The sequence below is a fragment of the Meriones unguiculatus genome, chromosome 7 (genome assembly GCF_030254825.1).
Source record: "Meriones unguiculatus strain TT.TT164.6M chromosome 7, Bangor_MerUng_6.1, whole genome shotgun sequence".
In the NCBI taxonomy this organism is placed as follows: domain Eukaryota; kingdom Metazoa; phylum Chordata; class Mammalia; order Rodentia; family Muridae; genus Meriones; species Meriones unguiculatus.
In genome coordinates, this window is record NC_083355.1 from 94,262,687 (window position 1) to 94,321,846 (window position 59,160).

At 41.4% G+C, this 59,160-nt stretch overlaps 3 protein-coding genes and 1 non-coding gene across 5 annotated transcripts; 1 reads left to right on the forward strand and 3 right to left on the reverse strand.

Annotated features, from left to right (window-relative positions):
- Window positions 1-212: 212 nt before the first annotated feature.
- Alkbh1 (alkB homolog 1, histone H2A dioxygenase) lies at window positions 213-19,238 on the reverse strand. The gene is made up of 6 exons (XM_021653289.2): window positions 19,043-19,238; window positions 15,715-15,823; window positions 12,994-13,156; window positions 7,527-7,617; window positions 4,338-4,531; window positions 213-2,907 (listed from the first exon to the last, which is right to left on the reverse strand). Exons 1-6 carry the CDS (start codon window positions 19,223-19,225, stop codon window positions 2,478-2,480), a joined length of 1,170 nt encoding a protein of 389 aa, XP_021508964.1. The 5' UTR covers window positions 19,226-19,238; the 3' UTR covers window positions 213-2,477.
- Window positions 11,526-11,660, reverse strand: LOC132655644 (small nucleolar RNA SNORA58). The gene has a single exon (XR_009593433.1). It is a non-coding gene; the product is annotated as a small nucleolar RNA SNORA58 (small nucleolar RNA).
- A 35-nt stretch (window positions 19,239-19,273) lies between the features above and the next one.
- Window positions 19,274-26,238, forward strand: Slirp (SRA stem-loop interacting RNA binding protein). The gene is made up of 4 exons (XM_021653301.2): window positions 19,274-19,425; window positions 23,650-23,708; window positions 25,530-25,637; window positions 26,144-26,238. Exons 1-4 carry the CDS (start codon window positions 19,329-19,331, stop codon window positions 26,195-26,197), a joined length of 318 nt encoding a protein of 105 aa, XP_021508976.1. The 5' UTR covers window positions 19,274-19,328; the 3' UTR covers window positions 26,198-26,238.
- On the reverse strand, window positions 26,235-52,569 carry Snw1 (SNW domain containing 1). Of its 2 annotated transcripts, XM_021653277.2 has the most exons (14): window positions 52,480-52,569; window positions 50,180-50,333; window positions 44,946-45,107; window positions 40,763-40,858; window positions 40,564-40,670; window positions 39,196-39,300; window positions 37,806-37,875; window positions 37,223-37,288; window positions 35,434-35,550; window positions 33,736-33,877; window positions 31,070-31,166; window positions 29,608-29,725; window positions 26,976-27,139; window positions 26,235-26,895 (listed from the first exon to the last, which is right to left on the reverse strand). In XM_021653277.2, the coding sequence occupies exons 1-14, from the start codon at window positions 52,491-52,493 to the stop codon at window positions 26,697-26,699; spliced, it is 1,611 nt and encodes a 536-aa protein (XP_021508952.1). In that variant the 5' UTR covers window positions 52,494-52,569; the 3' UTR covers window positions 26,235-26,696. The 2 variants fall into 2 exon arrangements, with proteins under 2 accessions (XP_021508952.1, XP_021508942.1); XM_021653267.2 differs by having other exon boundaries at window positions 26,235-27,139.
- Between the last annotated feature and the right edge of the window lie 6,591 nt (window positions 52,570-59,160).

Sequence of the window (59,160 nt, forward strand, 5' to 3'; positions counted from 1 at the left end):
TTAAGAGCTATGCTTTTTGGGTTGGAGTGATGGCTCACTAGTTAAGAGCACTTTAGTCCTTTTCTGGAGGGTCTGAGTTTGATATTAGCACCTACACGGTGACATCTCTAACTCCAATTTCTGGGAACCCAACACCTTCTGGCTCCACACGCACCAGACAAACACATGCAGGCAAAACACCCACACACATAAAATATGATTAAATTACTACCTTTTAAAAGAATAAAATTTTTATTTTTTAAAAAATAAGTATGGATTTTTAATATTTTTATTGTAAATTTTAGTACAAGGGAGCACAAAAGCATTCACATTCACTGAAGCTTCTTTTTTAGAAATATGTAAATAGAAACATTAGAGAAGAAATACATACAGGCAAGACATAAACTTTAAATAATTCAGGAATATGTAACATTCTTACAAAACTTTACTCTGCATAGTTAATGATCAGGCTTTCTCTTCATTATGATAAATATTTATTTTTCAACAAAAAAACTTCCCAAATGTTTTCTCATGACTTTTGAAGACTCAATTCTCAGAAGTGAAATTTACTGGGCCCAAGAACACACATCTGAAAACATTTAGCAAGTGCCCATTCTAAATGGTATCAGAAGAAAAAAGGACACAACCTGGGACCCGCAATGCAAACAGCCAAGGCCAGTACTTTCCCTCCTTCACAGGACAGGTGAGTATTACAGTGACACTGCCCACACTTACTGTCTGTGCACTGACACCATACCAATTACACTACGCTGCATTTCAATTCTATCCACTGGTAACTGACAAGTTTAAAAACACTACTTCCCATTGTTCTCTCCTCGGTGTCAGGCTTGTTGCTGGCGCCCTTTCTTCAGAGGTTTCTTAGGTTAGACTTGCTGTCAAGGTGCAGATCATATCTTCCAGGCTCTGTGGCAACTTTCTAACCGTACGTTCACTTATTTTTTAACTCAAGCAAAGAGACTTGTTCCCAAAGTCTTTCAAACACACACACAAATAGATTTTTATTTTGTATTTGACTGTTTGCCTCAGGTATGTGTCACATGTGTGCCTGGGGACGGGAGGCCAGAATACCCTGTTGGCATCCCTGGAGTTACAGATGGTTATGAGATGCCATATGGGGACTGGGAACTGAACCCAGGTTCTCCTGCATGAGCAATACATGCTCTTAACTTCTGGGTCATCTCTCCAGCTGCCCCCTCAAGAAGTACATTCTGGATGTTGGAACTTCATACAATTTTTATGTCTTATAACCCCTCCCCCACAACCCACAGCCTCTTAGAAACAGCAAACAACAAAGAAACTGAAGCTGGGCTGCCATTTGCTGACCTGTAACTTACTTGAGCATGCTCCGTCAGGAGCTTGGGATGGAGACATGTTCCTGCTCTTGGCTAGCCTCTTTCCATTTGCTCCTAAACTCAGGCCAATGCTAGTACCTAAAGAGTTTGTTTTAATGATACTGATAATCTTTGCTGGCTTTACCAAATGACAGCTTCCTGGTTTCAGGTGGGTCACATTTAATGAACAACAATGAAAACTTACTGCAGAGTGGCTTCCACCAAGTCTCAGCCTCCCAAACTAACAGACACACCCATTTTCTAGAAAGAAGTACCAAACTCCCCTTTAATACCAAAATTTCCCCATGGAGATGACATATTTTTGACATCAGAAAAACAGCAGCAACTGGACTGATTGTCAAGGTACATTCTTCCCGTGACAGGCATAAAACTTGGGGAGAAACAGCCAGAGGCTTCAATACCATGAGGAAAAAGCGCATCTCTGATACCCTCACCCTCAAAGGCAGATACAGATCTTTAATTTACAGTCAAGTAAGTTTATTCATGGAGAAAACAGTTAACACTTTAGCCCATTGAACTAAAAAGCCACCAGAGTCTGGAAACCTAGGATGGCCTTGAACTTCTGGTTCTCCCCCTGGGGTGCTGGGCAAAAGGTGCGCACCACGCCTGACGTATGTGGCACTGGAGCCAGATTGGTGCACCGCAGGCCTGTGCTCCACCAACCAAGTGACAATTCCTGCTCCCGGCGGACACTTTAATTCCACTGTTTAAGAGTCCTCTGTGAGAGAAGAGGAGCTCAAAGAGTTTGGTGAGTAGGAGTTAGGAACTCTGGTGGCTGGCTCACAGATCATATATTGCTTAGAGGAAGACACCTGATTTCCTAACAAACTCTGAGGTACTGACTCACCACAGACATATGAACTCACTTCTTCCCCCTCAGAGACAACAGCAGAGGCCAAGAAGTTTGTGTGTATCATTATGCCAACGTGGTCTGACCAAACAAGTTCCTTCTCCTTACGAGAAAACACTTCTCTGAGCAAACTATAATCAGTTTACTCTCCATGACGTGCCGAAGTCAGCAGCGTGATGGATGACTTCTTTCCTGGCTCTTTGTGTGGCTTGTCTCAGGGCTAGAATGCATGGCAACAGAAGCCTGTCTGAGTAAGAGAACCCAGCCCCTAAGTCTTAGCTGTCAGGACTTAACCGCACCCGTTTTACTGGGCTACTCTGGTCATCCAGATGACACAAACCATCTGCACTAGTGTCTCTTTTTGTCTCCTCCATGGGTTCTACAGGAAAGTCCTGGCCTGTGGCCAGAACCTGTCGAACAGTCATATTAACTCGAGCAGTTTTCAAGTAGGTAGCACACACCTGCCAGTCCTCCACAGAACAGGGCTCAAGCAGTGAACCACTAGGTAGGAGAGCTGGAAGAGGAGTCTCCAGGCAGTGAGGCAGGCATTCCCCATCAGGATGTGGAAGGACTCGAGGGACTGCATGATTTAACAGGCGGCTGAACCCCGACATCACCATGATGTCACCACTGTGCATAAACATGGCTGTTGGGGCCTCATCTCTCTTGAGGCCACCCAGGAGAAAGATGGCAGACTGTCCAAAGCTACAAAACAGAAAAGTAAAAAAAAATTGAAGTTTCTGTTAATGGTTATACTTGTGAAAGTCACTGGCTACCACATTCTTTTGTCATTCCAGACTGACTGTTTCCAGGTCCTCACATATGTGGAGATCACAGGAGTCAGTTATTTCTTTCTGCTCCATGGCCCTCAATGGTTAACTCAGGTTGTGAGGAGCCTGAGCCACCTCGTGATTCTTACTTCCTTCTGATCTCTGTACACCTCTGTGAAGACCAGAAGTTAATGCTGATGCCTTCCACATATTTTTTTAAAAATGTGTGTGGGTGTTTTGCTTACGTTTGTCTGTACATGTGTGTCTTAGTGTCCTCAGAAACAGACAGGGAACTGGACTGCCTAGGGCTGGAGTTACAGGTGGCTGTGAGCTACCACATGGGTGCTGAGCATTAAACTTCAGGGATCTAGAAGAGCAGCAAGTGCTTTGACCACTATACCATCCCTCTAGCTCTGCATCCTTTAATTTTATACTTGATCAATTCTGCATGTGCATCTAATAGGTATGTGCATGTGCTATGGAGCACACACGGTCGCCAGAGGACATTTAGGAGTTCTCTCCTCCTACTGTGGGATCTGGGCAACAAATTCAGGCCATCAGGCTTGTTGGGGAAAGTGCTTCTGTCCACTGAGCCATCTTGTTGACCCCATCTTATTTATTTCCTTTTAAAAATTAGATTCATTCATTCATTTTCTCTGTGGCTATGTTCGCGCCACAGTGCATGTGTGAACAGTTGGGATAACTGCTAACGGAATTGATTCTCTCATCTTGTGGGTCCCGAGACTGAATTTAGGTCAAGCTTGCAGCAAATGCTTTTATCTGATAAGCCATCACACAGGCCTCACCTTACTGTTTGTCCGTTTTTTGAGATAGGACATCACACTGACTCTGGAACCCTGGGAACCACTGTCTTGTCATCCCCCCGCCCCTAGCACTGGATTACAGGCATGTGCTGCTTACATATGCCTAGCTCTTTACATGGATCTGGGGGCCTGAACACAGGTCGGTCCGCATGCTTGTGCAGCAAGTGACTTTACAAACAGAGCCATCTCCTCAGCCCAAGTCATCCCTTAAAAACTATTCTGGCTTGTGTTTCCAAGTGACCAACCTATGATCTACTCGCCGCCATACATTACTACGACAGCCCACAGACCTCCTGCAAAATAAAATGTGATGCAGCAGATATGCAAAGCAAAACTGAACATCAACATTATTTGTTTTATAGATATTTCGTGTTTCCAAAACAGCTCATTCATCTGCTTTATACCTTCTAACTTGTTTACTACACACGGCAGTGACAATAACTCTTAGTATAAAACACAAATCTTCTAATTTTAGCTTTAAAATGCCTTAGGAAAAAAAAATTAAACAATGAACAATCTGAAACTCCTGAAATTAAGTTACCTGAAGGACAGCAGGGGTTTGGAGTGATCTAGTTCAGATCGGTCCACATGGATCCCCAGTGTGGAGTCTAGGCGGTAGTAATTCAGGATACCTGCTTCTGCTTGGAAACCCTGAAATCCACAGGCAGCGGCGACTTGCTCTGAGAGGAAAGCCAGGTCAGAAGGGAAAGGTGTATAATGATCTGCTGAGTATTTCTTTGGTAAAAGTAGAGAAAATAGGAGAAATAAACAATGATCTCAGAACACAGGAAATCGTGGTGTATAATCCTTTAACTTACACTACTATTAGCACAGGTGCCTATTAAGCTCCCTACCCCATTTCTTGCAATGTAGCCCTGGATGGCCTGGAACCTGCTAATATACACTAGGCCAGTCTTCAACTTGCAGTGATTCTTCTGCCTTTGCCTCCTAAGTGCCAGGCAAATAAGGATGTGCACAATGCCTAGCTGGGTATCTACCCACTCTTGAGGCATACAGAGATCTAATAATAAACCATTCGAGCTACTGAGCACTCACTCACTGCATGACAGGTATCGTGCAGTGCTAAGTCACAAAAAGTCACAATTATGTTATATACATAGAAGCAACTTTTCTTAGGATTCTAGTATACTTGAATCCTAAGCACGATAGCACTCTTAAGTTAAAGGCACCTCAGGACTGTCATGATCAAGAGAGCCTAAAAAACAAGACGATCAATATAAAATAGCACCATAAATGAAAGGTGTTAGTTAAAACTAAGGAGATCTGGGCCAGACATAGTGGTGCAACCCTGTAATTCCAGCACTCAGGGAGGTGAACCAGGCAGACTGCTATGAGTTCAAGGCCAGCCTGGTCTACAAATTGAGCCCAGGACAGCCAAGGCTACACAGAGAAACCATATCAACAACAACAAAGACCTCTAAAAAAAAAAAAAAACCAAAACCAAAACCAAACAAAACAAAAAACACACAAAAAAACAAATCCCCAAGGAAATCTAGAAGAATCTTCCCTCTTTGGTGGAAGATGCTTGAAACAATTGGGCTCAGCATCTCAAATTTTTGTAGAGGCCAAAGTTTTATATATTAATTAAACGCAACAATGTGTTTCCTTGTGACATTTCCTGAAATATTTATCATGTATTTTTGACCATATTCACACCTTAAAACCCTCTTGTCTGACCTCCTATCCCCTCTCTCTTCTACTTTCATGGCTTAAAAAAATTTTATTTTTGTGACACAGTTTTCCAGCAGGGTCACCTGTAGGCACACTGGTACCTTGCCAGTGGTTACTACTTAAGGTCATGTCTCTTCCCTTCCCTGCAACCACACAGCTCCACAGAGATGGGGTTCTGTGAGGTCTTCCTCCAAAAGGCTATTTTTTACTAAAAGAAAACCCAAAACTATAGCAAGCTTGTAACCTGGGTGGTTGCCACCTGTCTGGTCAATCTGATGAAATTATATGCTCAAAACATCTAGATTAAGTCTGACTTAAATCATGGTCAAGGTACAATCTTAAATTGGAAGTCTTTTTTTCAGCCATTAATCTATCTCCTTAACTTGCTTCTGTTTTCTCTCTCTCGCCAGGGTTTCTATGTATAGCCTTCCTGTGCTGGACTCCCTTTGTAGACCAGGCTGGCCTTGAACTCAAGAGATCCACCTGCGTCTGCCTCCCTGAGTGCGGGAGCTTCTGTTTTCAACTTACTTTCAGTAAGCGAATGTTTCATAAGAACAAGTTGGCCAATAGGAATTGTGCTTTCTGGACTGAGCACTTCTGCAGAGGACCGATGCTCCTTTGCCCTTACTTCTTCCTGTGCTAAGTTAGACTAAATCTATCAGAGAACATTTTTTTGGTCTTACAAGTTTCATCTGGTGCAGTCTAGTTGGTGCAAACCACAAAAGTACCGAGTGGGACAAATTGTTGGGTAAAAGAAAAACCTATCGATGTGGATGGCCTTTCCTGTTTGGTTGGAACTTGTTTTCAATTTTTATTTTCTTGGTTTGAAAAAATTCAACAGCAAATAAAGAAAGCTCCTACTTAATTCCTTTTGGTTTGAGATAGGGTCTCTCTCTATATCCTTGGTTTCCTATTTAATAATTATTACTTTGTATTTTTCTTGTTTTATGAGATAATTTCTCTGTTCAGTCCTTGTTGTCCTCTATATGGGATGCAGTGTATATGCTGTGTATAGTGATCTACCATCCCCCACCTGCGCAGAATTCAGAGATCTGTCTGCTTCTGTCTCCTGAGTGTCAGGTAATTAAAGGAGCGCACTATCACTGCCCCACCCCACCCTATTTAATTCTTAAGATGGAAGGTGATGTCCCATAGTAAGGTGTCCCATACTAAGCTTCTGTCCTAGAGTCTTTACTGTCTTACTATCTTGATAAACTTTCCTCCCCATGTTCATTTTGTCTTTTTCTTTAAATATTCATGTAGTTATTGATAATTTTCGCTAAGGAAAAAAAGGATAAGTTTGAGGTATATAGAAAAAAAATACATGTATTTTTTGGTTTTTGGAGACAGGGTTTCTCTGTGAAGCCCGGCTGTCCTGGAACTCACTGAGATCTACCTGCCTTTGCTTTCCAAGTGCTTGGATTAAAGGCATGTGCCACCCCACAGCCTGGCCATAAAAATATTAAGAACAAATGAAAACAGAGTAAGCACTGACTGCCCTTTTGGTGTCCTGATAGCTAACTGTTCAGAACAGTGAGGTACTGCTAGACAGACTTTACAGGCATTAGTCAATCAACTAATAAAATGAGTGTTTTGCCTGCACCTATGTCTGCCCACAGAGGCCAGAGGAGAGCATTAGAAACCTTGGAACTCAGGCTGGTCACACCATATGGGTGCTGGAAATTGAAGCCGGCTCCTCTGTAAAAGCCACAGACATTCTTAACCACTGAGCTATCGCTCTAGTTCCCAATTTAACTTTCTGAGACAGGGTCTTGTTACATAGCCCATACTGGCCTTGAAAATAGTACACCTCCTGTCTCAGCCTCCTGAGACTAGAGGTAGTGTGCTACCACTGCCAGCTCTCCAAGGGAGATGTAAAAAAGGCAATAAATCATAGCCCCTCCTCTAAATGGTTCACTCATGCTTCTGACAGCCTTTATTCTGGCAGTGGTATTTCAAGTTTGTGCAGGAACAAATCCAACTTCAAGTGCTCAAGTACCTATAAATGTGTAACAAATGAATAAAGCTTAAGAAATACCTTACTGTCCCAGTTATAATGGTAGCCCAGAGTGACCCAACGAAGCCTCTCCAGCAAACTTCGGGGCCTTCGTTTATTCATTTCTTTAGACCTGCAAAGAGTGTAAACAAGAGAAATTTAGTCATCTTAAATGGCAGCAACAATCCTTTCTACGGGCCCTCGAGTCTATGCATCTAGTCTAAGCTATTAGCCAAAACTTGATTAAGGAGGCCAACATTAAGAGTACTAAGACCTGTATTGAGAATTTTTCTTTTTTAACTTTTTGAGTCAGTCTCATTATGTAGCCCTAGCTGGCCTAGAGCTTACTAAGTAGACTAGACTGGCTTCACACTCAAGCAATCTGCCTATCTCTGCTTCCTGAGTGCTGGCTTAAAGGTGTACAGCACCATTCCTAGCTTGGAACAGACGTTCTGGCATCTAAACAAACTTCAAATCTTTATCCAATTACCAAAATAATTTTCAATGTTTCAGGAATGCATAGCCCTAATTACTGGTTTTCATAGCAAACAAAAATATGGTATGCTCTCTGCCCATGATGCTTCTTCCAGGCATTAGCAAGAGGATGATGGATGGTGGGGCTGGCCACCCTCCCACCTGGTCAATGTGCTCACACAGCAGTTTGATGTTTTTGTCACGCTAAGAGCTTTATGTAAGTGTAGGCAGTTTTCTCAACAATCATGTTATAAAAAGATCGCCTTCAAGAGAACCCTATATAGAAATGAACTGGCCAGTTGTCCACTCTACAGTGGTACTCTGGATCCCATAAGTAAGCATTGCATTTTCTTTTTTGCCTATACAAAACAGTGTTGTAGGTTTTTTTTTTTAAGGATTTATTTATTTGTTATGTATACAATGTTCTGTCTGCTTGTATACCTGCATGCCAGCAGAGGGCACCACATCTCATTACAGATGGTTGTGAGCCACCATGTGGGTGCTGAGAATTGAACTCAGGTCCTCTGGAAGAGCAGCCAGTGCTCTTAACCTCTGAGCCATCTCTCCAGCCCAGCATATTGCCTTTAATCCCAGCACTCAGGAGGCAGAGGCAGGCAGAACTCTGAGTTCAAGACCAGATCTGAGGTCTACAAAGCAAATTCCTGGACAGCCAGGGCTATACAGAGAAACAGCTCGAAAAGCCTTAGCATCCAGCTGCTAAGCTTTATTTATTTATTCATTCATTCATTCATTTAATTTTAAGGCATGGCAATTTTTTTTATAACTATTTTCTCAGAGACCACAGCTTTCTTTCTCTTTCCTTTCCATGCTCTTTGCACTAAACCTGACGTTTAAAATAAGTATTTTTTAGATTTATTAATTTTATGTGCATGCATGTTTTGTCTGCATGTGTGCACCTGGAGCCCAGGTTGTTTGGAGAGGGTGTCAAATACCCTGGAACTAGATTTATGGATGGCCATTAATCACCATGTAGGTTTTGCAAATTAAGCCTGGGTCCTTTGGAAGAATAGCAAGTGAGCTACCACTTCAGCCCAGTTCTGAACCTGATCTTTAATTCCTATTTCAAGAGCCATGTTCTTTCAGTATGAAGTTTTCTAGCTTTCTCAACCCGAATCTCTTATCACAAGTGAACACTTGAGTGTTATCTTATTTAACACCCTTTTGCCTCACTTAATCTTCCAGCTCTACACCTTTGTGTACGTCATGTTCTCTGTTTTGCCCTTGTCTTTTAAGGTAATGAGAAACATAGGCACAATCAAACAATGCAGGAAAATGTCATCTTTCCCTGTTCAAAACCTCTACAGGCCTCACAATACAACCTCCTTCCTGGTTCCTAGACTCATACTATACCCCATTACTCTTATAAACTTTTAAGGCTTTCTCTACTGAAGAACTTTCTTATATATTCAAACCACCCCTCTGCCTTGTTTTCTCCTGTTTTGTTTTCAATTATGTGCATGGGTATGTACACACAAGCATAAGTACCTTTGGAGGTTAGGTGTTAATCCTCCCTGGATCTTAGCTCTTATAGGCACACAATTTCAGATTTCTATGAAGGTACTGGGCATGGTGGCATACACCTTTAATCTTAGCACTCAGATGGCAGATGCAGGAGGATCTCTGTGAGCTCCAGGCCATCCTGGTTTACACAGCAAACTAGAGGACTATATGGAAGGACACAGTATTAAAACAAAACACAAATAAAAAACCATGATGGCTGGGCAGTGATGGTGAATGCCTTTAGGGCAGAGGCAAGCAGATCTCTTAGCTCCAGGTCAGTCTGGTCTACAATAGTAAGTTCCAATACAGTCAAGGCTACACAAAGAAACTGTCTCGAAAGACTGAAAGACCAACCGACCAACCAACCAACCAAAAACCCATGATGGTGTTATGCAGGAAAGGATTTGACTAGTCCTTTGCTCTGGTTCTAGGAAGGAAATTCTTCTTCTTGTTCTTGGTCCTGAGGCTAAACCTTAAAAGCCCCATGCATGTTAGATGCTGTCACCGAGCTACATGTACTCCAAGCCCTCAGAATTTCCTGATAGCAGTTCCACTGTTAATCATGGTAAGCCCCTGAATCACACCTGGGTTTATGCTAAGGATGCTGGCTGGTAATCCCATAAAATTCAACCATGTGATTAGAGGGGTGAAGTTTTGAGCTAAGTGGTATTATTTTACCTCCAGAATGGGTCTGACCTTAAGATTGAATTCAATTACATGGCTAATGCCTTGTGTCATTTCCAAGTTGTCCACTTTGCTTTTATCTGAGAGTGTTTTTCAGTGAAACACTGGGCTTCCCGATTAGACCAGCAAATGAGTCCCAGGAATCTGTCTGTCTCTACTTTTCTAGCCCTTGGGATTGCAAGTGAGTACTACCACGCCTTTTTTAGAAAATGTGGGTACAGGGGTTTGAATTTTGATCCTCAAGCTTGTGTGGCAAACACTTTACCAACTAAGTTCTCTCACCAGTTCCTAACTTCCTTTATTGTGTCAGGGTTTCTCTCTGTTCTGGAACTCATCAAGCATGTTGGCTAAGCAGTACACTCCAGAAACTTACTCATCTCTAAGAATTTGCTCACCAGTGCTGAGACTACAAGTAGGCAAGGCTATGTCTGGCCCTTTGAAAAAAAAGAGTAAAACAAATCACATGGGTTCTGGGGAACTGAACCTAGGTCCCTGTTCTTATAAGTAAAATACTTTCTCCATGGAGTCACCTCTCCAGCATATACAGTTATTGTTTAATCAGTGGTTATTATACAACAAAATGCACAAAAAATTCTGGACACTAAAATCTGGAGCTCCCTAGCCACTAAAGGGCAGTATGGTCTGTTTTGATAGCAAAGAGCACCCATAGGCTACTTACTATACCTGTCTTAATGTGTCTGGAGTTAGTGAAACTGGAAGCATAATGTTTTCCTGAGTTCCAGGGCTGTTCTAGTGGATTACTGATCATGAAGAGGTCATGAAATATCCCTGAATCTATAATCAGTGGTCATTAAGAATGAGCAGTCTAGAAAGTCCTCTAACCTGGTATCTTAAGAGATTGTATTAACTCTGTGTAGCTTCATCAGAACTGAGCTATAGCTGAAAGCTGTGAGAAGAACGATACAGCTTCTACATTCTATGTCAAAAGCATTTGGAAGTGGGCAGAAAGCAGATACTTGGGAGGCTCCTTTAGCATTCTATAAAAAAACATATGAATTGAGTGGCTTGGACTAATGTAGTCTCCCAAGCTCTAGATGGCTAAACACTGTACAGTTAGGTCCTACTCCACTCACCACACCCCTTTCCTGTTTTACCTAACTTACCCGAAAGCCTTTATTATAAATTATTCCAACCTTGCCATGTAAGCAAGCATACTCATGAAAATCTATAAACTCTAAACTAGTATTTGCCACTAAATCTTTTAAAATGTTTTTATTCTTCACTTTTACAAAATAATAGAAGACAGGAACTGTTTTTTGTTTTCTTTTTTAGAACTGAAAAAAAGAATCAGGTTAAATTACCATCACTTTCCAGCATGAGAACAGGAGGAAGTTGGAAACAGAATGTTGGAGTACTGCAATTCACCCAGCTACTGATTAAGCTGGTTAGAACTTGCATGAACTCCAATTACTCTTGCATACGCTGTCCCCCTTGCCTGGTCACAGGCAGAGTCAAGCAAGGTCTACGGATATGCCTAGGAAATGTTTCCTATCTTCCTTTGAATCTCCAACATTCATACATACATTGTGCTCCTATCTCACAGAATATACTGTTTTAAATACCACATCTCTGCTGATTAACTGATTAACACTTCTAGCAAGACTTTTTCTTTAACTTTATTTATTGCAATCTATTCACTTTGTAGACCTCTCCCTCATCTCCAATGCCCCTCCCCCAGTCCACTGATAGGGGAAGAAGTCCTCCTCCCCTTCCACCTGACTCTAGACTATCAGGTCTCATCAGCACTGGCTGCACTGTCTCCCCCTTAACGGTTGGTGATCAAAGAGCCAGACACTGAGTTTATGTCAGAGACAGCCCCTGTTCCTCTTACTAGGGAACCCACTTGGAGACTGAGCTGCTATGGGCTACATCTGTACAGGGGTTCTAGGTTATCTCCATGAATGGTCCTTGGTTGGAGTATCAGTCTCAGAAATGACCCCTGTGCCCAGAGTTTTTATGATTCTGTTGCTCTCCTTGTGGAGCTCTTGTCCCCTCCAGGTCTTTCATCTCCCCCTTTCATAAGATTCCCTGCCTAGCCAGACCTTTTACTATTCTGAACGGCAAATCCCTAACCATATCGAAGATAGTTGAAATGGTCAGAAAGAAGGAAAAAAAAAATTGATATATTTAAAAAAAAAAAAAATATATATATATATATATCACTTTTCTTTTCTTGGATACTTTCATCCTGACTGTAAGAATTTTTTTCCTAGCGTTTTCCTAACCATCATTATAACATTTTCTCAGCATTGTAATTACTCCTATAGATAATTGTTTTGACGGACCACTCAGTTTTAAGTATGAAAAGAGTGTCCTATCAATTAAGTGCTGTGTCTCTATACCTAGCACCATGTCTGATATCCAACTCATTTCTCCAAGGAGCATTCATGGAATGAATGCTGAAACATTTGAGATCTAAACACTAGTTCTTTCATGAGCAAAAACTGACCCATCACAAAAGAGCCAGCACTAGCAACTCCATGTAAAACAAGAAAAGTGCTACCAGTGATAATTTTTCCTACAGGTCTTTAAAGGAACACACTACAAAAAAATGTTGGAAGCAGAATAAAAAGAATCATGTGATAAAGAATGTGGATGAACTCAGTTTCTAAGCTATGGTAAGAATCTTTAATATAATGTCAGAGTATCTGTGCAAATGTTCTCGGGGAAAGAACAGTGCAATAAAAAAAAAAAAAAAAACTAGGAGGAAAAACCTAACTCAACCCCCAACATAGCCACTTTCACAGTACTTGTCTGAAATAGTTTCGTCTAGGATCTATGAGAACCTTCCTCTGGCTGTAGAACTTACCTTAGGAACTCTTTACTCTGTTCCCACAGACCTTGGGTCTCTTCTTTAGTCATGTGCTTGTCCAGGTTACACACATTAGGTTTCTGAGAGTACAATTTAAGGCACTGTTTTACCCAGTGCCGCTGGCATCCCGGGAGGAATGGGTTTGTGATAAAAATAAATCCTATTTAAAAAAGAAAGGGGTGGAAGAGAATAAATTTGAAATTGTTTCACATTTTTTTTTTCCAACAGTAAGACAGTGATATACCACCAGACTTGGCTTTTAAATTGTTTTTTATATTTATTTAATTTTATTTTATGTGCATTAGTATGAAAGTGTCAGATCCCTTAGAATTAGGGTTAGAGACAGTTGTGAGCTGCCATGTGGGTGCTGGGAATCGAACCCGGGTCCTTTGGAAGAGCAGACAGTGCTCTTAATCACTGAGCCATCTCTCCAGCCCCCACATTCTTTTTCTTAAAGATTTATTTATTTATTTAGTGTTTATGGCACGCCAAAGAGGGCACCAGAGCTCATTATGGATGGTTATGAGCCATCATGTGGTTCCTGGGAATTGAACTCAGGACCTCTGGAAGAACAGACAGTGTGCTCTTAACCACTAAGCCATCTCTCTAGCCCCCTTTCTTCATATTCTTATACCCACGATTCTACCTGGCTTTTCTTTTGTGTGTGTGTTCTGTAATGGTGACTGAAGTAAGACCTTGTACGTGATCAGCAAACACCGTACCACTGAGTGGTATATCTAACAATGGTATATCTTCTATGCATCAAAATTCTGCTCATCTAAACTTGCATTGTTTTGGGGTTCTGGCACCCACAACTTCCAAATCAGTTATTTTTGTTGCTGTTTTTTGGTTTTAGAGACAAGAAGTTGTTATTGTAGTTGAACTGATTTGTCCCATTTCTTACTGTGCTTGCTCTGAGGCAGGGTCTTGCTATATGGCCTGGGCTGACCTTGTACTGTGTCAGGCACTAACTAGAGCACTTTACATATATATTCAAACTAAACCATTGTAACATTTTAAAATATTTATTTTTAGTAAGATGCGTTATGTATCTATCAGTGGTGTCACATCTAGTTCTGAGCCGAGGTAGGTTCTGAACGTAGGTTCTCTGAAGGGTAATATGCACTCTTAACCACTGAGTTATTTCTCGAGCCAACTTCATCCTAATCTTATGGTGGGCCCTATTTTTATACACATTTTATGCCTGAAGAAACTGAGGACAAGGGAAATAAAGAGAAGTGTCCTAGGTCAGCTAGTACACAGAAGACCCAGGTATGAGTCCAGACAAATGGGAACCAGAACCATGTCTTAACCACCACTCCATTGCCTCTCATCCTTTGTGCATAACCTTTTTTAAAATGTCTGATGACTGCTGTCACATTTGCCATCAGTCTTTTCTTCCCCAGACCCAGTTTCCTCCTACTTACTCCAGGAAAAACAGGTTTCAGTACACCCAAGTTCCTTCAGAATAAGTAGGATGCAGAAGTAAACATAATCTTCTGATCACCCTAAAAGTAGTTTTCAACACTATATATTATACTTTTATTCAATGCAGCTTACAATGGCTGTGAAAGCCAAAGAAATTCTCCAAGGACACAATGAAGTAACAACCCAAGTGATATGGCTTAAATTGTATTACAAAGCCTGAAAAATCAGATACACCACTCTGACAAGACAAAACCAAAGGGGACCTGATAACCTTGTACTCTGTATAATCTATATAGCATGAAGAAGGCCCAGACCAAAAGACAATCATAAACTTGAAAATAGGAGCTAAGAGTTAGAAGTTTAAGAGCAGTTTCCAGGAACTGGAGACCTAGGCCTCAATTCAGTGTACATACACACATGTAGGCAAAACAGTCATATGCATAGACATTGATGGGCTCGAGACAAGGCTTAGCAGTTATGAGTATATACTGTTCTTGCAGAAAGCTGGGGTTTGGTTCCCAGGATCCATGTCAGGTGGCTCTTTTGTCTGTAACTCCAGCTCCAGTGATCTGACATCCTCTTCTGCCCTCTAAGGGCAACTGCACTCATGTCCATGTAACCCTTCTCCCCATACATAATAAACAAATCTTGGGCCTGAGAGATAGATGGCCCAACAGTTAAGAGCACTTGCTGCCCTTCTAGAAGACCCAGTTTTTGTTCCAAATACCCACAAGGCAGCTCATCACCATCTAACTCCTGTGCCAGGGGACCCGACACCTTCTTCTGACTTCTGACATACACATGGTATACAGACATATATGCAGGAAAAACACTATACAAAAAATTAGACAAATGCACCTTTAAGAAAATCAACAAAATATTCTAAATTATTGAGTCTATTAAAGCCTTTGAACTTTATTTATATATATATATATATATACACACACACACAGACATATTTATTTATTTATTTTTAGTGTTCAGACGTGGCAGTCACAACTTGTAAGTTGGTACGCTACTTGCAAATGTGATTGGAATAACAATTATCAGTTAATTATTCTATTACTTAAAACTCTGGCAGAGTTGAGATTCAGATTTTCGGCAGAGTTTAAAGTCTGTCTTTAATTTTTTTCATTTAATTTGTTATGACACTTCTGAGTTACTCCAGTCTTTGGTAGCATTAAACAGACACCTCAGAAGGCACAAACAGGAGATGCTCCAGGGTATTCATATTCTTCCTATGGAATCACAAATGGCTGAGTAATTTCACTTTCCCTGAGGTGCACGTACCTGGATAGCCTTCAAGTCCATAGGCCTGCCACTTGCTCACAGGCTGAAGCCCTGCCCTACAGGCATCATGCTCGCTCACTGAGGACACATTCAGATGAAATCTGACTACCTGGAAAGAGAGACTTAAGTTAGGGGCAAGCTACCTTAAGGGTCAATCCTGGGAAGCCGAGACATCCAAAGACATTTCTGCTATGGGCTCTTAATATTAGCCCCTTCCTACTTCACTTATGGCCACGGTTTCCTCATCTAACATATACTATTTTATAAAAGAAACTGAGCCAAGTAGTAGCAAGACAATTAAGCTAGACTGGTTTTGGCTTTCTACTTTGGGGGGTGTTTCAAGACAGGATTTGTCTGTGTAGCTCCAGCTGTCCAGGACTTGATTTGTAGACCAGGCTCACCTTGAATTCACAAAGATCTGCCTGTCTCTGCCTCCTGAGTGCTGGAATGTCAGGCATGTGCCACTGCACCTGGCTTGGCTTTTATTTTTAAGACTTTCTCATTTTATGAGTATGAATGTGCACCAGTTACATGCCTGGTGCCTGTGGAGGTCAGAAGAAAGTACAGGATTCCCTGGCACCGGAGTTACAGATGGTCACGAGCTGCCATGCAGGTGCCGGGAACTGAACCTAGGTCCTTTAGAAGAGTGTGAGTGCTCCTAATGCTGAGTCACCTTGCTAGTCCCTAATTTTGACTTTCAAGACAACCTTGTCCTATGAGAACACGCTTTACTAAATTTCTTGAGAAGATTCATGAAAAGTGTTTGCTATCTTGGGGTATCTTAGGACACAATGCTATTTTGTCTGGTTACTGTTAAAACACTGCTTCTAAAGCATTTTGTTATCATTAGCAATAGTAAAATATCAAGTAGGAGTAGGTTGAGAAAAATGGAGAGTTCTCTAGCCACAAAGAAAAATTATTTCCATGAAACAATAAGGGTCCCATTTGTTGAAAGTGTTACCCTTTGATGAGATACTAATGCTAGAACTTTGCTTTTCTTACTAAAAAAAGAAATAAGCATTAGGAGCTCACAGAGTTTTCTTTACACATAGGGAATTTTTTTAGATGAGTCATTACAATGGTTAAGAAACCCAATAGGTAGACAGGCTTGGTGGCACACACCTTCAATCTCTGAACCTGGGAGGCAGAGGCAGAGGCAGATACATGTCTGTGATTTTAAGGCCAGCCTGGTTTACAAAGTGAGTTCCAGGATAGCCAGGGATACAAAGAAAAGCCCTATCTTTAAAAAAAACTAAACTCAGTGTTGGCATATCAAGGGAACAAACAACAAAACCACTTCATTTTCCCATGAAAACAGAAGTAGCTTGCTTTAAAATACAGCGAATGCCTGTTTTTTGGTTTTTGTTTTGAGATAGGATTTCTCTGGCCTCAGAACTCACAGAGAGTGCTAGGATTAAAGGCGTGGGCCCCAGCAGCCTGGCTTCCAATGTTTTTTGTGGTTCCCCCCCCCCCCAAGGATTAATGACCTTTAAGAAAAACTGTTGTTGGTTTTTGGAGGTAGACCTCATTTCCTAGTCTTGGCTGTCCTGGAACTCAGAGATCTGTCTGCCTTTGTTTAAAAAGTTCTGGAATTAAAGGTGTGTGCCACATACCTGGCCTAAGAAATGAGCTTTTTGTTTTAATAACCTCTAAGTATGGAGATTTCCTGACAAAGCAACAACAAATGACTGGTGTATAAGCAGGCTTCAAACAGCAAAAACAAAATTCTCTTTGTTGCTGGGCAATCAAATCCAGTGCCTGGAATAGGCTAGGCAAGCTCTTGACTAGAGTTACATGCCAAGTCTACCAGTCTGTATAATAAAAGGGCTGTCTGAGACTTTGAGAGTCTTGATCACTTTAAGTTTTCCAGTTATTTAGCTAAGAAAATACTCCTTTTCCTTTCTGATTTCTCCCTCGCCAGACTGGCAGCCATCTTTTTCTCCACTGCTCTCATCTGATGTTTTGTGACAACAGCTTCTCTAAAATGCCACTTTTAATCTGCTCTGAGTTTGGAAAACTGAAAACCCAAGCTTTCATTTATGCAACATATACTTTATTTTTGAGCACTGTGCAACAAAACATACACTTTGAGGAGGCATTCACACATGCATCATGGCAAAACAGAGATACATGAAGAGTGTCCCAACCTCTCTTCGGAGTCAAATGTTAGTCTCCGGGCACACGTTTTCCACGTGTAATTCAGATGACTCTAAAACCATTTCTGCTAAAAGTTTCTAGACTCCAAATTTACTTTGTGCTTTTGAAGATTGATGTGAACATCCCTGCACTATACTAAGGTCAAATAAGGGTTTACATATTCTCCCCATTAAAATTTACTTCAAAGAAATCCTGGCATGGTAGTTCTGTTAGCTGCCAGCCTCAACTATAGAATGAGACTGTCTCAACAAGGCAAAGCTTTAAAACGTGTGACTGAGGCCAGGCAGCGATGGCAATCACTTTTATCCCAGCACTAGGGAGGCAGAGGCAAGGGGATCTGTGAGTTCGAGGTTAGCCCGGCCTCAGCGCGAGCTCCAGAACAGGCAGGCCTACTCAGAAACCCTGTCTTGAAAACCCACAAATATTTAAAAATGTGAGTAAGGATAGTATACATACACACCACAACAACCCCCCTCCCCCATTATGTTCTCTTTCTTCTTAAAGCAAAACTAGGGTTATGCACGTCTTTTAGATTTTCTTTTTATAAAAATTTATTTATTTAAAAACTTATTTTCTATGCATGAGTGTTTTGCCTATGGAGGTCAGGAGAGGGTGCCTGACCCTCTGGAACTGGAGTACAGACAGCTCTGAGCTGCCACGTGTAGACTGGAAACCAAACCCAGGTCTTCTGGAACACCAGTAAGTGCAGACCCATCTCTCCAGAGTCCTAGGTTCTTTTAGAGAAATGCAAATTTGACCTTTATTTTCACCTTGGGTAGAGTAGTTCAAAATTCTTCAAACACCTTTTTCCTACGTCTCAGCGGGCAGGGCCGAGCCTTATTCGATGCCTGGTTTTATTTGAAGCTGTGGCGTCACCCTAACGTCCACGAAAATGTTACACACAATAACGTATGGGACAATTAAAGACGTACGAGAAATTCCCAGGCTCTTTTAGCGGGTGGGGAGGGGGAGCCAGGGCGCGGGGCTCGGGGGGGGGGGGGATAATGGCGGCCGGAAGAAAGCTGCGGCCCAGCGCTCTGGGGGCAGCACAGCTCGTCGCACAGGCCCAGCCGGGGCTCCCTCCATAACCGGCCCGGAGGCAGCTAGGTCTCGAGAGACCTACGAGGACGGTAGGCGTGCGGAGCAGCACACACTCCTACTCCCTTCGTACCTTGGGCACGCCGGGCTTCGGGACTCGGGCCACGTGAGCCTCTGAGAAGTCGATGACGGCTCCCAGGTCCGCCGTCCCCCGCCGGCTCTGCCGGTAGAAGCGGAAAAGTCTCCGGAAGGCGTCCTCTCCGGGCTCTGCCGCCAGCGTGGCCAATGAAGCCACCGCCGCCGCCATCTTACCCATCTCGAAGCTGCGAGCAGTCTGACCCGGAAACAGAACTCCAAGGTCCGGATCCCGCAGGTTCTTCCGGGTCACGACCCCAGCTCTTGAGTCATTCACTTTCAACATGGCAGTTTCCAGCGTCCGGGCCATGATGGCCCTGCGTTCCAGTGCTGGTCGGCCTATTGCTTTTATCAGAAAAATTCCTTGGACTGCGGCGTCGAGTGAGTGATGGAGATGAGGAAGGGCCCAGTTTTTCTGTTCACGTAACGCGCAAAACAAAAGTTCTCTGTAGAGAACTTAAAGCAGCATGGTCGATGGGTTAGGTCAGGTGGTTTGCTTTTTTTTTTTTTTTTTTTTCTTTTAATGAAAGCGTTATGAATTTGCGCGTCATCCTTGCGCAGGGTCATGCTTCTCCTTTTGCACCGAGCACCGGTGGTTTGCTCTTGAGTAAGCCACCGCGCAGAAAATTTTGCTTCCCGTTAACTGTTTAGGTAGATGATTTCCACCCCACCATCCAAACCCCCGTCCCAGCCTTTAGGGTGCGACTCAACGGTACCCAGCGATTTGTAATTATTTGGTGGAAAGATTTATTATTTGCATTCTTGGACATTTACAACAGAAGGAGCTATTTTGACTTCTGGGGTGCTTGGCCTTAAAGTGGCAAGAATGTACGGGTGGAGAAGAGACAAAATATTTAATTTAGGTCAAAAATGAATACTTGGACAAGGGAACTGGTAAAGGGGAGGGGGTCAGAATCACGTCGGTTTTCAAGATAAAATCCACAGCATTCGTGATGGTTTGAGGAGAAAGGTGTATATTCCAGATTTCTAGCATAGATGACCTTCGCTTTTAGAATTTAGGAGGAGGAAATTGACAGAAGATGAAGAGTAAAAGTTTCAGTGTGTGAGTTTGAGCTGCCTGTGAGGTGTCTGGCCAGCATTTGTACAGAGGTTGTAGGTTTTGGTTGAGAAGTGGACTTTGAGGTCAGGCTGCGTGGGTTAGAATTCCAAACTTTTAATAATCGAATAATCCAAATAACTGAAGTTAATATGGGAAAGATTCTCATAAGAGAACCCGTTTAATTTTCTAAAAAGTAGAATCAGTAATACCTCCCTCTAGAAATGGGGAGAGGAATAAATGAGTTTACATGTAAACTTGGTAGATTTATGCTAGAGCGTTAAGTACTCAAAAAGTGATAGTTATTTGTATGGTTGTTAAAATTGACATACGGGGAAGAAGAATAGTCTGGTGATAAAGGGTTGGTTATTTCTAAAATCACTCGCCAACTTTGCTTCTTATTAGCTGCAATTTAGGCTTAAGATTTTTATTTCTATGTGTATGTCTGTGGATATGTGCAGGTGAATGAAGGTGCCCCAGGCAATACAGAAGAAGGTGTTGGATCCACAAGAACTGGAATTACAGGCAGTTGTGAGCCCTCCTGACATGGGGCTCTGTAGATCTGAACTTGGGTCCTCTGTAAGAGCAGTATGTACTGTTAAAGGCTGAACCATCGCTCCAGGCTTTACTTTTTATTTTGAGTCAGGATCTCATACTATAGCCCACTGAGTGCCTGGTTTGTAAGTGAGACACCAGCTAAGTTAAGCAAATTTTTAAAATTTGCTCACCTAAACTTAAAATCCAAGCTCATTTTTGGGGGTGAGAGGGGGGAGTTAGTTATTCATTTATGTATCAGTCCCCTTAAAACTCTTAGAATATAGTGATTTTGTAGTTTTTGTGGTTCAGATGTAGTAGTATGGGTGGAAATAGTGTCTGAGCCTCACCCTGGCAAATGTCAGCTCTCCCATAGTGCTCCCCCTTACATTCTGTTAAACTCTGTAGAGAGCTTGAGGATTTTCACCAGCAGCCAGTAGATTCAAATTTCCACACTACAACGGATGATGCGAACCCTTTAAAACTCTATGACATTGCAATAGTTTTTTTTTTCCTAGTTCATCTTTTTAACCTAGCAAATACTTAAATCGTGTCTATGCACTGCTTTTCGTGTGTACAGCACACTCTCCTGAAGTGATTTGATAAGAGGCTTTCCTTCTTGAAGTGGTTTCTGTTGCCGTGACAGAACATCTGTCACAAACAGTTTAAAAGAAGAAATATTTTTTGTATGTTTTCAAGTCCAGTTTTATCCAGCCTTGTTTGGGTTTGTCTTGGCATAGTGTATCATATTTGGGGCAGAAGGTGTAAGAAGGCTGTTTACTTCAAGAGAGAATGAGTAAGAGGGGCTCCAGTGTTCCTTCAGGTGCCCCTCCCATTGCTATAACATAGTTCCACTAGGTCCTATATCCTAAAAGGTTCCTACTTCTAACAAAGCCTTTAGCATAGGAGCCAGTGAGGGGTATTAAAGATCAAAATCATAACATTGGAAGTGTTTTATAGAACTTTTACTAATTTTAACATGTTTGGTGCTGTTTTGCCTAATCTCCAGTTATGTTCTATGAGTCTCTGACCTTGCCAATCATTAGGACCTTTCAGAAATGTAGCCTCTAGTTATTGAAGGATTATGTGATGTTGCCTCATTCTTCATTGAGCTGCGATTGATATGTTTATAGTGCAACACACTGTAAGCATGGTTTTCCTGGTTCAGCTTGTAGTGTAGTGGTAGGATGAAGACTTCTAAGCAAGAAGTACACAGTTGGGCCAGTGATGCTTAGATTATCTTGGAACTGTCATACTTTCTATTGCTGTGATTACATACCATGACTAAAGCATGGTAAAGGAGCAATTTATTGGGGGCTTACAGTTTTAGAAGGTGAGTCCATGACCATCATAGTGGGGAGCATGGATGCAGGCAGGTAGGCATGACCTTGGAATAGTATCTGAGTTCTCATATCTTGCGACAACAACCATGAGGCAGAGAGAACAATTGGGAATTGTGTGGACTTTTGAAACTTTGATGCAAACCCCCTATAGAAAAATTTAATTCAGAACATGGCTGCTCTGGTAAGAGATCATATCCAGAGACCTTCTAAGTTTGTGTGATCTGGCTGGAATATAGACACACCTTTAATCCCAGGAGATAGAAGTAAGCAGATTTCTGTGTTCAAGGCCAGCCCAGTATAGAGCAAGTTTCAGGTAAAGAAAAGCTTAGGTCCAGCACTCACGAGACAGCCATGCAGAGTTCTAGTCAGTACTGTCAGACAGTTCAGTTGAGGCAGTGCAATGGAGTTGAATTCATGGCAGTTCAGTTAGTGGAATTCAGAGTCAGTTTTCACCAGGAGTGTTTTACAGAGAGAGGTTGAGGAGAGAATAAGCCAAACATGGGTAAAGACAGAATGAACCAGAGAATGAGAAGGAGTCAGAAGATTAGAACAGATTGCTAGAGTTAGTTTGAGGCCAAGCAGAGCAATTCAGTGAGAAACTGAGAGGAGCCAGATTGAATCAGTCATCTTGGAGAGGAGTTTGATCCAGAACAACTGAGTTGAACTATCCATCCAGAGTTCAGAAAGAGCTAGAAAGGGTGAGCTTGTTCAGCAGTAGATCTCAGAGGCTGAAAACATTCTAGGCCTAGATTAGATTGTATGGAGGCTCACAGCTTCCAGGACTAGGCCTAAGTTTGTAGACAGAAGCAGTAAGCCTCTGAGACAACACGGAAGCAGGCAAATAAGTTTATAACCCCCCAGTGACATACCTTCTACAAGGCCAAACTTCCTAATCCATCCCAAACAGTTCTAGCCTCTGGGGACCAAGTATTCCAGTACATGAGCCCATAAGGCCATTATCATTCAAACCACTACAGGGACAATAGCAAGTAATATTAAAATGTAAACCTGCAAAATAGAACCACTGCAGAAGAGAAAGAAGCCATGTAGCTTTATCTTTAAGATCACACAGAAAGAGTATTATAATATGAATTCAATAAAATAATACTCAGCTTGGAAAAAAAACCCTCATAATTTAGGTCAGAGGATATGAGAATACTGGCATATGGAAGAGAACCCACATAGATGAAAATGGGAATCCATGGGATAGGACAGAGAATTGACTCTGCTGCACTTGACAGTATCTAGGCCTGCAATAGGAAATAAGGCAGGAAGCATAGGTAGGACTGATGGAAGACCACTACGCTGAGATTTTGTTTGGAAACCTCTTATATATCTGGCAGGACGCTGGGCTGTAAAGATTTATGCCTACTGCTTAGAGGGATTGTATTAACACACACAGTGGGCAGTTCCTGGTGTGGTGAAGTATCTCTTGAGGATGGCAGCTACAGCCAGTTCAGCAGTTTTTATGTCTGTTTCCTTCCCACCTCTACACTTGGTGCTTTACAACAGTCCTGTTGCTGCTTTTGGAATCTTCGGACTCAGGAAATTCAAAATAGTTCTTGTTTGTTAGAAGTTCAGGAACTCTGGAATCTTTCTGAATGTCATCTACAATCTAGAGAACGTAAGATACACGGACTTAATTTTAATATGCTTCCTCCCTTTTTACAGGTGAGCTGAGAGAACATTTTGCTCAGTTTGGCCATATAAAAAAGTGTACTGTACCTTTTGTGAGTATTAAAACAGTAACATAGAACTACTGGGCGGTGGGGTGGGAACATTATCTCTGTGGTACAGCATTTGCCTAGTATGTATGCGGCTTCGCTTTTAGCCTTAGTCAGACTGCCAGAAGGAAAAAAAATGTTATCTTTCATTCTTGGTTTCTTTTATCTTTTATTAATGGAGTGAAACACTCCCAAAATCTATTGATAAACTTGTGGGTGGTACTGTATCAAAGTACAATTTATCACAAGTATTTATTCATTTTAATTAAAAATTGTTTTAGGCAATGGTGGTGGTGGTGCATGCCTTTAATCCTATCACTTGGGAGGCAGAGACAGGTGGAGTTGAGTTTGAGGCCAATCTGGTTTACAGGATGAGTTCCAGAACAGCCTGGGCTACAACAGAGAAACCTTTTCTTGAAAGAAAGAAAAAAAAAAAAAAAAAACACCAAAAATACAAGCATAATTTCCCCCTTCCTGCTTCCAACTCCTTCCCTGTATCTATTGGTATTATAGTTCAGAGTTCATGTCTGGGTTAGACCATCAACGCCTTTATCCCATAGCAGCCTGCATAGTACCGCCTGGTATCATGAGATCCAGCTAGTAAAGAGCAATCTGCTAGTTCAGACAGGAAGTCATGTAGCCTGGGCTGCTTCCCACTTGTTTAGCAGGGGATGATCTTAATCAGTGCTAACCTTGCCTGCTTTCCCAAGTGCTGGAGTTACAGATGTGTGGTGCTATTATACCCAACTGTCATTTCCATTTTAACACACTTTTAATGCCTTGAATTTTGAGAATGGCCATGTGAGCATTGGACTGGATTATTGTTGGGGTCATTAGAAGCTTTTCCTGCATTCAACATTAATAAAGCTACCTTTGAAGTATTAGAGTAATATCCAACAATTTGTTTTTTGGAACAGTATATTTTGTAACTAATAGGGGCCAACTACACATCTTCATAGTGTCTTTTGTCAGAGGGTTGGAGGAGTGAGAGTCCCTCAAGGCACACTATGATTTTTTCTGTGCCAGATACTTAGGTCAAACAATAAGTGCTCTGCGTTTTCCACAAGTAGCAAAATGGTTTAACCCAAAGTTGTTAGTGAAGGCTTTACTTTTACTCTTGTTCTTCAGTGAAGGTGCTGGAGGGATGCATTTGCTGAAGAACACTTGTTGCTCTTCCAGAGGATCTGAGTTTGAGTCCTAGCACCCACGTGGGATGTCTCACAGCCACTCTAACTCCAGTTCCATGATACCTAATGGCCTCTTCTGGGCTCCACAATTACCCATATACATATGGCATTCAAATGCAACATAAAAACAAAGCATGTGATGACAGTGGTAGTGACGATGAAGTTCATTTGTTTAAGAAGTGACAAGATACACCTAGGTTTGGGAGCTTTTTTAGTAAGTAGTACATTAGAAACAATTAAAAAAAGGAGAATATTTCAGTTAGAGTATTTCCTTTGACTAACATCATTAGTGGTTTGCTTCTTGGACTTTTGACTATATCAAATGCACTTGCAGAAAGCTGTTGGTATTTCCTCTGTTGCCGGTAGAAAAGCAGAGTAACACTAGGATTTAGTTTTGGGTAACCAGGTTACTGATACATATTGTCTGTGATCTGATTTTGGCAAATGAAGCCAGGTAGTGCACGCCTGTAATCCCAGTACTTGGGGAGGCAGAGGCAGGCAATTCTCTGTGAGTTCGAGACCAGCCTGGTCTACAAAGTGAGTTCAGGACAGCCAAGACTACACAGAGAAACCCTGTCTCGCTTATGGATGAACCACTGAAGTTATGGTTAATCCTTTTCTATTGAATTTTCATTTTTAGGACAAAGAGACTGGCTTTCACAAAGGCTTCGGTTGGGTTCACTTTTCTTCACAGGAAGAACTTCAGAATGCACTACAACACGAAAATCATATTATTGATGGGGTAAAGGCAAGTATTTCTGTCTGTTGTATGTTACATGTTGCTTTCTAAACAGTAGATGGTAACCTATAAGACCCTTTAAATTAAATTAAAAAGAGAAGACCCTTTTTAATTTTTTGGTGCTACAATTGAATCTAGAATGCCACACATGACAAGCACATGTTCTGCTGAGCTGCATGTGAAAGACCCTTTGGTTTAGCAGGGTCTATGTAAAACAGAACAGCAGACACAGCAGTATAGGCGAACAGGCTGAAATCTTGGCTTTCTCACTAAGAAGTTTCAGTTGGTCAGGCTTGGTGCATATGCCTGTAAGCCCAGCATTTGGGGAAGCAGGGGCAGGTGGATTTCTGTGAGTTCAAGGCCAGTCTGGTCTACGAAGCAATTCTAAGACAGGCAAGGCTACAAAGTGTCTTGAAAAACACTAGTATGAGCCTCTAATCAAACAAGTAGATAAATTCTACTTTTAATATTTCTTCCAAAAAAACCTTTTCTTACAGTGTTTTTCCCCTCCACAGATCCATGTTCAAGCTCAGAAAACAAAGGTTTCTGATGAAGAGGAAGATTTATGATGATTCATGCACTTCCCATTAAATAAACATAACAGACTTTTTCTAAATGGTTTTATTTGAAACAAAAGCACTAAGCAAGACCTTAGTTTCCCCACTGCAAGGTAAGACAGTACAACAGGGCAGATGTATTTGGTAGCATAGTTTCAGTATGTGGACATTATCCTACTCACTGTTTGGGGTAATTTTATTCATAAAGTTCTTTCTTACACAAAATATTACCCCTGGATCAGTAAGTGTCACACACAAGGAAGTGGTCTTAATTCTGTGTGGGGCAGTATTTAAGTGCTGCAAGATGGGAGAAGCACAAACATAACCCATTCTTTAAAAAAACTAATCCAAAGTATAATATTCAACCCCCCCAGTCTCCCGGAATAAAAAGTAGTGCTGGGATCTATCACCCAGATTTGGTTTTTATCCTGATCATTTACAAAGGGTTTCCCAGTGACTTGCATCATTAGGGCTGTGAGTAAGAGTTCATTTGCTTTGAAGAGATGCCTATCTATTCCTTCCTCCGTTTCTTGCCTTCATGTTCATGTTCCTTGGGGCGACTGCTATCAGAAGGTCTTTTAGAACCACCATGCTGTTTTGCTTCTTCCAAAAACTTGTCCAAACCAAAAGGATCTTCCTCAAACTGAACTGGTCCTTCTCGGCCTCTCTGTCTACGGTCTGAACCAGAAAACTCCTTATCAGGAACAAACCTAGGGGAAAAAAAAGAGAAGAGGTCATGAACCACTTTTGTTGTGCTGGGTAAGGAGCACAGTCAAATGTGTTGTGGTACCTGTTGGTCTTTATCCTGGTTTCGAGGTCATCACCATACATATCCTTGTCTAGATTTTTACTGGGCCTGTAGATACTCTGAGCCATATCTTTACCACCTCTCCAGGCCTGATCATAGACATTGTAAATTTCATCTTCTCCACCTGCAAATCCACTGTCCATACCCTGTGGAGAAATGAATGACAACAAATAAAAATGAATACTTATCCAAAGCTGAATCTGAATACTTACAAGGAATTAACACTTCCATGTTTACAGCTAATTAAAAAAAAAAAAAACCTCAACTGCAACATTTAAAAGATATATAATTTATTCATATACATTTGGGTTCTTACCTAGACACTCGAGTTTGATTAAGCCAAATGTGGTGGTATATGCCTTTAATCCCAGAGCTAGTGAGGCAAGCAAGTGGATCTTTGTAAGTCTGAGGTCAGCCTGGCCTAAATATCACGTTCCAGGACAGCCAGAGCTAAATAATAGACCTTGTTTCAAACAACAACAAAACTTTTGATTAACCAAAAAAATAAAGGACACAGTGCCTGGTGTGGTGGCACACACCTTTAGTCCTAGCACTCAGGAGGCAGAGGCAAGTGGATCTTTGTAAGTACAAGACCAGTGTGGTTTACAAAGTGAATTGCAGGACAGCCAAGGGCTACACAGAGAAAAACAAAGAAAGCGAAACAATAGACAAAGTTGGGTATGTAGAGAATGTTGGATGTATGTGGAAGGAGGGCATGGATATGGTCAAAACTAATAAACTTCTCAAATTTTAAAAATTGACTACATGTCATCAAGACTAAAGGATTCTACTATAGATACTTGACAATGATGCCAAGAAATGTTACCTCAACTGCCTGAGAATGTCACTATTAATTACAGTACAAGAGAATAAGGGTATCAATAAAATCTTTTAAAAATTTCATTCACAAAGACCATACAGAGAAACCCTGTCTCAAAGAAAACAACAAAAAAAAAACTCATTCAACTTTTCAAATGTTTAAGCTTAAGGTTTTAAGGGATGATCATCTTGAAAATATTTACTTATGTGAACTTTCATCCTGCCTCTTGCTTAGGCTTAGTTGCCATTGCACAGCAGTTAAGGAAAAAGCTTTGGAACCAAAGCATTTAAGGCTGACTCTCAGTTCCATTTATTACCTAACCCTGTCTTCAATTATGTATGAAAAATAATGGGGGCCAGGGAGATGTGTTAAAGCACTTTCCATGTAAGCATGCGGACCATGTAAATGACAGGTGGGTGTGGAAGCTTGCCTGCAATTTCATCCTCTTGAAATGCAGACAGCAGATCTTAGAGCAAGCAGGCTAGCTATTATTGCTAGACTAGCTAGATATTATTGCTACTCAATAATATCAGTGAGTTCTGGGATCATCTGAGACCTGCCCAGTTAATAAGGTGGGTGGACAATTCCCAACATCAACCTCCAAACTTAACATAAGCATGTAGGCCCAAGTGCCTCTACATGCAAACATACAAATGAAAATGAAAAAATAGTGAAATATGACCCCCCCACCAATATGTTCATATGTTGTGCCCCCAAACTCCAATTAAGAATTGAGAGGAATAGACTTGGAACAATGCCTGGGATATAAAAAGTATCAAAAAAAATATTGTTTGAAAGAACGTAACTCATGCTATTTCCAAATCTTCTAAAACCATCAAGTCACAATTTTATCCCCAGGAGGAGCTAACACTCTACTGTCACCTCTTCTCTCTCTCCCTTAGCATGTGTGCATATTCAACAGAAGGATTCTTTCTTTAAGGGCAGAGGCACTGGTTATCTTTGATCTCACTGACTTTTGGGACGTTAGTAATCAACAATAGGTGATTAAATTGTTCTAGGCTAGTTAATTACAACCAATACTAAAATTGTTGTTTCCTCACAATCAATCTAGTACTTAATAATCCAGTCACATAGCTTCATTTATATTTAATACTTTTTATTTTTTGAGATAGGGTCCCATGCACCTCAGGCTAACTCCTGAATTTCCTGCCTCTAGCTTCCAAACACTAGCATTATAGATTTCCACCATCACATCTGATTTATGTCATACTGGGGATCAGGTCTAGTGTGTCAAGCACGCTAGGCAAGCACTCTACCAAATGAGCTATATTCCCAGTTCTAAAGTTCATTTTACAACAATTTCAAAGACAGAAAAGGAAAACTTAAAAGTTTAACAATAACAGCCCCTTTGGGGTTGCATACCAGATATTTTCATTATGATTCATAACAGTAGCAAAATTATAGCTACGAAGTAGCAATGAGATAAATTTATGGTTGGGGTCACCATAAAATAAGAGTTGCAGCATGGGAAGGTTGATAACCACTGTTTTAAGGAAACTGGCTGGCTATTTTAGAAACAAAAGGAAAAATAGTTTCATCACCTGATTTCTCTCACTGTCTACTAGTGCTTCAGAGCAGAGAATTTTAAGAAATCATAATCAGAAGTGTTCCAGGTCCAGGCTGGCCTTCCTGTCCAGCCTCTCAAATTTTGAATAAGTAAAAACATACAACTTCACATTTCTTCTGGCATATCTTTGGCTAATCCAAATTTACTCTGAGGAAAGATAGCCTTACCAACACACAGGATAAAGCTGTTTTCTAAGTTCCTCATACCTTGGATTGGTTGAAGAGCCTTTGGTCATACTGAACTTCATTGGAAGTTCGAGGATTGGGCACACCAAGAGCAATGACTTCACTGATATCTCGATTCTCATTTCTCTGTAGTTTTGACCTATTGGGAATACACAAACATTAACTGAACACATTTCACAGACAAGATGAATATATATATATACATTTCTGATAATGTACAATCATATCAGCAGCCTTAGAGTACTTCAGATGCATATTAGAGAAATTAAGCATATACAATTAGGGCCTGTTAGCTCGAAAGAACACACAAGAGACTAGTTCTTGGATGCAAATGGATGCTCCACACACCATCAATCTTTTTAAGCAGGCTACACTCAGCTCTGACCTAACTACATAGAGCAATTTTTTATCCTACCATGATTCTGAGGAAAACATGACAATAACCAGATAACTTTATGACTTCTGACATTACATTAATTCCTCTGCTGTTTTAGTATAAATGCAATCAACATCTCAATGAAACTATAGCAACTGTCACTACTTCACAAGATGCTTATGTCTTAAAATATTTCTGTAGACAATTTCATTTTCATCTAATTACAAGTTCACAGCTTTTCTGTCATTTCTCACAGTCACTTTACTGGTTTTAAGAGCCCAATTTCTGTACAGAGCCACTGTCACTTTATAACATAGCAAATCCCTAACTCACCGACCACAGTGATATTTCATTCATTCCTCTCTTCTCCATGGGTTGTTTCTGCTTCCCTAACTTATCCAGAGAGGAGAAATAAAGAACCGCCCGGCAGAGATAGTTTAAGATATGAGATGAAACTGTGGGTTGGATCAACTCCTAGGATGACCACAGCATGGAAAGTTGCTCATATGGGAAGAAAGTGTTTCACATTGCATTTAGCCTGAACCTTGAATTCCACCTTTGCAGCACAGCATTTTCTGAACTTTGAAGTAACTGCAGTCCTCAGCTACTGGTCAATCACAAACTTCTCTGATTCCTATTTTATGTCCCAAAACTTGTTAGTTTGTTTTACACCACTTCATTCCCATTATACACAGCTCTGTTCTGAATTTTAAATAAACTACTCATGGGCATCCAGAAACTTCCTTCAGAACGTACTCTCCTTCCCACTGCACTAGGCACAGTGCATGGCATAGAAAGGATGTCAGTAAGGCTATGGTGCTGGCTTTCATCTACACACAGGCATGCTACAAGTTTACCCACCACCTGCAGTAGTAAAAGCACACACCACAACAATTTTATTTTTTCCTTCTTTTGCACAGACATGATCTGGATTCCCTGCCATTCTCAAATAATTCTACAAGGTGAAGGACAAACAAATTACCTTCTAGGAAGAGTCAACTCTGTTAAGACAAAGTGGTTGAGCATGACAAAGTTAATTACTAATTCATGACCAAGCTAAAGAAATGCCCTTCTTCCTAACTCATATTTATGCAGGCATTGACCCACCTCTTATCAGGAGCTGCCCTGGAAAGGTTCCGGTCATGCTGTCTCTCTTTTCGCCTGTCATGACGGATTTCATCCCTTTCTCGTGCCTCTCCATCCTCTGTGTACACAGATGAAAATTACTTCGTCACTGCATTAGTTACTCATATTTTGTACAAAGAGGCTCTTTAACCTTAGAAAATGCCACACTTTTCTATTTTTTGGGACCACATACCACTACGGCCCAGGCTAGCCTCAAATTCTGGCTCTTTTGCCCCCACATCCCTGCTGCTGGGATTTCAGGTGTGCACCACCATTTCTTTGTCGTCACACTCAGCCCTTTAAGGTTACTTGTAGTCAGTTTAAATCCAAGTTTGTGGACTGTGGATGCCTACGTCAGCTTACTTGATTGCACTTTGGTAGAAAGTCAGACTGATGTGGAGCGGTGAGCGTACAGGTGGTGCAAGAAAATTCAGGGATGCAGGTTTTTTTTTTTTAATTAACCACAGCTGGGCACGGCAGAGCACACCTCTAATTCCAGCACTTGGGGAGACAGAGGTAGGTGGATCTCTGTGAGTTTGAGACTAGCCTGGTCTACAAAGTGATTCCAGGACAGCCAAGGCTACACACACAAACCCTGTCTCAAAAAACAGAAACAAACAAATATTAACTACAGGGGATGGAGAAATGGTTCAATGGTTAAGAGCACTGGTTGACCTTCCAGAGGACCCAGGTTCATTTCCCAGCATCCACATGGCAGCCCACAACTGTCTGGAACTTCAGCTCCAGGGGATCCAACAACCTCACACACAAATACAAGCAGGTAAAACAAACGTGTGCGTGTGTGTGCGCATGCACGCACACCACACCATGCCAAATCTAAAACAAAAAACAAAAACAAACAGAAGGAAAAAGAACCATGTACAGGTTCTTGTTCACTGGAGCCAGCCTTAGTCAGATTTGTGAGCTCTAAGCAAAGAGACTCTGTTTCAAAAAATAAGGTGACTGCTGGTCAGCTTTCACAGTGCTGCAAAAGCCACAAGGAGGGGGCAGGGAGATCAGTGATCTCATCCAACTGCTGGACCCCCGCATACACAATACCACTGCTGCAATAGTGGCAGCACTGTTATGGGACTGACCTACTTTTGGATCTGATCCCTAACTACTCTGACATATATCTCCTATGTATAGAATCAGCTACACTGGGTAAACTCAGGGTGTTTATAGTCATTTATCTGTCTGCCTAGAATGTTCTCTCAGATAGCCAAATGGTTTATTTCCAAGTTTTTTTTTTTTTTTTTTTTTTTTTACTAATGTTAGCATTTTAAGAGCAAGGCCTATATTCACAAGCTTTTCCTTCTGAAGGTAATTTTATATCCGTTATGTTTTATTTTTCTTCATCCATTGTATTATATTACTTCACTTGCTGGTTTTCTGTTTGTTTGTTTTGTTTTTTTTGAAACAGGGTTTCTCTGTGTAGCCCTGACTGTCCTGGAACTCCCTCTGGATGTGGTGGCGCACGCCTTTAATCCTAGCAGTCTGGAGGCAGAGGGAGAGGCAGGTCTCAGGATCTCTGAGTTGGAGGCCAGGCTGGTCTACAAAGCGTTCTAGGCCAGCCAGGGCTATACAGAAAAATCCTGTCCCCCCAAAAAAACCCAAAACAAAACAAACATGCCCCTCCCCACAAATTACAAATTCATCTCAATGGACTTGATAAACTAATGTCAATTACTAAATAAAGCCAGGCAGAAAAACACTGGCAATTTTAATTACTAAAAGATCCATTAGTCTCCAAACTAGCAAAACTCCAGATTAATATTTTACCATGTTGTCAAGTTGACTTAGTTGGGAATCAATTTTTTGTTTTTTCTAAATTTTAAGAAAACTACAATGGGATAAATATTGGCAGAGTATATCAATAGCATTAACATAAATTAAAAAGTGTAATTGTCAGGTTGGATGTGGTTGTGCATGCCTTTAATCCCAGCACTGTGGGCAGCGGTAGGAAGATCTCTTTCAGTGTGAGACCTCTATGTAGTTCTATGCAGATCCAGACAGCCAGGCTATGCTTTAAAAAGTACAATTGTTTCTCAACATCCTGTAGGGATTGGTTTCTGGACCTTTATACCTCATGGGTACTTTGATGGGTGAATGTTCCAATCTCTTATGTAAAATCAGGTAGTATTTGCATATAACCCATAATCCCTCCCACATACTTTCAATCTTACATCACTAAATACAACATAAATGCTACACAGACAGCTGACAGGCCAAATTTTTTAGGAAATAATGGCAGAAAAAAAGTGCACAATTTGGGTGCAGATGCTAACTCCCTAACCTAAATACTTTCAATCCATAACTGGTTCAGTCTGTGGATCCTAGGAATATAGAGAACCAACCATATATTTCTTAAAACTTTAAGAATTTCTAGTATACTCCCATATTAAAGATCCATTTAAAATATATGCTTCTTTTTTTTTCTAGTTAAGCTTAATAAGGAAGGTCACACCATACACATTTCTCAAATGTCTAAATTTTTCTTATGCATGCATATGTACATTTATAAATGCATACATACATACAATTTGTATGTTATAATCTCCCAACACAGACACATGCACACAGTAGTACATGGTAACTTTATAAAATAATACACATTGTTGACTAATTTCAGAATAAGAATGCCATACCTTTTTCCACGTGGGTTTTTATCCCAGCTCTCCTCTCTCTGGCTTTCTGGGCCATTTCTCTAAGTTTCTCTTCATGTTTCTCCTTTTCTTTTTGAGCCATCTTTCTCTCCACCTGGGCTCGCATTTCCACAGCTTCACGAGCCTGTTTAGTAGAGTGAGATGTTAAGTGGACCACGTTGGGGTTAAGTATTTACAGCTATCTTTGAACTCGTTGCTAAAGTCTGCCATGTGAAAGAATCACACATACTTCATGTTTGTTGCTACTGGATAGACTAGATGACTTTGGCAAGTTGGCCTTTTGTCTCTGGGAAATGCTTTAATGGCTGCAACCACAATGACTCCAGTTTATTCTTTTTCTTTTCTTTTTTAATATTAGTTACAGTTTGTTAACTTTGTATCCCTACTATATCCCACTCTCTCTTTCCCTCTGAATTCCATCCTCCCTCTCTCATCTCCTCCCTGCCCCTTTCTAATGATAGGGGAGGGCCTCTTCCCCTTTCATCTGATCCTGGTTTATCAGGTATATTCAGGACTGGCTGCAAAGTCCTCCTACGTGGCCTAGCAGGGCTGCTCCTCCCTGGGGTTTGTGTGTGTGTGTCAAAAAGCCTGCCATTGAGTTCATTTCATATCAGAAACAGTCCCTGTTCCCCTTATTAGGGTACCCACTTGGATACTGAGCTACCATGGGCTACATCCGAGCAGTTTTTTTTGAGACAGCATTTTTCTGTGTAGCCTTGGCTGTCCTGGACTTGCTTTGTAGACCAGGCTGGCTTCGAACTCACAGAGATCTATCTGCCTCTACCTCCTGGTGCTGGCATCAAAAGCCACGTGCCACCACTGCCCATTGTCCAGTTGGTTTTTTAAGTACGTTACTAATGCCTTCTCAGAAACAATGTAAAAATGAAATATTGGCTGAGCATAGCAGCAAGCACCCAGCACCTGAGTCCATGAGTTCAAAACCTGCTGGGAGTGGTGGGGCACACCATTAATCCTAGCACTCAGGAGGCAGAGGCAGGTGGATCTCTGAGTTTGAGGCCAGCCTGTTCTATATAGTGAATTTCAAGACAGCCAGGGCTATGTAGAGAGACCCTATGTCATAAAACAAAATGAAATGTGCCAGACTGAACCACAGTGAGATCCAGTCTCAAACTATATGAAAATAGGTAAATAAATGTAGCTGGACATGGTAGTACATACCTGCAATCTAGAACTCAGAAGGCTGAGGTAGGATTACAATGAGTTCCAGCACAGCCTGAGCTTGAAACTCAGATCCTGTTTCACAAAAACCAAAACTCACCAAAATTTAACTATGACAAACCCTTAACATAAAACCTTAGCCTACATCTGAAAGACTTTATTGAAGAAACAACAAAAAACCCACTTATTTGCATGTATATGCATATTAATACAGAACTTATCTGTAATGCTTACCTACGCTTCTCTACAAAAGGGATCATGTACATCTAAAATAGAGACCATGAGACGTACAGTAGTATCTAGTAATCTTCACAAAATGAGGTCAGCCTAGGAAACCAGTCCTCTGGCATGCAGAGAAGGTGGGCTCATAACCTGGGTGGGGCTCTGTACAGAGTTCCAGATAGCCCCTGTTGTCATCAGCAGACACACGAGTTAGTACCTGTGGTAAACAGGTATGGGCTCACAGACACAAGAACATTCGGCAAACCACAAAAGACCAACCTTCCGATCAGCAATGTACAGTGCTTCAGCCAGCTTGGCAAAATTTTCATTGATGTGGACGGTCTGAAGTCCTCTTCCATCAGCAGCCAGCCGTTTATCTAATGGAATTGTGTAACCCTGAGGTGAAAGCAGAAGGCAAGTTAGCACAGTAGGGCTACAGTCATCAGGTAACATTAAGTAGTGCATGCCCATTTTGAGAGCTCTGAAATTTCTCACATTCCTTTTTAGACAATGGAAAACAACAATAAATGCTTTGGATGGAGGACCCACAGTCCTGGTAGCTACATGGGGCTGCAAACACAATATTCTCCATTTAACAGGAAGATGGGGTAGAGTGCTGAGGGGATGGCGGCAAGTTCACAGTCAGTATGTGAATGAACCAAGACTGGAACACCAACAGTATAATGCAAGAGCCCAGACTTTGAATGTGTTGTGCTAATAACTGTAGGTCACAGTAAAAGGCAATCACTACCTAGTAGTCAGACTGGAGTAAAATCAAGTCGTAAGAATGCAGACAAACTGCTTTAACCCAGGGAATATGCTGCCTATCTATGAAACTTTTCCAGATTTCTACTTTGTCTGCCAAACACTACTCTCAAGGCTACTCCTAACATGAATCAGTGCTGGCCAGGTACTGTGCTACATGTGTGCAACCACACTTGAAGGAGATTACAAGTTCAGGACCTGCCTGGCACACATAGCAACTTCTGGGCAACAGAGTGAGACCTTGGCCCTCAAACAAAAAATATAAAGAACTTCCCATCTGAAAAAAATCTATAAGTAAACGAAGACCCACAATTTCAGAATCATCAACATGTCATGGGGTTACACAGATATGAATCAACCCACATAAGATGGTCCAACAGCCTTTCCAGTGGTGGATGAATCTGTGACTTTATATTTAAATCATGGCTTAAAGTTGCTGCCCATCAGCGTGACTCATGAACTAGGACTCCAAGCCTATAAGGTATAGGAATTAGGAAATGTATACCATATTTTACAGATTCTTACTACCTTTTGGAAGCTCTGGCAGTTTAGATACGTAGGATTTTAGTTTATTTTTTGAGATAGGGTCTATGTAGCCCTGGCTGTCCTGGAACTTGCTATTAGACCAGGCTGTCCTCAAACCTACAGAGATTTGCCTGCCTCTGCCTCAAGAGTGTCATCATGCCCTAGAATACAAAGAGCTTTTTTTTTTTTTTAAAGACAGGATCTTACTATGTAGCCCAGGGTAGTCTTCAACTTGTTATCCTCCTATTTCAGTTTCATGTGTGCAGGGATCACAAGAATGCAACACCACACCTCGCAACAAGTGAACAGCAATGCTACAAAGCAGGACAGCTAGAAATAAAGCAGTGATCTTCCCCCCCGCCCCCAAAACTCACTCCTTCTTCTCATGTGAACACTGAGATTGGTTAATTTTTTTTCTTGGGAAAATTTCTAACCTAGAAGTTTGACCTTTATGAAGAATCACATCTTCAATCAGTATGGTACTTTGCTTACTCTTGTCTAAGTGCTTCTGATAGCTATGATACGCCCGAGAGATTTACATGGTGTTCAAGTGCCTGGTACAGCAACATTTCCCGTGACGCTGTCTCTCTACTTTTTTGGTGGCACACCGGGTCTCAGATGCCAAATATGTGCTCTTCCACTGGGCTCTGCTCTCAGCAGCTGTAATTTCTTATTGTGAATGCTTAGCTAAGTGAGGAGCTAAGGCTTCAAGGAATGTCCCCAGGCTGCAGCTCCTTCCCAGGGACGGTACTAACAGAGTGTGTAACAACATAATCACCTTAGCGTTCTTCCAATTGGAAATACAAGGGGGGATCTTCCACTCTTGTTGTTCTTTTACAGTCATCTGAAAAACAGGTGAAGGAGAGATGTTTCCATTACAGTCTACCTAAAGAACCCAATACGGCCCTCCCTGATGACAACTGCAGGAAAATCTTTGCCAGCAGTGCACACTGATTTCCTGGCATGGACTCTAGCCACACAGATGCTAATGTGAAGGATTGAGATGGTATCAGATATTACAAATACTGGAGAGTACTCTTCCATACTTAAATGTGTCTTGCGTGGAGGAGTGGGGCAATGTGGCAGCTTTCATACGAAAACCCACATCTCCTCTGCAAATCAAACACATCCTGTCCTCTCCACTGAAAGCAGAGGTCACTTTTGGTAGATCAGCTACCACTTACATATATTCTCATAAACATACTCTACTTGTAGTCTTAACTGTGTCCATATTTGATCTTGTAGAAAACATTAAAAACCAAAGTTTAATCATCATGGTGACATGTACCTTTAGGCAGAGAGGCTGTTTATAAAACTAAAACTCATAAGTGAAAAAAGTTTTGACTATAGCTAAGGATTACCTTCCGACTAGGAGAATGCATTACAGGTGCAGGAGGAGATGGTGGGCCCCGGGGAATTTTCTTATTAATCCTGAAGAAGAAATCAAAGTAAAATAAGTAATCAGCAGGGGTCCTCAGTCACTTTTCAGTTATCAGGTAGATCCCAAGTCTTCCCTTCTCATTTTAATTTTTTTTTATATTTCTTTTTTTAAAGTTTATTTTTTTATTTTAAAGATTTATTATTTAGTATTCTGTCTGCATGTATACTTGCAGGCCAGAACAGGGCACCAAATCACATTACAGATGGTTGTGCGTAACCACATGGTTGCTGGGAACTGACCTTAGGACCTTTGAAGAGCAGCCAGTGCTCCTAACCTCTGAGCCATCTCTCTACCCCCTCATTTTAATTTTTTGTTGTGATGAGTGCTCATGGTACACATAAGCATTGGTTTTGTGATTTATGCTCAATTTTTTCAGTTAGCAAAATGTTGCCACTGTCACCACTCACCTCACAGTTATCACTGCATAGTGCAACAGCTTGATGAAACTGGCACACCACAGGTTGACTGTAACTGAGGACAAAACCAATTTTCTACAGTTCTAGAAGTTAAATTTATTTATTTGTTATCTGTGTATGAGAGAGGGCTATGCACAACCCTCGGAAGTATGGAGGTCAGAGAACAACTTTGCAGGAATGGATTCTCCCCCGATGCCATACAAGTCCCAGGAAATGAACTCTGGTCATCGGACTTGGAAGTGTCTTTAACCTCCAAGCCTGCCTGCTGACACCATTTTCTAGAGTGTTTATTATATATACATGGGAACCATAACATTGTATTACTTGTTTCTGTCTGGTTTCTTTCATGTAGCATAATTATTTTCAGACTCTATGTTATTGTAGTAGTTTACTCCTTTTCTTGGGCCAATAATTTTCCAGGTACTGATGTACTGATGTTTGTTTATCTATTAACCTGTTGATGAACATGTGGGACATTTTCTTGTTTGATACTTTAAGAACAGCAGCAGTTGGGGCTGGAGGGATGGCTCAGCAGATAAGAACACTGCTTCTACTGAGGTCCTGAGTTCAATTCCTATCAATCACATCGTAGCTTACAACTATCTATACTGGAATCTGATGCCCTCTTCTGGCATGAAGGCACATATGCACATAGAACACTCACACATTAAATAAACAAATAAAATTTCCCCCACCCTACCTCACCCCAGAACTGGCTGGCTATCCTGGAACTCGCTGTGTAGCCCAGGCTGGCTTTGAACTCACAGAGATCCTCTCGCCTCTGCCCCCTAAGTGCTGACATTAAAGGTATGTGCCACTACTGCCTGGCCTAATAAATAAAATCTTAAAAAGAAAGAACAACAACAGTTCATCCTCCTGAAGCCATATACTTACTTGAATCTTGGAGGCTCCATTGGGTCTTTCTGCATTTCTACCATCCGAATAACCCTTTGTTTAGCTCCAGAGTTGAATGCTACTCCTTGCTGAGATGGTGTATAGCTAAAGAAATTAGATGAAAACTAAAGTTGTAATTAGTTTGAATTTTGGTAGGCATTTATCTCCTATTACAGTTCCAAGCGACTACACTTTCAATTCTTTCCAGGAAGTGCCAATTTAAAATCACCATACATTTAGGCAGGGCAGCCAGCAACAGGCCAGAAAAGGAACAGAAACTGAATCACAAATAAAATGTCCACTCCAGCAGGTTGTTAGTGACTTCCTCTCTCATCCTCTCCATATCCCACCTGGGAAGTACACCTCCTCAGCCTCGCAGGTCTAAAACTAGCCCTACTTTTATGGAGAAAAAAATCGCCAGGGCTGGAGAGATGGCTCTGCAGTTAAGAGCACTGACTGCTTTTTCAGGGCACCTGGACTCAATTCCCTGCACCCACATGGCAACTCATCATTGCCTGCAACTTCAATTTCAAGGGATCTGACTCCCTCTTCTGGCCTCACTGGGTACTGGGCATGCAGGCAAAACACCCATACACATAAAATAACAATAAATCATTCTTTTAAAGGAAAAAAATAGTCACAATAGTATGCCTACTAGCAACATGCAGTTAGCAGTTTCTGACTAACTCTGTTATAAAAAACCTGTGGCAGAAGTCCTTCTAACTCCAAGTTTTCCTTTAACATCTATTTCCATTCATTCAGTCCAGTGAAGGCCCTCAACACTTAGCGCCACTGTAAATGTTTATTAAATATAATCATAAAAATATAAATATAATTGAAACTGTAATCAATTGTGGTTTCGGTCATATACCATAGGCAATGGTTATTTTCTAAACAACTGAAAATCAAAACACCCCAAACCCCCCCAAAAAACACATGAAGATTATAATAGCTCAAATATTTTTTTAGCATGTAACCCTGGCTGGCCTAGTACTCAGAGATCCACATGACTTTGCCTATTCAAGTGCATCCCTGCCCAGCTTACAACAGTCAACATCTTTTTTTGTTGTTTTCTGAGACAAGCTTCTCTGTGTAGCCCTTGCCATCCTGGAACTCATGCTATAGACCAAGATGACCTTGAACTTACAGAGATTCACCTGCGAGCTAGGATTAACGGAGTGCACTACCATCACAGGCTAGCAGCTAACATCTTAACGTGGGTATTTTAACTTCTGCAAATAAGAGTCAATAGGCTTCAAAAGTCATTATTTAAGACACTGTGTTTGTAACTGGCTTTGTAGGCTGATAAAAGAGTTATTGGAATCCCAGCTATCAACATGCAATTAACTCTTCCAGCATGGTTCATACCGGATATACTGAGCAGGCGCCAGCTTGTCAGCTGCCCGAACTGGCATGGCTGCAGCCACTTTCTGCGATACGGACTTCTCCAAGGCTACTCTTGTCTTTTCTGTTATCTGAAATGAGAAGCATCATGTTGAGTGGTCTGGAAATTAATAAGGACATAAATAGTCATCTAAAGTAATCACATGTATCAAGTCCCAGTTACCTCTTTGATTGCCTCTTCATCCGGCCTTTGCAGGTCTGGATCATCTGCGTTCATAACCTCTTTTGGAACCAGGTCAGTGTATTTGCTGTAAATGACCTAGAGTGTCCAAACACAAGCAGGCTTAGGAGCACACAGAATGGAAAGAAGTAGCTTCATTAAGTCACTCTAGATGTCAACATGTCCTTTCAGCATATTTACACATTTAGGAGACCCTGTTTTGCCATCAGATTTTAAAACTAAAGGAGCTTAAATGCATACACAAATTGCTGCCCTAGCTCCAAGCTAATCACTTTCCCTTGACCCCATGCATTTAAATTATTTGAGATCTTCTAATCAAGTCAGTATCCAAATACACTCTGCCAACAGAATCTTATGCATCAGTGATCTCTATTTTTGAGGCTCACTAGGACTTGAAATTAATGATGATATAAACTGCCTATAGCACCATTATCTTGGATTAAAAACTCATCAGAATTTAAGTCAGGTTACTAAATAATTTTCAAATTCACTGGGCCTAGAAAATTCCATTGACCTCATCCTATTTATAATGTTTCTATTTTCTGAAATCAATTCTATTCACAAACTAGTAAAGTGAACACAAATGAAAAGAAAAAGTCCATAATATTTTCTTCTATAAGAATAAAACAAAAATGTACATGTGTCTTCTAGTTTTATTTTGGTCTTTGTGATAGCCTGACTTAAAAAGACAAACAAACAAACAAACAAACAAACAAAACCAAACAAAACCAACAAAAAACCTAACCAACCAAAAAACAAAAACAAAAAACACCTCAGGAAGAAAAGGGTTTATATGGCTTCCAATCCCAAGTCAGAGTCTGTTACTGGAAGAAGTCAAGGCAAGAACTCAAGCAGCTAGTCACATTATATCCAGTCAAAAGCAGAGAGGAATGAATGAATCTCTGCTGTCTGTTCCCTTTCTCCTCTCTTACATGGTTGCAGGAACCCTTCCATCTAGGCAGTGGTGGTGCCTACAATGGGCTGACTTTTACCAATTATCAAGATAATTTCCCACAAACAATTAAAAATTTGTCTAAATCAAACCAGATTTAGACAATTCCTCGACTGAAGCTCCCTCCCCAAGTAATTCCAGGTTTAGTAAGTTGACAATAAAAACTAATTATCCCAATATGTAACTTGTTCTGTTCTAGACTCAACTTTAGGACTACTTTATGAATTCTCTCAGGACCAACACAGTTCCTGACTCATCCTCCAATAAGCTGGGACCACAGGTATGCAACCAGTGCCTGACTCCAAACTTCCTAATCAATACAAGGTATTGATTTCCCAAAGCTATAAACTCAAATGTCTAGCTTACTGTTTTGAAGAATGAGCAGGATTGGGAAAAAGAGGATCTAGCACAGGTTTAACTACTGATATGTGAGCCATTAACAACACTGTCTTTTATGAATGTTCATTTTAAAATGAACCTGGAAGCACACAATAATGAGAAAAGTAAGGTTCAGTACATAAGGACCATATAACTAGAAGCCAACCTTACTTCTTTTTAGGGTGGAAAAATCTGAACCACCACAAACTGAAAATTCTCTTATAGAAGAAAGCCCTGAAATTACCAAGAATTAACCACTTTTACATGTTAGACACCACAGGGAGATTCTAAGTAAATGGCTCCTAGTAGTCACGTATGTTTTATTTATTCTCAATACTAATTTATCAAATAAAAACGATTTGCTGCTTATTTGGGTATTCAAAAGTTAATAACCCTTTGAATGAGCATCAGTAAGATTCTCCCATCTTCTAAGGCAAAGTAAAGGACATCTGAAGAACAGGATTCCTCTGTGGTAATTAACTATAAACTCCCACATTTTACAGCTGGAAAATCAAACGTGCTGAAGAAACTCAGCACTTCTTAGTAGGCAACACTGTTGGGAGGAATCATCTGAAAACTACAGTATACTCTTGAAGGTAGGGGAACAAACAGCTTTACTCATCAGGAGAAAAGCAGGGCCAGGCAGGCAAGCACCCTCTTCTGGCCTCTTCAGGTACCAGGTATACATGTGGTGCACATATATACAAACTGTCAAGATATCCATAAATGTAAAAAGAAACACTTTGTCACTCTGAGCTCACGATGATGTAATGGATACACAGAAATGTTTATTTTTAAAACATATAACCTGCTGTATTATAGAATTCATCTGTTTTTGTGATTGCCTTTTTGACTATGAGGTAATTCCTTTTCTGTGAGCTTTGTCTTAGAAGTATAAAGCTATGATCATACAATAAACATTGGTGGAACCCCTCTGGCAGAAGCCTGGTTATAGAAGCCCACTGAATGGAAGTCCACCAGAATTGGCTTCACTGTATGAGTTGTATATATGTAAATATGCCCATTTGTCTGTTTTTTGTACATTTTACATAAGTGTATGTCAACTGTCTAGCTGTATATAAGGAGCTCCTTTTGTATCACCCATTGAATGTATGTATGAATATGTACAGGTCTGTATGTCTTCTTATCTGTGTGTATGTATGGGCTGATGTTATGGAACTGGCAGCCTAAACTTGCTCCAGTTTCTGCAGAGATGCTAGCTGGAATCAACATCATCGCCATATGTAAGCTTGTAGGAATCTGTCGAACTTGAAGTTAGAGATTTTAACATCATCCACCTTTTTCTCTTTAATGCTTGTGTGTGTATGAATGGTCTATTTTTTCTCCTCTACTTGTTTTCCTGAAAATCCAATAATAAGTTAACAGACTCAGAGCACTGCCATAAGCAAGCATACTTTAGCCAAACAGCTGATCTTAGCAGAGGCCTATGTACAGATTAAAGAGCCTCCTTTTCACAATCCCTTGCAGTTTTGACCAGATGCTGCTTTTTACAACTCCAGCCAGAGAAAAAAGTGACCAGTTTAAGTTTTCCTTAGTAGCAGTGTAGCCAGTGCCTAGTCCTAGAGAAGGAACCCTGAACTAACTCCTCCCTTCCTTCCCTCAGTCATCCTTCTACGTGGTTGCCTAAGCCATTGGCTCGGTGCCCCAAGAGATAAAAGCCAATGGAGGATTCCAAATCCTGTCCCAGATCCTACCCTGGACCCTTGCCAAAGCAAGCAAGTTTAGAAGACTATAACACAACCCCAAATAAGTCACAACCCACAGGTTGAGAACCACACAAACATCCTAGGTTGGATCTCCAGTACAACTCACAAAAAGTAAAGAAAGAAGCCTCAGTGTAAGTATTCCTCAAGTACAAAGGAAATTTTTGTCTACAGGCAAAAGTAAAAGCTGATTTGGGTCCAGGGGTACAGTTCAGGTGTAGAACACTTGTAGCATGCCCGAAGCCCTGGGTTCCATCTCTAACAAGACCAAAAACAAAAGTGATTTTTCTTAAGAGTGTGGGGTTACTGACTTCTGCAAGTTTGGTAGCACTTTTAGAAAAAGAAAAAACTTTGAAATGTAAAACAAAACCTAAGTATCATTGCTGGGTGTGGCCTACAGCACTGGGAGGGTGAAAGCAGGAAGGCTAAGTTCAAGGCCAGCCTGAGCTACATGTTGAGAATGTTCTGAAGGGGAGAACAGTTATTACCAATCTGTGTAGAATTCCAAGGCACAATGTCACTGTTGGTCACAAAGTCAATCTAGTGCACTTTGCAGGCATCAGCATATATTTGTTTTTTTCGAGACAGGGTTTCTCTGTCTCAAGATCTACCTGCCTCTGCCTCTGCAAGTGCTGGGATTATAGAAGTGCACCACCATGCCCAGCTTATACAGTATATTTTACAGAGATTTTACTGTTGGACTCAAACCCAGAACCTTGAGTAGAGAGTGACTTATCATCAGTTAGAATCTTAACTTCACTGCTATTTTGTTTAAAGATTTATTTACTTATGTGTTTACTTACTTCATGTGTTTGAATGTCTTGCCTGCATATACGTATGTATATCAGATGCATGCCTGGTGCCCTTGGAGGTCAGAAGAAGGCATCACATGCCCTGGAACTGGAGTTACATGTGGGTACTGCTAATTGAACTGGAGTCCTCTGAATAAGCAAGTGTTCTTAATCACTGAGCCACCTCTCCAGCTCTAACTTCACTGCTTTTTTTACATAGTCCAAATTAGCAAGTGACTTGTCATTTCCACAAAATGTAATAGAACTTCACAGAATATTTATCAACAAGAAGAAAACAAGCAAAACCAATGAAAGAGTACCTTGTCTTTGGACTGTCCTTGTCGAGCAATTGCATCATATTTAATTTTTCCTTCAGGATCCACCTGAATGGCCAGTGCATTCGACATTTTTTTCTTTCGGCCCATATCCAGTGGATATTGGGCCACGTGGATTTCTGGGAAAGCACCTCCATCTCCAAAATCCTGAATATGTCAAGAAAATTAAAAAGAATATTTAGTAATAAGCAGCAATTTATTCAAGTTATCAAATCTATGCTAGGTATGACTGTCAGCAGTAAACAGAGGCAAGGTTTTTGTCTTGTGTAGTCTACAGTGGGCAAAGGTATAAAACACATCTCTGAGTATAGGAAGTACCATGAAGATGGGACAGGTCCTGGGAAGAGGCAGTTTCATACTTTCAGTAGAGTGCCTGTGACAGCCTTCTAAGAAATCACACAAGTGAAAGCCTCAACGATGAAAAAGTAAACAAAGGAAGATCCAAGGTATGGTGGTTTAAAAAGGTATGGCCCCCATGGACTCAGGTGTGTGAATGCTTGGACCACAGAGTGGCTTGTGAAGAGGTGTGGCCTTGTTGGAGAAGGTGTGGCCTTGTTGGAGTAGGTGTGTCACTGTTAGGGCTGGTACTGAGGTCTCTTATAGTACTCAAGGCTTTGCCCAGTGTGGTACCATCTCCTGGACCAATATGTAGAATTTTCAGCTCCTTCTCCAGCATCCTGTCTGCCTAGACTCTGCCACGCTTCCCACCATAATGATAATGGACTAAATCTCTGAAATGGTAACTGTGTCCCAATTAAATGTTTTCCTTTATAAAAGTTGTTTTGGTTACAGTGTCTCTTCACAGCAAAAAAAAAAGAAAAAAAAAAAAAAAACCCAAAAAACCAAAAAACTAAGACTCAAGGGAAGGTTTTCTTTTTCTTTTTTGATAAGGTAGGGGTGTGTGTGTGTGTGTGTGTAGGTGCCAGCAGAGGCTAGAAGAGGGGATCAGATTCCCTGAGCTAGAGTTACATGCAGTTGTGAACTGACATGGTCCGTGAAACTGAATTGGGCCCTCTTGCAAAAGCAGCAAGTGGTCTTAACTCTCCAGAGAATGTAGCAAGGAGTTCCTCACTTCTGAAGGACAGAGGAAATGGTGCTAAGGTTGCAAGGACAAGTAAGTCATGGAGGTACGTTCCAGGCTATCGCATATCCAGTTTATTTATGTGGCTAGAATAAACTAAACAAAATGTTTAGTACAAAGCAAAGACTAGTTTTAGCAATATACACAGAAACATAGAGCACCAGGTGGAGCTAAACCTAGAAGAAATGTGAAGAAATGCTCTTGGAACCAGATTCTATTCACAAATCATTTATTCTCTGCTATACAAGAGAAAAATAAGACAGAAAGGACCAGGACCAGCACATTTTTTTTTTCTTTTCTTTGGATTGACCAAAGTCCCAAGGTCCTATGATAAGAACAGGGTATAGAATTTGGCTATGAAGTTTTTTTGTTTTTTTTTTTTTTTTTTTGGGGGGGGAACCCTGAAAGTCAAGGTTTTTTTTCTTGTGACTAAATGCTGGAAATGTCCTTGAGTCCATTGACAGTATCATCCTTGTCAAAGGCCAAGGATGCCAGAGAGAAAGCCTAGTTTGTCCTTATTTCTGCTCCCCTAAAGGAGTTCTCACCGAGAATGTGGCTGGAGTAGAAATCAGACTGACTAGCACACATCTCCATCCAGTGCAGCCTTCAAGAGAGTAGGCTCCCTCCTGTGCAGAAGCTCTATGATAGACCCCTCTACAGTTTGTGAATTTCATCCTAAATTCATGAGGCAAAAACCCAAAAGCCACTGGCTTGGGGTGGCTTTAATGACCACTGAGTTTAGAGCACTCTAGCCCCTGAGTTTTGGGGTTACTGTCCTGTGAATTTCAAGGATGAAATTTAAGCCATAAGAGGGTGAGTTTTAGAAAAAAAGTTCAACTAAGCTGGACAGGATGGCCTGAGCCTAAGAGGTTCTATTTCAGTTGAGAAAACATATACACCTCCACCCAGCCTCACATCTCTAACAGTGATTATATAGCATCACACAGGAACAAGAACTACAATTGTTGTTGTTGTTTTATTTTTTTCTAGACAGGGTTTCTCTCTGTAACCCCAGTTGTCCTGGATCTTGATCTGTAGACTAGCTGGCCTCAGACTCAGAGATCTGGTGGCTACTGCCTGCCAAGTGCTGGGATTAAAAGCATGCACCACCACCACCCAGCAAGAAGTACCCTTTTTAAAGTAGAACAATGTTCTGCCTACAATATTTCTAAAAGCCTCTGTAGAACAAGTCCAACTCACATTTCAGTGTTCTCATAGGGAACAGATGAAGGTTTACAAATATTAAGTGTAATAATGGATGTGGTGGCACATGTCTTTAACCCCAGCACTTGGGAGGAGGGGTAGGTGGATCTTGGTGAGTTTCAGGCCAGGAGGTTTCAGGCTAGCCAGGGCTACATAGTGAGACCCTGTCTCCAAAAAAAAAAAAAAATCCTTAAGATCTCATAGCTAGCATATATGCAAGATGCAAATCCAGATTTGGATTCCAAAAGCTTTATCTCATGTGGGTGTTTGATGTACATGCCAGTGTGCAGGGCATGCACCCAAGTCACTGTGTAGACTTGGCTGGCTTTGAACTCAGGGATCCTCTGTTTCCTAAGTGCTATTACAAAGGCACACTGTGCCATGTCTAGCTTCCTTAGTAGTTTTATATCAGCAGTGTCCATGTAGAGTCTGTATAAATATTCCAAAATCCAAAACCTCTGAAGTTTGAACAACTTTTGGTCCTAGGTATGTAATTACATAAGATATTTTCTACCATACTGCCAAGAATGTTAGAGAAAAGTGAGATTCATCAACAAGAGGGTATTTGCTGAAAAATAAATTTGTTTTTATAAGATTTTTTTTATTAGATCTTGGTTGTGAATTCTAAGGCAAAATATATTTATTTACTGGAGAGGATTGAAATTTTTGAAAACCAACAGAATAAAGTGAAAAAGATATTTTCTTGTAAATTAGGCAGAAATAGTCTTCCTAAGAAAAGTGTTCCCTGTACTCAGACTATCCATTTGACACCCGCTCAGATTTGCTGGAGTTCCTTGACTGTAATCAGCACTTCAGAACTGTGGCTGTGGCATTATGTGGTCATTAAGCCTGCCAGAAAATCATAGCTTTTACTGTGAGAACTAGAACAAAATGCCTTCTTCAGAGAACAGTCACTCCCCTCAAAGCATCCCCGGCATTTTCAGATTAGCTGGCCATTTGAGTTTGATTTCCAAATGAACTGCTCTGATCCACCAGGATATACGAAACCTCTGATAATCAATTAAGACTATAAAAGCTAACAGCCACCAGATGTCATAAAGCTCAAAGGCTCCCTTGTATGGAAAATGAGGCCTGCTGTCCCCACTCTAATCCAGGGAAAAGTCCTCCAAAACATATCTATAACCTCTCAAAAAAAGGGACACTAAGTACAATTATATAACACCAGCCACCACTACTCTTTGGCTGCAGACAGGAAGGCATTCCAGCCTCTGGAAAATCTCTCTTGCCATGCATGTCACTAATTCCAGATAGAACAAAAGCAAGTATAAAATCCCTAACTAACAAAAGCAAGACTGGCCTTCACACATCAGGGTTCACAAAGACCAGATGAGAATAGAGACAAAACAAACAAAACCCAGGGTTATGTTCCAGCAAGGCAGGGAGGCACTTGTCAGGCTCAGTTCTAGACCTGATGGAGTGGGCAGAGGCATGGCAAATGTGGTAGAGACAGAGTAAAGAAGGTTTTGAGCAAAATGCTAAGCAATGTTTCTATTCAAAGATACTATAAATACACCTGGAGGCAGACTGAAAAAAGGCAGACACCTCATCTCTAAGGCAGATGCCATAACCATGTAAGAAAGTGCTACACGGGAATGGAGAGAGGGCTCAGAGGTGAAGAACTCACATTCAGTTCCCAGGACCCACATGGTGGCTCACAACCACTTGTAACTCCGTTGCACAGGATGCAAGGCACTGCATGCATGTGATGCACAGCTGTATATATACAGGCAAAACACCCAAAAATACAAACTAATCTTGTGTGTGTGTGTGTGTGTGTGTGTGTGTGTGTGGTTTCTCTGTGTAGCCCTGTCTGTCCTGGAACTTCCTCTGTGGACCAGGCCGGTCTCGAATTCAGAGATCCACCTGCCTCTGCCTTCAGAGTGCTAGGATTAAAGGCGTGTGCCAATATATCCAGCTAAGGGGAGATCTTTTGATATAAACACAATATGTGAGGACTCTGAAGTGCTGAGCCATTTCTCCAACCCACAGGTTAAATCTCAAATACTCACTTTTCTCTCTAAATAAGAACGATGGTCAAGTATTTGATAACTTCCTTGGAATTGGGATATATAATGAAGTGTGCACAGGATGCTGAATAATCAGGAAAATATGGGCTGTTAAGGAAATCTGTTCTTTGGAGACAAATCAGAGGTATGAAAGGATCATTTCAATTCTCTGCGCCTACCAAATCAACCAAAACTTAACTTTCATATTACTGAGAAGGTATGTATGTAATATCATAATGAGGAATGTGCTAACATTTTCAAACTGAAGATTTAAAAAGTGCACAGAGAAATACATCAAGGACACTATTAGATTTTCCTAAAGGAAAGTTACCTCTTCAGAGTTATGACCTGGTAAGTTATGACATTATTATTTTCATTGTTGGAAGTGGGGTGGGGGTGGACACAACTCAAATGCAAACCCACTCCAATTCGCCCCCTTTTAAAGATTTCAAAATTTTATTTATTATTAGAGTGTGTGAGAGAGAGAGAAAAAAAGAGAGAGAGAAAGAGAGGAGTGAGGGCACAGGCACATGCCCATGCCACAGTGCTTTTAAAAAGTTTTCAGGGTTAGGCTCTCTTTCCAGTGTGGAATCAAATTCAAATTGTCAGGTTTGTGCAGTGAGAGCTGTTGTTTCTTGTATTTGTATTGTTCTCTGCCATTACTGTTCATGAGCTGTAAGGCCTACATTTGTAAAAGTATGCTAGTTCCTTTTGTACAAGTTCAATAGTTTAGCACAATAAGAAGCAAAACAGTGATTCCTCTGCTGATCACAAACCGCAACAATCAACAAAAGGAAATGTCTCTGGAAGAACATGCTGTCAGAACATCACATGTCTATTAACAATCATCCTCCAGAGTTTAAATTTATCTTACAAGTGTACAATAATAAATTTCAGTCCACATTTACCTCTAACAAGCGTGGAATCCAACCTTTCCTGTATCCGTATGGGGGAGGCTCCCTTCGAGAGGAGACCAGTGAGGTCTGCCGTGATCTCTGAGATCTTGCTCTTTCTTCTGCTTCAAGTTGGTCCTGAGATAGCTGAGTAGGCGCAGGTAAAAAGCTACAGGAATCAAAATCAGAATTAAAACAAACAAATAAATAAACAAACATTTAACTATCACAATTCAGCTTTTGATTTTCCTTTGCTCAGAGAACACACTTTTCAATGATTTATAGAAGCATTCACCAATTGTCACTTTATGTGTGTGAGTGCTTTGTCTGGATGTATATCTATGTTCTACAAAGGTGTATGGTGCCTTCAGAGACTGCAAGAGGTGTCAGATTCCTAAACTGCAGTTATAGATGCTTGTGAGCGTTCATCTGGGTGCTGGGGACCAAACCAGGTCCTCTGCAAGAACAGCCAGTGCTCTGAAACACTGAGGAGCTTCTCCAGCTAGTTTTTATAAAGGACACACCCACACACAAATTTAGTAATGAAAGCTAACTGAAAGCTTTGTAGTTCCCAAGGATGGCCATTTGAGACTTCACTTTTGCCCTTGCTACATTAACCACACAATACAGACTATACCCCTGACACTGTTCTTATGTGCACCCATTTCAAGTTCTACCTTTCCCGTCATAATACTACTAATCAGTATCACAGTGCCTGAAGAACAAATGTTTGCTACCTGTAACATTTAATCTGCATAACTCAATCTAATTTTTTTGTATTAAGGTGAGCACTGCAAGTAAGCATTTTCTGTTGGTTCTAGTTTCATTTCTGTTGCTATTATTAAAATACTTTGGCAAAAAAAAAAATTTAAAAGAGGAGGGGCCTATTTGGCTTACAATTCCAGGTAACAACTCACCAAAGAATGTCAAGGCAGCTAGCGAAATCCCACTCATGATTAAAAGCAAGAGGGACTTGCTTCCTTTCAGAGAAGGAAGGAAGGAGGCAAGCAGGCAGGCAAGGTAGCATATAAGTTGCTTGCTTTGCTGGTGTACTGGCTTATGCTCATCTAGTTTTCTTTCATGATTCAGGACTAGGGAGTTGGTGCTTGCCCATCCTATTATCAAGAAAAACAATCCACTACAAAATGTACACAGGCCAATCTGATCAAGGCAAATCCTCAACGGATACCTTTTTACCAAGTGTGTTAAGGCTAATTAGGACAGTGCTGCTCTGTTTTCTGCCCAGACTCTGCAGGCAGTCACCTCTCTTTCTGCCTTAAGCTAACTATACAGACCAGGTTGGCCTTGGAACTCAGAGATCCTCCAGACTGCAGTACTTTTCACCTGTGTTATCTACTTGTCCATCTTCCCATTAGCAAAAAATACATTTCATTCTATATATACAACCTCTATGACCAAGCCCGACAACAAACCATAATTCCCACGACCAAAACATTTTTAGGATTCATACAAGCCAGGGAAAAACATGAAAAGTAGGTTAATAGAGAGAGGTAATGTCCTAAACGAATACTTTCTTTATACCTTCTTTAAAATCAGACTTTTACTGCATGGAAAAGTTTTTTCACTTGGAGCAACTAGGAGTTACGTAACTTTTGGGGGGAAATGTCCCACTTAGCATCTTTTTCTTAAAGGCTGGAAGCACTTTACATACGGTAACCAGGGCAACCAGGAACCGCAAAAGTCGGAGGCGGTTCTATGTACCAAAGAAATTCTAAGGTCCAAAGTTAAAGCGCGGAGCAGCAGCGCATCTAGTAAACAGCAGCCCAAACTGCTGCCAATTTCAATTTTTTGGGTCAGTCCTGGGACGTTTCAAACTCTGTTTGTTTCTTCCCAAAAATCTTTGTTTTGGAAAAGAGTAGCTGAAAAAAAAGGGAGAAAGTCCAAAGCATGCAAGCGGCTGGAAAGCGGCTCGCACAGGACTGGCGCGCTTTGCTCAACAGGAATAAATAAGCCGCTGCTTCTCAACGAGCCCGCCTCAGCCTGAGGTCCTTAGGGTGCTCACCAACCTGCCGCGCCGCTTACGCGAGGTACACGTGAGCTCCTCTGCGCGAGGCCGCGACGCGGCTCTCGGTCCTGGGAGGGGGAGAACTCAACCCGGGAAGCCCCTAAGGAAAGACCCCGGCTTCGGCGCGGCCTAGTCGCCAAGGAAGCCCGCGAGAGGGTCTACCCAGGGTCTTGGCCACAGTTCCTCTGCGCCCCAGTCCAGGTCACTGCCCGCCCAGTCCGGGCAGAAAAAAGGAAAAGATGGGTACTCCCAGACCCTTCCGTATCGAGGACCCAAATCAACAACCCACCTGGTGAGCGCCATCTTCTTCCGCTTCTTCCAGCGCAAGCCACAGCGTCGCGGGGCGGGTCTTGCCCTGGAACGAGGAACACAATGGAAGAAGTGGTCACTGCGCAGGCGCCTTGGCCGAAATGCCCTATGGGCTTTGTAGTTCTTTGAGCGGGAATTATGCGGGTCCCTTTCTAGGAGAGAAAGTGGGTTAGCAGAGCCATTAACAACTGCCCTAACAAAGAAAATTCCTTACATTTATAGATTTTTACAGGGGAGAGGGTCTTTGAGTCTAGCATATTAGTAGTGATGATACAAGATAGGATATAAAGACATAATTTTGGGAAGGTAATTCTATCATCCAACCTTACCTTAAGATTGCTTGACCGTATTAAACAGGATGTAAAACTTGGCTGCTCCCTCTCAATATGCAGCCTTTGTGCTTATAGTTAATAGTTCGTTTAACAGTCATCTGCTTTAAATTCTGCTCCAGAAATGCATTATTTCAAAAACTCTATGTTTTGGGGTAGGGTGGGGAGGTAGGATTGGCAGGGGTGGAGGGTGGAGGCAAATAGAGGAGGTGCTGGAAATTGTGATCATGGAGCTTAGATTTAATTTATTTAGCAGATGATTTGGAGCTGAAGGAGCACTTCCCTAGAGAGCCTGAGTGAAAGAGACAGGTAAGAAAGACAACTCATTCTTTCTGAGACAAAGCTTATCTGTATAGGCCTGGCTATTCTGGAATTCACTCTGTAAATCAACCAGGCCTCCCTAGAATTCAGAGATCCTCCTGCCTCTGTCCCCTGAGTGCTGGGATTAAAGGCGTGCACCGCTCCGGCCTGGCTCAAGAAAGACAATTCGGAGCCTGACCCTGGTGGTCCGTGCCTTTAATTCCAGCACTCGTGAGTCAGAAGCATTCAGAGTTCTGTGAGTTCGAGGCCAGCCTGATCTGTAGAGCTAATTGCAGTACAGCCAAAGACGATTCTTGAGGTAGATTGGGTTTCTATGATAATGAGAGACAGAAGAGGCTACTAAGGACAATGTTAAGATAATCACTGTGGGAAATCAGTAAGGCATAGACAGACACCTGGATGTAGCACTGAAAGAAAGGGACGAAAATGCGTTCTTACAGTCAACTCTTACTTTCCACAGAGGTGTATCATTTGGGGTGCTTGCACCATAATGGTCCCTCATTGTCCTAGGATTTTGTAGAAAACAGCAGTTTCACTGCAACATAATTAAGAAAGTAGATCTGCAAAACTGGTTTGGTGACACAGTGGGTAAAGGGGCTTGCTGCCAAGCTTGTCTCCCTGAGTTCAGTCCCCAGGAAGCCACATGCTAGAGGGACAAGCATGTTCTGACCTTCACACAGGTGCTGTGGCACTTCCATCTACACCCCCCTCCCCACTACATGTTACAGAATTTATTTTTTAGATTTTTTTTTATGTGTATGGGTGTTTTGTCTGCATGTATATCGGTACATCACCCACATGCTGGAACCCAAGGAGGCCAGAAAAGAGCATCAGACCCCCTGCAACTGGAGTAGCAGAGGGTTGTGAGTCCCCAGGTGAGTGCCAGGAATTGAACCCAGGTCCTCTGGAAGAGCAGTCAGTACTCTTCACCTCTGAGCCATCTCTTTAGCCCAATAAAATTTATTTTCAATTGACACGTCACAGGCAGTGCTTTCATTTAGTTAGGCGGGGTGCGGTTTTTGTTCACTCGTGCTGTGTCTTCATGCGTTTCCCCACCTCATCTGATTCTAGATCCTGGTACATCACCTAAGCTGTCTATGTTGCAGTCTCCCCCTCACCCCCTAGCAATTTATAAAAGAAAACTGAAAGACTTCTCTTTATCTCAGGTTTACTGCTTGGAAATGTAAGGTTTTAAAGATGTTTAAATGAACTAACCAGGGCTGAGGAGATGGCTCACTTAGCACAGTGTTCACTGCTCAAGCGTGAGAACTCAAAATCAGTACCCCACTCATGTAAAAGACAAAAACAAAAAACAGCAACAATAACCACAAAAAATGGTGACATAATACAGGCAAACCTCACTAGCCTAGCTTAGGTGAGCTTTCATCAGCCCTCTAGCATCTGTTCTCGGAACAGGCTGCCTTGACCAACAGAGGGCACCCAGAACAACACGGCATGTGAAGTGTGTCTGTGCTAGAGGGTGTTGTAGGTGTTGGCAGGTGTGGGCCTCAAAGATACACAGGCAGGTAAAGTCTGAATTCTCTTTGTAAGTGTCTTTATTTTCTCAGGTGAGGGGCCTTAGATGAGAGCCATTCCCAAGCCTTTCTAGCTCTTTCTGAATGCATTCTATCAGCTGTTCTGCCCTAACTTCTTCTCCAAGCTGATTAAATCACACTTGCTTCTCTTGGCTGTTGACTGAATTGTTCTGCCTGGCCTCAAACTAATTCTGGCAATTATGTTCTAATCATCTGGCTCCTTCTCGTTCTCTCGCTCATTCTGTTTTCACCTGTGTCTAGCTTGTTCTCTGTGAAACCCGTCTTTGTAAAACTCTGCCAGTAAGAAACTCTCAGTAAAAACTCTTTTCTCTCTCCCTGAGCTGCTCTTATGTAGCCTCTTCTTGTCCTGTTCCCCTGAGTGTTGGGTTTCTGACTCATTCTGGCAAATCCTTCTCTCTTACTTTGTCTGCCCCTCACTTTCAAACATGGTTGCTTCCTTCTATAAACTAACCTTAACTTTTTGTTTGGGATTCAAGCTGTGTACTAAGGGTGTATCTGTATTCCAGCCAGATCATACTGTTATCCAGAGCATGTTTGCATTCCAGACCAGATCACATAGACCGGAAGGTCTTTAGATGTGATCCCTTGCCACAGCAGCCATATTTCTGGATTAAAATTCTTCTGCACTCTCTCTGCAGAGAAGTGGCTGGCAGCAGCCTTGCTATCTAAGCCTGAGCGAGCCTTCAAAGTGTTGACCAAACTCTATAGTCGATACATATGTTGAAGTCTAATAGTTGAGATCAGTAACAAAGGAGGGAGGTCCAATATGAGTTGATGCTCCATTTCTGCAGGTAGGAATACTTATACTCTTGAAGGAAAGTAGGGAGCTGAATCAAGTTTTCACATGTGAGAGCTGATGAGATGTCCATCCTTTAAACAAAAACACGAAAGCAGAATACAGACTCAGGCTCTAAGACAAAAACTCTGGGTAGCAAATTCAGGAACTGTTTGTGATGGTTTCAAAGCTGTGCAACACATTCTTTTATTTTTCTGGGCATTTGAATTTCTCTTGATGCCATTACTGTAGGGTCTGAGGCCATGATGCTCTCTCTATTGAGGCTTTAACCTGGTTCTCTGGTACAAGGGAGAGCTTCTCCAGCACACTGCTTTTCTTTCTTTCAGATCTCTCACAAACACATCCAATCTTAAATATAAATTTTTACAAAATACTGGTTTGCATTGAAGTGTAGTTAAGAAGGCTAGGCTGCAAGAGTACTTAGTATCTGCAAAGGAAAAACAATGAAGCTTTCCAGTGACAGGACTTAGCTATTTACTTGTTAGTCTCTCTGGTCATGGGACATAGATATATCTTAAAGGAATGTCTCTTGTTTTTTCCTTTTTTCCTTTTTTTGACAAACATCTTCATGTAATTGATTGGGGCTTGGAATTAGATATGTATGCTAGGCTGGTCTTGAACTCACAGGGATCCACCTCAGAGATTCTAGCAGTGGAGTGCCTTTCCACTGCTGGAATTAAAGGCATGTAACTCTATACCCAGTGGTATCTCTAATTTTCTTATCAAGCCAGGCCTAATTTCCAGTTCAGAAGAAATCTAGGCGGAGACAAATTAAGATCAAGGGAAAACAGAAAAATCTAGAATGTGATAAATTGTGTAAGACAACTGACTTCCACTCTTTGGAAATATCAATATGGAGTTGGAGAGATGGCTCTTATCTGGTAAGAGGGCTTGCTGTTTCTATAGAGGTCTAGGATTGGGTTCCCAGCCCCTACACTTAGCAGCTCCCTCACAACTGCCTGTAACTCAAGCTCAAGGAATTGTTTAATCTCATGTACAGACAAACACACACACATACACACGTGTACTCATAAGTAAAAAATGAAAATAAATCTTTAAGAGAGAAAAATTTAAGGAGACAAAAATGGACTAGTAGTTGGGTTGGGTTGGGAAAGGCAGATGATTCTTAACAAATATAAATTTGTATGTGTATTGAAAAATAAGTAGTGGTAACAGTTGTAAACTCTGTGACTATACTTTTAAAAGCCCCTCTAACACATAGATTTTATTATTTTTTAAAATATTTTTAAAAGACTTTCAAAACTTTTATGTGTATGAATGTTTTGCCTGCATATTATGTAAGGGGTGCCCATGGTGGTCACAAGAGGGCACCAGATTGCCTGGAACTAGACTTAGAGGCAGTTTTAAGTTGCTATGTGGATGCTGGAAACAGAATCCAAGCCTTGTGAAAGAGTAGTTAATGCTTTTAACCTCTGAGTCATCTCTCTCCACCACCACCCCTCATAATTTTAGATTTTTAAAAGGTGAATAAAGTTGGGGAGTGGTGGTGTGCACCTTGGGAGGCAGAGGCAGGCAGATCTCTGTGAGTTTGAGGCTAGCCTAGGCTACATGGTGCTGGGGTTAAAGGTGTGCACTTCCACCACCCAGTTTGAATTCTTTTAAAAACTTTCTTGTGCAGAGCCTGTTGTGGCAGAGACAGGAAGATCTCTGAATCTGAGTCTATCCTGGTCTACAGAGTGAGTTCCAGGACTATCAGGGCTACACAGAAAAAAAAAAAAAAATCTGTTTCAAAAAACCCAGTTGCCTTAAATCACTTTTTAAATGTAGGCATTTTGTTTGGCATTGTGTCGTCTGTAAATCCACTTAGGGCGAGTGTTGCTGTCTTTAGACTTGAATTTGCTCTCACTCAGTAGTGTGCGTAGGTTTTATTAAAACCTTCCATCATCCCCTCAACCCCCAAAACTTTCATATCTTCTATTAACATTCTAAAGTTGACTCCTATAGATTGGACACATTTCTTAGTGTATGAATTCTTAAGTGTTTCTTTTTCTTTTTTTTTTTTTTTGCTATCATGAGTGCAATCTGTTCTTATGTGATTACTAAGGATGACACTAATTTTTATTAAGTTAACCCAAAATGCTCTGAAATGTAAAGAATCAAGTTTTGGCTGCAGATGGCTTAGAGCTGGGATCACCTTGTGTTGGCCGAGACTTGACCCTGTCCCTCCTTTGGACTGAGCTGTTCTTTGGGTGGGTAAGTGGGAGAGAATCCGTGCTTTTGGATGTTTCCCCATGAGCTCTGAGATTTCCTGCTTAAAAGCTCCGTGGGATCTGTAGACTTCATTTCTTCCCAGATTTAATTATTCCTTTGGAACTTTGGCTCTAATCTTAAGGGGATGTAAAAAACAAGAATGAAGCTTTAGACCCAAGATAACAGTTCCTTTTTTTCTGTTGAATAGCTTGGCAGGGGAACAATTAACCCCTTGCTCTGAGCCCTGTCATTTGTTTTGATCACTTTCATTACTATCAAAAGCATTTTGTGGCTCAGAAGGCAGCCATCTGATATCTTAGGACACTCTGTTTTAGTTAGGGTTTCTATTGCTGCGAAGAGACACCATGACCTTGGCAATTCTTCTGAAGGAAAGCATTTAATTGGAGCTGGCTTACAGTTCAGAGGTTATTGTGGTGGGAAGCACACGCAGACAAACATGGTGCTGGAGAGGTAGCTGGAGATTTCTACGTCTGCATCGGTAGGCAACAGGAAGAGAGGGCGACAGTGAGCCTGGCTTATGCTCCTGAAACCTCAAAGCTGACTCCTAGTGACATACTTCCTCTAAAGCCACACCTCCTGTTGGTGCCACTCCCTGTGGGCCATTTTCATTTCAACCACCACACAGTCCTTTCCCTTTCCTGTAGCGTTAAGATAGATATCCTATTGCATCAGCAGGAGCCTACCTGTGAGCTAAGGATCTGTAGAGCTATGGTGTAGATGGCTATGGTTTAATTACCCTGCAGGGAAAAACTGTGATACAATAATATTGCTTATTGGGCTGGCAAGGTGGCTCTGTAGGCAAAGGCACTTACTTCCAAGCCTACAACCTGACTTTGATTTCAGAGACTCACACAGTGGAAGGAGAGAAAACAGACTCCTGAGAATTTCCCTCTGATCTGTAAAAAAAGCCTCCACGGTGGGAGAGTGCATGCAGAGCCCTCTTCTAGCCTCTGTGGGATCTAGGCACATATGTGATGTGCAGACAGCAAAACACCCACACACATAAACTTTTAAAGATTTTAATTAAATAATTTTTTTCTTAGACAGTTTATTTACTGTGTATATGTATGTGTGTAGGCAGATTTACAGATCAGAGGGAACTTCCGTATCAGCCACCCAATGCTGGGATTCCAGGCATGCACCCCGACTCCTGGTTGTTTCTGTTTTAAAGGTCAGGGTCATTCTCACGTGGTGAGATGCTTTGAGAGCACCAACCTGGTGCTGGAGCATTTAGAGAATGTGTCTTGGTGATGTCATATGCCACTTATGAGTGAGGCCTAGTAGATGATGCAGATGTTTGGGTGGTGGGTAGTATGAGGGCCAGGGAACAACATTGGAAAGGAGCAATTTCTGTTATTTCTTTTATCTACTTATCTGACCTTGAACTTGTTGTCCAGATCCTTTCTCAGGGGTAATAGCCTCTCTAA

Coding starts and splice junctions, on each gene's coding strand:
- Alkbh1 (XM_021653289.2), bottom strand. CDS start 19,225: ATGGGTAAGATGGCGGCGGCGGTGGCTTCATTGGCCACGCTGGCGGCA. Junction 15,824..19,042: donor CGAAGCCCGGCGTGCCCAAG/GTACGAAGGGAG, acceptor CTCTCTTTCCAG/GTAGTCAGATTTCATCTGAA. Junction 2,908..4,337: donor AAACCCCTGCTGTCCTTCAG/GTAACTTAATTT, acceptor TCTGTTTTGTAG/CTTTGGACAGTCTGCCATCT.
- Slirp (XM_021653301.2), top strand. CDS start 19,329: ATGGCAGTTTCCAGCGTCCGGGCCATGATGGCCCTGCGTTCCAGTGCT. Junction 23,709..25,529: donor AAAAGTGTACTGTACCTTTT/GTGAGTATTAAA, acceptor TTTCATTTTTAG/GACAAAGAGACTGGCTTTCA. Junction 25,638..26,143: donor ATATTATTGATGGGGTAAAG/GCAAGTATTTCT, acceptor TCCCCTCCACAG/ATCCATGTTCAAGCTCAGAA.
- Snw1 (XM_021653267.2), bottom strand. Junction 40,671..40,762: donor ATGAAGAGGCAATCAAAGAG/GTAACTGGGACT, acceptor TTCTCATTTCAG/ATAACAGAAAAGACAAGAGT. Junction 31,167..33,735: donor AAAAACCCACGTGGAAAAAG/GTATGGCATTCT, acceptor CTGTGTACACAG/AGGATGGAGAGGCACGAGAA.